This window comes from Amphiura filiformis, chromosome 17, assembly GCF_039555335.1.
Source record: "Amphiura filiformis chromosome 17, Afil_fr2py, whole genome shotgun sequence".
Lineage (NCBI taxonomy): Eukaryota > Metazoa > Echinodermata > Ophiuroidea > Amphilepidida > Amphiuridae > Amphiura > Amphiura filiformis.
This window is the reverse complement of record NC_092644.1, coordinates 49,755,719-49,827,807: the sequence shown is the minus strand read 5'-3', so window position 1 is coordinate 49,827,807 and position 72,089 is coordinate 49,755,719. Positions and strand designations below refer to the sequence as shown.

General features: G+C 37.2%; 2 protein-coding genes and 1 long non-coding RNA gene across 3 annotated transcripts; all 3 read right to left on the bottom strand.

Annotated features, from left to right (window-relative positions):
• Positions 1–46,682: 46,682 nt before the first annotated feature.
• Positions 46,683–53,208, bottom strand: LOC140137264 (uncharacterized). The gene is made up of 8 exons (XM_072158910.1): positions 53,126–53,208; positions 52,870–52,971; positions 50,995–51,066; positions 50,303–50,374; positions 48,661–48,732; positions 48,058–48,141; positions 47,696–47,869; positions 46,683–46,761 (listed from the first exon to the last, which is right to left on the bottom strand). Exons 1-8 carry the CDS (start codon positions 53,206–53,208, stop codon positions 46,683–46,685), a joined length of 738 nt encoding a protein of 245 aa, XP_072015011.1.
• Positions 53,209–54,581: 1,373 nt separating this feature from the next.
• Positions 54,582–55,448, bottom strand: LOC140138491 (uncharacterized). Its single transcript, XR_011857017.1, has 3 exons — positions 55,322–55,448; positions 54,986–55,102; positions 54,582–54,672 (listed from the first exon to the last, which is right to left on the bottom strand). It is a non-coding gene; the product is annotated as an uncharacterized lncRNA (long non-coding RNA).
• Positions 55,449–55,890: 442 nt separating this feature from the next.
• Positions 55,891–64,203, bottom strand: LOC140138457 (uncharacterized). Its single transcript, XM_072160348.1, has 6 exons — positions 64,068–64,203; positions 62,574–62,618; positions 61,295–61,419; positions 57,401–57,535; positions 56,377–56,493; positions 55,891–55,994 (listed from the first exon to the last, which is right to left on the bottom strand). The coding sequence occupies exons 1-4, from the start codon at positions 64,141–64,143 to the stop codon at positions 57,476–57,478; spliced, it is 306 nt and encodes a 101-aa protein (XP_072016449.1). The 5' UTR covers positions 64,144–64,203; the 3' UTR covers positions 55,891–55,994; positions 56,377–56,493; positions 57,401–57,475.
• Positions 64,204–72,089: the final 7,886 nt, after the last annotated feature.

The window sequence follows — 72,089 nt, the reverse complement described above, 5'->3', positions numbered from 1 at the left end:
AAAATATAAACTATACTTACTGCCATAAGAACCAAGTAAAAGAACCAAATATAACCACAATATTTCCATGTTGGTTTTGTTAGATTTGCAAGCTCATCATGGTCATGTTCGTATGCAATTTCATAACTTTACGTTATTTAGTATTTTTCAGAAATACGTTGATGACGCACAAGTATCAACCGCAGCTCTAAAATGATCACTGCCTGAACAACGTTGAAACATACAAAATAAGTACTTAAACATGTATCCAAAGCACCAAATTAAAAAAGAATCAATGTCGCGGTTATTATAGCTGCTTAAAAACTTGGATGACGTGAGTATTATGCACACCTTAATTTCCTATTCCAATAATAAGATCAAATAGTCAATTAGTGTTTTATTTACCTATGCATTAGCCATTAATGCTTTATTAAAAACGTGTGTGGAAGTTAAAGGTGAAAGTTGTTTTATTCAGGGCCACATAAAAATTTTTTTTTAGGTTTTCTCTCTTTTTTCCCAAAGCAATTTCCAAAATTTTCTTCAAAGAATTTTTGCCAAAATTTGACCTCACATATGGATTTGTTTTTGGCATGCTAAATTTGTATTTTGTTTTACAAAATGCTAGAGTGAACATGAGGAGTGACACAGGTCAAGAACTTATATAGGCATCAAGGCACTATAAAAGACAACCACATGGGTCAATCAGTGGTTCACAGCATCTTAGGAACAAGAAGAGTGAAGGACTAAAACAAAACATCAGACGAGTGAAATAAGATGCTTATGCACTCTGCTGTTGAAGGATGGTGCGCTGTTGTCAGATATGTCTCCGACTACTCCATCTGGAAGGCTATTCCAAACGTGAACTGCAGTGTGGATGAAGGTCCTACCAGTAGATATGGTTCTAGAAACTGGCACTGTGAGAACATGACAAGGCATGGACAAGCTGGAGCGAGTAGCTCTTCTGACTACAAATGGCTTTGGCAGCAGTGCCTTCAGATCTGGTGGGCACAAGTTGGTGTGCATTTTGTAGGGGACCGTTGCTGCAGCCACTGAACGTCTTTGATGGTGAGATGTGATATTCAGCTCTGAACTTGCTTCCTCTTTGTTCAAACCTATGATTCAAAGCCTATGATTCGAGATGCTTTGCCCTGGATAGAGTCCAGTAATCACAGAGCTGTGACGCTGGCACTCATCCAAAGCAGTGAGGCGTATTCCATCACACTGCGAACTTGAGCCAGTTGCTCTGCCTCTAACATCAAATTTATTTGCAACTCTCCTCAGAGCGCCCAGCGTCTGTCCTGCTCTGGATGAGACGTTAGACATATGCTTTGTCCAGGTCAGCTTGCTGTCGACTGTAATTCCCAGGATCTCCAGCTTCTCCCTCTGAACCAGTCTGGTGATACCAAACAGGAGATATAGCTTGGTTGGATTCATCTTTCTTGGCATTGTCATTGCCTTACATTTCAATACCTCGAAGGTCACTAGATGTGAAAACGAGGTGGAATCATTTGTTTAGAGGTAGAGATGGGTTTCAAACTCATCACCCAGATCATCAATGAATGAGAATAAAAGTGGGCCAAACATTGAACCATGGGGAACGGACGCATTGATGAAGTACTTGATGACAGGCCAGATAAGATAACTTTGATGTAATGATCTGTCAGGTAGCTTCTAATCCAGGTGAACAGCTTGCCGCCGGATACTACTTTTGTCATGATTTTTGAGCAAAGGCCACTACACCAGACCTTATCAAATGCTCCTTTGATGTCCAGGGGAATCAGACGCACTTCGTTGCCTCTGTCCAGAGCGTTGGACCACTCTTGTGTCAGAATGGTGAGGATGTTAGCTCTGCTGTGGTGTGGCCTAAATCCAAACTGTCTATCTGAAATCAGTTGGTTTCCAAGGAGGTACTTCTGAAGTAGGTTCTGTACAACAACAGCCTCCATGACCTTGCTGATGATGCAGAGCAGAGAGATGGGGCGGTACATAGATGGATTAGACTTCGAATCACTCTTGTGAATAGGGATGACAGACACAGGTTGAGTGGTCATGAACGTTCTGCGCTACACTCCTTCAGGGATTTCATCAGTATCTCTCATTATATGATAAGACAATATAAGGTTATAAATTTTGGTTCAAAAAAAATCTTCCATGTGTAAAGGGGGGGATATTTTGCACGTTAAAGGGGGGGGCAAATGATTTTAGCACTTCAAGGGGGGGCAAAGACTTTTGGCACAACCATTAAGGAGGGGGAGACGAAGGACCAAGGTGGCAAGTATTGTCACATTATCCAAGAAGGCATATTATATAGTTTCTGTTTTGTTCAAGCTACAATGGCTGCCTAAAGTAGGATTGCGCATTGCTCTGCTGACATACAAGATTCGGTCTAGAATTGCTTATGCTTTATTTTCAGACTATCCTCCACTGTTTAATTCAATCAGCGTCACAGAACCTGCTTTATGACCTGCTCAGAGACTCGGTGACCATTTCACAATTCAAATCGCGGCTTAAAACTGACTTGTTCAAGTTTTCATTTTCATATGTGTGTTTCAATTCGCTTTTTTCATTTTATTTTCCATTTTTTAAATTTCTATGCATTTTTTTCTATTGTTCTATCTTGGTTTATTAAAAGCGACGTGGCCTCCTGTATTATACGCTATATATGTTTAAGCACTTACCCTAGCTCTAATCCAATTGTTAACCCTTACTCTAACTTTATCCCTAACCCTAATCCTAACCCCGGGATCCTAACCTAAAATGTCACAAACCCTAACTTTAACCTTTCGGACTAAAGATAGATAAATTTGCATTATTGTGTAGCGCATTAAAGTGGAATAGAAAATAGAAAAGAAGATTGATCGAAATTGATGATGCCGAAAGGAAATAAAAACATAATGTAGTAATACTAGAACACGTCATTACCATTTTTATTGGTTATCAACCCGGGAGGAATGAAAATTTGCTTGGATGCAGAACCCGGAAGCTAATTACATTTTGTTTTTGTTTCCATGGAAAACTGCTGGAAGATTAGGCATAATATATATACTAGTTGTTTGCTTGTCAATGGAGGACAATGGAATTTGTAAAGCTGCACAGATAATTGGTGGATGTTACAATGCAAGTGCGGATAGGTTTGTGTCGGGTTCGGCTGCACAGTGCTTAGTTATTATTGTGGGTTGGGCTACTTAGCCCACAGACCCACCAACAGATCGTCGATGTGTTTCAGTGTATGTAAAAAAGCAAACAAACGAAGTACTTTTGGACAGTGACACTTTCAGGATATGTAAAGTGTGTGCTAGTGATGACACCTATTAAATGTTAATCGTAGTAGACATGTAGAAAAACAGAAACGGACGCAGCCAAAATAGCTCAAAATTGTACTAATTCAGTTTAACATCCGCCAAGTCGCCCAATATATATGCATTGGCAACTCTGTATCCCGTGCGATCGAACCGAAGTTGGGCTACATGAGCCGGTTATGCTTAGACAACGCCCACCGTTTACCTGTAGTATACTTCTATCTCAGACTGGCTGATGGCCAATCAGGGTTTGATCAAGTTCGAAGTTGCATAGTGTATCTCCGTTTGACTGGGTCGCTCTAGAGTCGTCACGGAGTGTATAGTCCTCTACTTGTCATTGCGTGCAATCGTGCGATTATATAAGTATAATAGTATGTTAACACCTACGCACGTTTAGATTGTGTGTGGCTTTAAACGTAAGCATGATAAGGATGGAGGCTAATCGTGATCAAGTCGTGATCAAAGGTCAAAAGTGGCTGTACCAGCATGACTCATCTTCTTGGGCGAATTGATATTATTTATATCATGACGTAATAATTTTTCTGCATTGCCGTGCACGGGATGTTCTAATATTCGGCAGATAAAAGAGAAATCGATCTTGCTCAAACCTATATAATTAACAGCTATTATCACGGAAATTGGTACTTAAGCTTATGAATGGGACATCGTAGTGGGCGAATTTAAAGTTGGGAAAGGGTTTAAAACCTTACAGATTTCGTTATTATTTTTGATTATTTATTAAATGTGTTTAGGCCTATACTTCAACATACCATTAGCAAAAATATTTTGTTACGTCTAATTAGCACCAAAAGCTAGCGTTTTCTAAGCCAAACCAAGTCCTTAACACTGTCATTTTATAACGAAAAGACCCTTAAACAGCTTGTTTTTGCTACGGTACTTAATATTACTCTCGTGGTCGTACGAAACATCCACCCTACATACATTTGGTATCGTTCGAAATTAAGGTTTGCCAAATAAGGGAATAAACAAGTCCTAGTCTTTACCCACGGTATCTTTTTTGATGTGTGACATGCCCGGGGTGACATGCTTCAAACTGAAGGCATTGCATAAGACTTTGTCCAGACTATCACTGTTATTATTTATCAAGTGTGTTACCAGGCTCAAAACAGATCAAAAAGTTCGATATATGTATTAAAAGTAAGGCTATTCAGAGATTTTTACTATTTGGCTGCGAAATACAGACCTGCCAACTGACCCAGTCCTGCATTCCATAGTTTTAACTAAAAAAACCCGAAAATACGGGACGTGTCACTTGCCACATTTCCTTCCATTAAAGAAAAATATTAATGTGCATGCACGATCCGATTTTTTGCACAAATAAAGCTAAATAGTTAACTAAATACCTTCAGAAGACATAGCATAGGCCTATAGTAGCAGTTGCATGTTATGAAAAATATTAATGTGCATGCGCAATCCGAAAGCCAGGAAAAAATATGTTGGAAACCATCTTGTAGGCCTTTTAAATAATTTGTTTTATTTGTAATTTTATGTGTATTTTTTATTAACCATGTAACTGCCACATCCCGTGCTAAATGCTATGTCTTTTATTTAGTCAACAATTTTAAAGTGAATAGGCTTACAAGATGGTTTCCGACACCGCTTTCCTTTCGAATTTCGGTTGATGCATGTCCCGGGAAGCATGCACATTAAAAAATAGGCCTATAGTATTTTACGCTTAATGAGATGGTTTCCATCATTCTTCGAATGGTGCATGCACATTATTATTTTTCATTAACCATCTAACTGCTATATGACAGACTATGTCTTCTGAAGGTATTTAGTTAACTCCGTTGCTCTTATATATGGTGAAAAGAAATGTAAGCCTACAAGATGATTTCAGACATCGTTTTTGCTCACGACTAGGGGGCCTACATTAATATTTTTCTTTAACCATAGTAACCATGCATATAGGCAACTGTCCCGGGGCAACTGCTATACATAGTCTTGTAGGTTCTAGTTGACATTGCACTACAATGTTTTAATTTCAGTTTTGGAAATCATGAACAAAACCATGTGATCCTCCGGGGGGTACAGTTAACATTTAGAGCCAAATTGGTATGCCTCCACCGCGAGGCATGTCCGTCCTTCCGTCCTTCCGTGCTTCCGTCCGGAGGCTATATCTCGGGCATGGATGATGGATGGGCGGATTGACTTCAGATTTTCAGGATAGGTGGGTCATGGTTAGAAACTCTGGCTACTTTTTTTTTGGGTGAGGTTCAAGGTCATATATTGAGGTAAAAGGTCATTTGAGGTCAGGGGCCCATTTTCCTTATTTACCACTTTTCTCGGAGACTAGGGGTCGCACGTTCCTCAAACTTGGTGGGTGGGTGCAACTTGAAGTGTGTATTGGTTAGTGGGTCAAGGTCACCAGAGGTCATGCAGGGGTCATTTGAGGTCAAATTAGCAAAAACTGTCATATGCCAATGAAACTTGGTAGGTACAGTCAACATTTAGAGCAAAATTTTTGGAAGGTCATTTTGGGGTCATCTGGGGTCACCCAGGGGTCATCTGAGATTAAATTAGTAAAGACTGTCGCATGGGCATGAAACTTGGTGGGTACAGTCAACATTTAGAGCCTAATTTTTGGAAGGTCATTTTGGGGTCATCCAGGGTCACCCAGGGGTCATCTGAGGTCAAATTAGCAAAACAACTTGAAGTGTGTATTGGTTAGTGGGTCAAGGTCACCAGAGGTCATGCAGGGGTCATTTGAGGTCAAATTAGCAAAAACTGTCATATGCCAATGAAACTTGGTAGGTACAGTCAACATTTAGAGCAAAATTTTTGGAAGGTCATTTTGGGGTCATCTGGGGTCACCCAGGGGTCATCTGAGATTAAATTAGTAAAGACTGTCGCATGGGCATGAAATTTGTGGTGGGTACAGTCAACATTAAGAGCCAAATTTTTGGAGGGTCATTTCGGGGTCATCCAGGGGTCATCTGAGGTCAAATTAGTAAAAACTATCATATGGGCATGAAACTGTGAGTACAGTCAACATTTAGAGCCACATTTTTGGGAGGTCATTTTTGGGTCATCTGAGGTCAAATTAGTCGTACGTACGTGCATGAAACTTGGTGGGTACAGTCAACATTTAGAGCCAAATATTTGGAAGGTCATCTAGGGTCATCTGAGGTCAAATTGATAAAAACTGTCGTATGGGCATGCAATTTGGTGGGTACAGTCAACATTTAGAGGCAAATTTTTGGAAGGTCATTTCGGGGTCATCCGAGGTCATCCAGTGGTCATCTGAGGTCAAATTAGTTAAAACTGTTGGATGGGCATGAAACTTGGTGGACACAGTCAACATTTAGAGCCAAATTTTTGGAAAGTCATTTTGGGGTCACCAGGGGTCATCTGAGTTCAAATTAGTAAAAACATGTGAGTGCCACATCACTCGCTTTGGTGGAGGCATCATGTTCGACGCTGTGCGTCGAAAACCGCGACATCCAAGAACCGCGGTCCATCTAGTAAAAAGGATATTTTGGAGTCATTCAGGATCACCCCAGGGATCATCTGAGGTCAAATACTAAAAACTTGGTACATTCAACAATTAGAGCCAAATGTTTGGAAGGTCATTTTGGGGTCATCCGAGGTCAACCAGGGGTCATCTAAAAACTGTTGTATGGGCATGAAACTTGGTGGGTACAGTCAACATTTAGAAGCAAAATTTTGGAAGGTCATTTGGGGAGTCATCCGGGGTCACCCAGGGGTCGAATTACTAGAAACTGGTATATGGGCATGAAACGTGGTAGGTACAGTCAACATGTAGAGCCAACTTTTGGGAAGGTCATCCGGGGTCACTCAGGGGTCATCTGAGGTCAAATCACTAAAAACTGTTGTATGGGCATAAAACTTGGTGGGTACAGTCGACATTTAGAGCCAAATATTTGAAAGGTCATTTTGGGGTCATCCAGGGTAATCTGAGGTCAAATTAGTAAAAACTGTTGTAACTTGGTGGGTACAGTCAACATTTAGAGCCAAAATTTTGGAAGGTCATTGTGGGGGTCATCTGGGGTCACACAGGGGTCATCTGAGGTCAAATTAACGTCACGTCATCCGAGGTCAAATTACCAAAAACTCGTATGGGCATGAAACTTGGAAGGTACAGTCAACATTTAGAGACACATATTGGAAGGTCATTTTGGGGTCATCCGGGGTCATCTGAAGTCAAATTAGCAAAAACTGTCGTATGGGCATGACACTTGGTGAGTACAGTCAACATTTAGAGCCAATTTTTGGAAGGTCATTTAAAGGTCATCCGGGGTTATTTGAGGTCAAATTAGTAAAAACTGTTGTAACTTGGTGGGTACAGTCAACATTTGGAGCCAAAATTTTGGAAGGTCATTGTGGGGGTCATCTGGGGTCACACAGGGGTCATCTGAGGTCAAATTCACGTCACGTCATCCGAGGTCAAATTACCAAAAACTCGTATGGGCATGAAACTTGGAAGGTACAGTCAACATTTAGAGACACATATTGGAAGGTCATTTTGGGGTCATCCGGGGTCACCCAGGGGTCATCTGAAGTCAAATTAGCAAAAACTGTCGTATGGGCATGGCACTTGGTGAGTACAGTCAACATTTAGAGCCAATTTTGGAAGGTCATTTAAGGGTCATCCGGGGTTATTTGAGGTCAAATTAGTAAAAACTGTTGTAACTTGGTGGGTAGTCAACATTTAGAGCCAAATTTTTGGAGGGTCATTATGGGGGTCATCTGGGGTCACACAGGGGTCATCTGAGGTTAAATTACTAAAATCTGTCGTATGGGCATGGAACTTGGTGGGTACAGTCAACATTTAGAGCCTAATTTTTGGAAGGATATTTTGGAGTCATTCAGGATCACCCCAGAGGTCATTCAACAATTAGAGCCAACTGTTTGGAAGGTCATTTTGGGGTCATCCGAGGTCACCCATGGGTCATCTGAGGTCAAATTACTAAAAACTGTTAAAAAAACCCATTTAGAGCCAAATTTTGGGAAGGTCATTTTCGGGTCATCCAGGGGTCATCTGAGGTCAAATTAGCAAAAACTGTCGTATGTGCATGGCACTTGGTGAGTACAGTCAACATTTAGAGCCAATTTTTGGAAGGTCATTTAAGGGTCATCCAGGGTTATTTGAGGTCAAATTAGTAAAAACTGTTGTAACTTGGTGGGTAGTCAACATTTAGAGCCAAATTTTTGGAGGGTCATTATGGGGGTCATCTGGGGTCACACAGGGGTCATCTGAGGTTAAATTACTAAAATCTGTCGTATGGGCATGGAACTTGGTGGGTACAGTCAACATTTAGAGCCTAATATTTGGAAGGATATTTTGGAGTCATTCAGGATCACCCCAGAGGTCATTCATCAATTAGAGCCAACTGTTTGGAAGGTCATTTTGGGGTCATCCGATGTCACCCATGGGTCATCTGAGGTCAAATTACTAAAAACTGTTAAAAAAACCCATTTAGAGCCAAATTTTGGGAAGGTCATTTTCGGGTCATCCAGGGGTCATCTGATGACCAATCAAAATTCTCGTATGGGCACCAAACTTGGTAGGTACAGTCACCATTTAGAACCAAATTTGGGATTGTCATTTTGGGGTCACCAGGGGTCATCTGAGGTCAAATTAGTAAAAAATGTCGTATGGGTATAAAACTTGGTTGGTACAGTCACCAATAGCCAGGTAATTGCGACAGCCGTGAACCGCCAAATACGGGTAATCGCCTAGTAATAATAATTATAGTTTCTTGTACTTCTTTACTACCTCAGTTTGCAAATCGTTAGAACTCTGGCCTTTTATAAGTTGTAGGGATTATATGCTGCAAATGGAGCAATATATTTTGGGAGAAATGAAGAGGGACAAACCTAATCATTATTATCAACAGATATACAAACAAAACAAGTTCACACAAGACTTGAAAGTTTTTCAGATTTTATTCAAATGCGGTGGCCAGTGTGCGTTTATATTTTTGCAAACACTTTCATAGCAATTTGTTTCTCCATATTCAAAACCATACAGTCTACTTTCACAATATAACCAAATACCCCCACCCATTGACTCGTCCAACCCACAAGGTTCTGAACAGAAACAATATACAACCAGCTACAACCACACAGGAAGTCCATCTCACGCCAATATCAGCAAAGAATTGCACAACATGAGAACCGCGAAAGCCGAGAAACGCGAAAGGCGAGAAATGCGAAAGCCGAGAACCGCTCTAGTTATTATTATTATTATTATTATTATTATTATTATTATTATTATTATTATTATTATTATTATTATTAAAGCACATTTCTATAGATCGATCTGATTGTGATGATTCATCATGGCAGCGAAATTACAGCGCCTTGAATCCTCCGAGATCTGGTAAAAAGGTGCCATATAAAAGCCAACATTTTGGAATAAATCTGGGGGATGATGATGTTGATCACGAATTTCCACGAAATGGGCCCTAAATGAAAAATCTGAAGTGGTCAACAACGTGATCTCAATTATGTTTGAAGTGGTAACATTAGAATAATCAATTCATGTCAGGTAAGTAACTTTAATGACAAGCACGAATGCCTGCCATTTTAAATTAGAAACATGTAGGCCAATAATAGTTTTTAAAAAGACATAGGAGCCAGGGAAGCATGAATGATGTTGGCATTAATACAAGATTTTTAATACTGAGCAAAGGTTGCGGAGAGCAGAACAACTTATTGCATAAAAGTTGTTAAACCCCATTTGCTCTAAGAGTGAAATTTTTGACTGAATGTGTTTACTAGGTTAATGGTTTACCTCATTGATTTCACTAACTACAAATTCCTAATGGGTACTCTGGAAGTGATAGTAATAGTAAGAGACACATAGTAGACTGTTATATAACTTTTTAAATTGTATTAGTCTACTACTCGGAAAAAAGTCTATAATATTATGCTGTTATATTTATTCATTTACACTTGATCACTGGCACAGAATTACAAAAATGTTAATTGTTATTTTTTGCTTGACAAAACCAGTAAGTTTTGTTACGAGTCGTACTTGACTCAAGGCCAAAATCACCTTTTTCCCGAACTCACACGAATGCACAACACAAATACACTGTTTGTTTAAGCTAACAAAATCTAAGTCTTTAATTGAAAACGGAGTATGATTGGTACATATAATAACAATATCGCATATACAATAAAATCACACAATGACAGTTTTACTATATCAGTACTTAACCAGCTGTCTTGTTGTTGGTGATCCTAGAGTTCTTGCAATGTTCTGGACGACTGATGTATTATATCCTTATTCACTTGTCCTGCGAAGTCCAGTGTATTCTTGCGTTTATAATTCCTTGCGTATGAAATCCTCACACGAAAACGATGCTGCTTTCTTCTATTGCTTATCTTCTTGCGCTGCTCTCTCCGCAATATATCTCTTTGCGCTGCTTTCTCCAAAAATGGTGTTTCTTTCACCAATCACTCTTTTTCCAGGGAACAGGTTTCGTTAACACAGCTCCGCTGTTCTTTGACAGATGCGTGGCCTTCACAAACCCAGCAAACTCCAGCAATTTGACAGAAGAACTTTTAATCCTTTGATGAGGAAGAGCACTTTTGTGTGCTCGCTGTCTTCTTCGTTGCTGTATTAAAATTAGCTCAATTATTGGCTATATAAACTGGTTAAAATGTACTTCTTTTTTGAAGCACGAAGACCATCACACACATGTGGAGTTTTCAATCTCCCATGGCATTCTGTAAAGTCCCAACAAAAGCCTCAAGCTTTTTATACCAGTACTCATGCAAAAAACCCATCATCTATTAATAAACCATTACTTCAATCACATTTTCACAACATTGCTGCAATCTTGGGATTTCCCAAGATTAATTATACACATTCACCTTTCACATTACATCACTTCCTGGGGGGTTTTCCTGATGGTGCAATAATGAACTGGGGCTTTCCAAGTTCCAAACATAGCTCTGACTTTGTTTACAATAATTTGGGGAATTCCAAAATACAAGGGGTTTCCCATCTCATGAAATACTTTCAGCTTGTAAACAAAGTTAAATAATTAAATTAAATCAAATTACTCAGGGCACATCACACCTCCCCTTAAAAGAAGAAAGTTCGAATGTAATGAAAACTTTCTTAAATGTTTTCTTCTTTTACATCAACTTCAAAATACTATTAACTTTGAGTATTTAACTCATCATACACAGTGACTACTTGTCACACACAACTTCCCTTTTAAAGGAAATTTTTGTTTGTCAGGTTTTATGCAATTCTGGACAGGGCATCGGCCATTACATTGTCTTTTCCCTTAATATGTTTGATGTCCAGATTGTACTCTTGCAAGGTCAAACTCCACCTCACCAGTCTTTGGTTTTTGTTCTTCATCCTGTTGATGAAGGTGAGGGGATTGTGATCTGTGAAAACAAGCACAGGGTATACTGTGGTACCCAAATACACATCAAAATGTAGCAATGCCAATAGCAATGCTAGACACTCCTTCTCAATTGTGGAGTAATTTCTCTGGTGCTTGTTGAATTTCCTTGAAAAGTAACATATAGGGTGATCTATTTGATCTTCACCCTCTTGCATCACAACACCTCCACAGCCTATGTCACTGGCATCAACAGTCAACTTGAACTGCTTCTGAAAATCAGGTGCAGTTAGCACTGGTGAACTCATGAGTATTGATTTGACTTTGTGAAAAGCATTTTCACATTGTTCTGACCAAATGAATTTTGCATCTTTCTTCAACAAATCAGTCAAAGGACTTGCTATCTCTGAAAAGTTTGGACAGAACTTTCTATAATAGCCAACCATTCCTAGAAATCTCATGAGTGCCTTCTTGTTTACAGGTGTGGGGTATTGCTCAATTGCTTCAACTTTGGCTTTGATAGGTTTCACCTGACCTTGACCTACAACATATCCCAAGTATGTGACTGTGGCATGGCAAAACTCACTTTTTACCAGATTGACTGTCAACTGTACTTCAGACAGCTTCTTAAACAATTGATGGAGTTGTTCCATGTGTTGTTCCCAAGTTTGACTGTAAACAATCAAATCATCTACATATGCTTCACATCCCTCTATGTCTGCCACAATTTGGTTCACCATTCTCTGAAATGTTGCTGGGGCGTTTTTCAACCCGAATGGCATAACTTTGTATTGGTAAAGACCAAATGGTGTACAAAAAGCAGAAATCTCTTTGGCACGGTCTGTGAGTGGAACCTGCCAGTACCCTTTCAAAAGATCAAATTTGCTAACAAATTTTGCATTCCCAATTTTGTCTATGCAATCATCAATTCTTGGAATTGGGTACGAGTCTGTCTTTGAATGAACATTTGCAGCTCTCATGTCTGCGACCAATCGGTATGAACCATCAGGCTTGGGAACAAGAATACATGGTGAACTCCACTCACTACTACTTGGTTCTATGATATCATTTTTGAGATGTTCCATTTTCAATGGATTGACTCTGTAAGGATGCTGCTTGATTGGTTTTGTATCACCAACATCTACATCATGAAATGCAGCATTTGTTCTACTTGGCGTATCAGGAAATATATTGTCAAATTTGTGAATCAAATTTGCAATTTGACTTTGTTGATCTTGAGAAAGATGACCTAACTTTGAGTCCAAATTAGTGAGCACATCAGAATTGTTCAATTTTACATTATACTCTTTGTGCTCTAGCTCTTTATCCTGGTCAAATGTGACATCAGAATTGTCATCTTTACTCTTGTCTACATTGGCGATTCTGTCTACATCGGCATGTTTGTCTACATTATCAGCATGTTTTACTGTACACACAGGTTTTGAAATGCCACTGTCACTTCTTTCAACATACTCTTTTAGCATATTTATGTGGCATAACTGCCTGCTCTTGCGTCTACCAGGAGTCTTGATAATATAATCTACTTCACCCACTTTTGACTCTACTTCACATGGGCCATGATATCTGGCTTGTAATGGGTGTCCTGGAATTGGAAACAGTACTAGAACTTTGTCACCTGGTTTGAACACTCTCTCTTTGGCATGTTTATCATACCATTGTTTCATTTTGGCCTGACCCTGTTTCAAGTTTTCTTTGGCAATATCAGTTACTCTGTTAAGCCTATGCTTAAAATTGGAGACATAATCCAACAAATTGATATCTGATTTCTCATTGAGCCACTTTTCTTTCAACAACTTTAAGGGCCCGCACTGTGTGTCCAAACACTAACTCAAAAGGACTAAATCCTAAAGTTTCCTGAACAGCTTCCCTAGCAGCAAACAACAACAAGTGTACTCCCTCATCCCAGTCCCTCTGAAATTCCAAACAGTATGTCCTGATCATGTTTTTCAATGTTTGGTGGAACCTTTCTAGTGCACCTTGTGATTCTGGATGGTAAGCACTTGAGGTATACTGTTCTATACCTAATTGATACATGACCTGCTGAAATACTCCAGAAGTAAAGTTTGATCCTTGGTCTGACTGTATGGACTTGGGGAGCCCCACAAATGTGAAGAACTTGGTTAAAGCTTTCACTATGGTCACTGCTTTAATATTTCTCAATGGTATGGCTTCAGGAAAGCGTGTTGACGCGCACATAATTGTCAGAAGGTATTGATTACCTGACTTAGTCTTTGGTAGGGGGGGCCTACACAATCAATAATAACCCTACTAAATGGTTCATCAAAGGCTGGAATTGGCTTCAATGGAGCAGGAGGTATTTTCTGATTTGGCTTCCTACTACTTGGCATATGTGACATGTTTTGCAATATTCAGAAACATCTTTTCTGAGAGGGCCACCAGAAATGTCTCAGAATTCTATCATGAGTTTTCTTAACACCCAAATGCCCTGCCATGGGACTATCATGTGCTATGTTAATTACTTCAGTGTGGTATACTTTTGGTACCACAATTTGGTGCACTACCTTCCACTCTTCATCGGCAGGTACATCAGGGGGGCGCCACTTTCTCATTAGCACATCATCTTGTTTGTAAAAACAGACAGAATTTTGTTCTGCTTCCTCTAGGTTCAATGCCCTTTGATTGATCTCTTTGAGTTCTGGGTCATTTTGTTGCTCCAGAATCAGCTTGTCATGACTTAATGGGTCTTTCATGGTTTCCCCAATTTGTTCATGCTCAGAGGCTGTGTCACTTTTAGGGGTATTTTTATCCCCAGGAGAAGGAAGTTTATCTTCTTTCTCATTCAACTTTGACACAATGTGTCTTCCAAATTGTAGCCTAAGTCATCAATTTGGTTGTCCTCAATTGTTTCTAATGAGGCCTTCTTACTCATTGCCCGTGTCACTGCACATGCAGGAAATATCTCCTCTTCCTCACTATTATCAGCCTGTATACAGGGCTTATCTCAGACTATTGGGTCAGGAAAAACCTTCCCCCTGCCAGATCATTTCCTAGCAACATGGACACTCCCTTGACTGGCAATTCATGTCTAACTCCTATGGTTACAGGACCAGAAACCAAGTCAGATGTCAAGTTAATTTTGTGGAGAGGTACACTAATTATTTCCATCCCAATACCCTGGATCAAAGCATTACCTGCTGAACTATCCTCATTAAAGGGCAAAGTTCCTTCCAGAATCATAGACCGTGCACAACACGTATCTCGCACAATCTTAATGGGCTTTGGACTACCATTCTCACCAAGTGATACCACTCCCTCTAACACAAATGGTTCAAATTCTTCACACACCTTGTCGGTCTCACCTCCCTTTTGTGGGAATTCTTGTTTCTTGATTTGACTGACTTTTTCCTTTGACTCAAGCGACACTGCACATCCCACAGTATTACTAGCAGTTTGCTGCTGTTTTTGTGCGTCTTGTCTGCCTTTTAAGAAATAACACTGGGTCATCGTATGCCCTGGTCTCTTACAATGAGTACAAGTTACTTTGGCTTTAAATTCAGTCCCAAATTTTGCTCTGTTACCTGAACTCCTGGGGTCCCTCTACCACCAGCACTATGCTGTGAATTAGACTGAGATCTCCTTCTTGTGTACCACCCTGATTTGCTCTAGGTTGGTTATGGCTGAACCTGTTTGAATAACTTCTGTTATGACTAAATTTACTCCCATTCAATTTGTGAGTTAAGCCATAGTCGTCCGCCATTGTCGCCGCTTCGTTTAGCGTCTTAATTTTGCTAGCGCTTTCATCCAAATGGGTTTTAATGTCAACGTGGACACATTTCTTGAACTCTTCTATAAGAACTAATTGCTTAAGTTGGCCGAAATCATCTTTGACTTCTTTTGACCCAAGCCACCTGTCAAACATTTGTTCTTTTACTCTAGCAAATTCTACATGAGTTTGATCTGCTTGCTTTCTTGAATCTCTGAACTTTTGTCTGTATGCTTCAGGCACCAATTCATAGGCCTTGAGAACTGCCTGTTTGACTTCTTCATAATCATTACACTTCTCTATTGGTAGCGCTGAGTAAGTTTCCTTGGCCTTCCCCACAAAACTACTTTGTAACAGTAGGGTCCAATGCTCTGGAGGCCATTTCAAATTAGTAGCTACCTTTTCAAAATGTTGAAAGTACTCGTCAACTTCTTTCTCTTTGAATTTAGGCACAAGCTTTACATACTTTGTAACATCAAACCCTGACTTTGACTTTGAGGAGAAACTTGATGAGTATTTGTCACCTAGTTTTGCTAACTTCTCTTGTTCAAACTCAATTTCTTTTTCTTTCAAATGTGCTTCCATTTGAATCTTAGCTAGTTTTTCCTTTTCTTCCATATCCAATTTTTGTTTTTCAAGTTCTAATTTTGCTACTTTTTCCTTTTCTTCTGTTTCTAATTTGTGGTGCTCAAGCGCCATCTTTTCTTGGCGTGCTTTTTCTTCCATTTCTAGTTTCTGTTGTTTTTCTTTATTTTCATTCTCTAACTTGATCATTTCCAGTTTTTCTTTTTGGTCCATTTCTATTTTCTTTTGGTCCATTTCCATTTTCTTCATTTCTAATTGAATTTCCAGCTCTTTCAATTTAAATGCCGAATCCTCTCCAATTTCAGTTTCTACTGCACGTTTCTCTTCCAAATAGGAATCATCAAAATATCTTCCCCGACCAAAACATCAATCAAGGCATTTTGATTATTTGCTTTCTTGTAGCTTGCTTTACTTTCAAGTCATAATGTTTAGCAAATGCTAATAAATCAGGCTTCTTCAACTCATCAAACTTCTCCCAATTTATAGTTTCAAGAAACTCTTCTGCTTTGAACTCAGCCATACTGTACTTTCACTTTTAAGACTCAGTAAATTAATGTCAACTTTTTTACAGTGTAGTTCCCGGACGAGCCCCCAATTTTTGTTACGAGTCGTACTTGACTCAAGGCCAAAATCACCTTTTTCCCGAACTCACACGAATGCACAACACAAATACACTGTTTGTTTAAGCTAACAAAATCTAAGTCTTTAATTGAAAACGGAGTATGATTGGTACATATAATAACAATATCGCATATACAATAAAATCACACAATGACAGTTTTACTATATCAGTACTTAACCAGCTGTCTTGTTGTTGGTGATCCTAGAGTTCTTGCAATGTTCTGGACGACTGATGTATTATATCCTTATTCACTTGTCCTGCGAAGTCCAGTGTATTCTTGCGTTTATAATTCCTTGCGTATGAAATCCTCACACGAAAACGATGCTGCTTTCTTCTATTGCTTATCTTCTTGCGCTGCTCTCTCCGCAATATATCTCTTTGCGCTGCTTTCTCCAAAATGGTGTTTCTTTCACCAATCACTCTTTTGCCAGGGAACAGGTTTCGTTAACACAGCTCCGCTGTTCTTTGACAGATGCGTGGCCTTCACAAACCCAGCAAACTCCAGCAATTTGACAGAAGAACTTTTAATCCTTTGATGAGGAAGAGCACTTTTGTGTGCTCGCTGTCTTCTTCGTTGCTGTATTAAAATTAGCTCAATTATTGGCTATATAAACTGGTTAAAATGTACTTCTTTTTGAAGCACGAAGACCATCACACACATGTGGAGTTTTCAATCTCCCATGGCATTCTGTAAAGTCCCAACAAAAGCCTCAAGCTTTTTATACCAGTACTCATGCAAAAAAACCCATCATCTATTAATAAACCATTACTTCAATCACATTTTCACAACATTGCTGCAATCTTGGGATTTCCCAAGATTAATTATACACATTCACCTTTCACATTACATCACTTCCTGGGGGGTTTTCCTGATGGTGCAATAATGAACTGGGGCTTTCCAAGTTCCAAACATAGCTCTGACTTTGTTTACAATAATTTGGGGAATTCCAAAATACAAGGGGTTTCCCATCTCATGAAATACTTTCAGCTTGTAAACAAAGTTAAATAATTAAATTAAATCAAATTACTCAGGGCACATCACAGTTTCAACTTACTAATATTTTGTCCATCTCGTCGGAGGACTTCATCAGATGTGACCATCTGATCCATTTTCTCGGGGAAACTGACTTCCGGTCGTGTGTGGTCTTATCTCCAGTCTTCAAAAGTGGTCATAAACGTGACTTTGGAAATAAGTGCCTTTCTCTCTATTCATGGTCTTTGTCCCCCTCTTTCTGATCTCCATCGCTTCCCGTACTTTTCTGGATGTTCTGACATGCTCTTTGCCAAGTATCGTAGAGTCCTCCTAATTGACGACTGTCACATACACGGGGTGCAAAGTGACTAAAAGTGTTCATAAGAACACAATATAATGAAACAGTAGAATACTAGACACAAAATGATATACACTCTACTATGATGACATACATTCAAAACAATAATTTAATATTTACATTCAATATTCATTGAATTTCATATCTCACAATTGGTAGTAACATGCAATTAAATAGGATTACATGTTTAAACTCAATATATCATTCAATTGCTCTACTGCTGTACAAATTGCCAATAATACATCACTTGTTTAATAACCTCTAATGTTCAAAAACATGTACAAATTGTATCAAGTTTTAAACTATTAATTTTAACTAGTAACACAAGCTATCGACACTAGTTCTTAAATGAACAAAAGTTTCAAATAAAAGAATCAGTCATTAAATACACTAAATAAATGATTGTAGGCTTCAACCTTGCACGTAATGTTATCAAATCATACACTCAAATAAAAATATTTGAATCAAAAATTAACCTTTTTGGTGTACAGGGGAAAGAAGAATTACGCATCGCACACCAGCACATTTAAACATGAATTTACAAATGGAAACATAACATGCATAGGCAGATATACCAGAGAAAAAACTCCGGACATACCTGCCTGTGCGGGGACTTGAACCCCAGACCTCTCGCTTGTCGGGCGAGCGCTCTAACCACTGAGCTACACAGACTGTCCCTGATAAACAGGACTCAAGTCTGGTACTTATGGATATGAGCAGTCAAGGGTGAACAGTACAAACAACACATTACACACCAGTGTACGAGATCAATTAATGATGCTTACCCGTCAGCCTAATATAATCATACAAACAGAGGAAGAGGCTTACGCATCATACACTGGAACATGGAAACATTCAAACATTACAACTAGCGCACGAGATCAAATTAATGATGCTTAATCGTTATTCTTAATATATCAATATACAGGGGAAAGAAGAATTACGCATCGCACACCAGCACATTTAAACATGAATTTACAAATGGAAACATAACATGCATAGGCAGATATACCAGAGAAAAAACTCCGGACATACCTGCCTGTGCGGGGACTTGAACCCCAGACCTCTCGCTTGTCGGGCGAGCGCTCTAACCACTGAGCTACACAGACTGTCCCTGATAAACAGGACTCAAGTCTGGTACTTATGGATATGAGCAGTCAAGGGTGAACAGTACAAACAACACATTACACACCAGTGTACGAGATCAATTAATGATGCTTACCCGTCAGCTTAATATAATCATACAAACAGAGGAAGAGGCTTACGCATCATACACTGGAACATGGAAACATTCAAACATTACAACTAGCGCACGAGATCAAATTAATGATGCTTAATCGTTATTCTTAATATATCAATATACAGGGGAAAGAAGAATTACGCATCGCACACCAGCACATTTAAACATGAATTTACAAATGGAAACATAACATGCATAGGCAGATATACCAGAGAAAAAACTCCGGACATACCTGCCTGTGCGGGGACTTGAACCCCAGACCTCTCGCTTGTCGGGCGAGCGCTCTAACCACTGAGCTACACAGACTGTCCCTGATAAACAGTACTCAAGTCTGGTACTTATGGATATGAGCAGTCAAGGGTGAACAGTACAAACAACACATTACACACCAGTGTACGAGATCAATTAATGATGCTTACCCGTCAGCCTAATATAATCATAAATTTTGGTGTGTTTGGAATTCTAGCATAAATTATTACAATACACAAAGTTAATTGCAGGATTATCCAAATACCAAAAATAGGTTTTCAAAACTATATCAAAAACAAAATTGTTTTGTTACCACAACCTTATTGTGATACTCACAATTAAATGTAAGATAAAAGAATTATAACATTATATCATTGGAACAAGTTCAAATAACAAATTGATTTGTTATCAGATTCACTGACAATATTTTACAAATATGCAAATCATGACGTTTCCTTGAATGAAATTGTTTCAATAATGTTCCACAAGTAAGTTATCTCATAAGTGGATATTACTCACATTTATATTATAAAATTGGGTACAAACATACAGGTCTCTTGTACTGATTATGTAATGTGAATAAGCACAAACAACTTTTAATATTGTTTCTATGATAAATTTCTTATTTCTCAAGTGAAATTAAACAACTGAAAATAAAAACTTTACTTCAACTGGTTTCCAATAGAAAATATGAAAATATTTTAGGTGCACAACTATGCATAAATATCTCAAGATGAAGTTAAATATTCACATGCATTTTCATAAACACTTCAATAAATATAGATAAAAATATAGATAAATTTACTCACTTCATATTATGTCTCAGTTGACTTGCAGCAAATGCAGATGACGTCATTACACAAACTCCAGGCTACACTAGCTCTTCTGTATATCATCTCACAGATGGTGTGTTGTTGAACAAAAATTTGGCCAATTTGATTCACAAGCAAAACTAGATAGAAGTCTCATTACTTTCTATCATTTGAACTACAAACAAATTTGACGCATCGCAAAAATTGAATTTCATTTTGGAGATGGACTCAATTCCATCTTCACTCCAAGATCTCATAAATGCAAGTGAAATAAAATGCATCTTGGGTGCTTAGTAGCACCAAGGGTCCTAAATAATTATGCATGTTCTATTGTTATTACACAAAGTTGAAAAACTGCAATACAATGAAAATGGAACAGTCCATATACTTGAACTAAATGGACTGACTTAGGCTCCCTGGGGGAATCCTATTGTAACTAAAATCAAGAAAGTTCTGTGGATATAGAAGGTGTGAAATACAGACTTGAACTGGCAACCCATGATCAGGGAAAATCCCTAAATTAAAAATCACTGGAAAATTCTGAACTCTGCTGTGACAACGACATGATTTGCCCTTGCGACATGATCAGATATGGCTGACTTGGTTTGTTCTTGCTCCGATGCCCTGCGTTCTGACCGAGTGAACTTTTTCTCATTTATAGCTTTCTTAACCTCCGCTTGATGTTCCGCAAGCCTAATCCAGAACAACCGGGAGGTCTCACCAACAAAACTAAGATCGCAATTTTGGCAGCCGATCTCATAAATACAATTGCCTTTCTTTAGCTTGTCTCTCTTGGCTTTTGGGAGGACCAGTATTTTTTGAGGGTTTGATGGGGCTTCATTGGAGTGTCGACTTTGTGTTTTTTGAAAATTCTTTGGACTCGTTCAGAAATTCCATTGATATAAATATAAGGGAGCACTGCCATCCCCTTGCTTTTGACCTCATTCTTTTGATCTTTCTTCGCGCTAGGTTTCTCAGCCGCTTTAGATTTTTGTTGCATTTTTTGCTTTCACGTCCATTGCCCATTTAGGATAGCCGTAGTTTTTAAGGGCACTACGCACATGTTTTTCTTCATTCGTTCTATTCGCCTCTTCGGTGACCACACTGTACATACGGTCAAATAGAGCTCAGACTACACCCGTTTTCTGATGGAGGAGGTGTTCTGAATTAAAACTGAGATATTGATCAGTGTAGGTTGGTTTCCAAACCGTCAGGTTTCCGAACAATAAGCGTGTCGAGAAATGGTATTTTCCCTCCCTCGTACGTGAATTTTACACTGTCTGTTATGTCAACTTGGTTGAGATGATCGGTGAAGTTTTGGACTTCCCCTGTTTTTATTATTTCTAGCACATCGTCCACATAGCGACGCCAATACCGTGGCTTACCATCAATCGGGGCATTCGTGATCGCTTGCTGTTCCAGAAATTCAATAAATAAATTAGATATGATGGGGTTGACTGGGCTGCCCATCGCTGCGCCAAACCGTTGCCTATATATGGCACCTCTGAATTCAAAATATGTGGTGGTAAGAATATATTCGAGGGGTTCGATGATGTCTTCAACTTCAAGTTTGGTGCGCAATTTAAGAAGATCTTTATCATCTACCAGTCGTTGTTTAACCAGGTCTAAGGCCTCTTTTATTGGCGTGTTTGAAAACAAGGATACCAAGTTGTGCGAGTTATTCAAATATTTCATTTACCTCAATACACACTCCACTTAGGTCCTCCGCTAATTCTTTCGAATTTTTAACGTGGTGTTCGGTGGATTGAGCAAATCGGCGAGGGCTTTTGATTTTGATATCTCATAGCTGAGGGAATCTGTGTAATCGACGATTGGTCGTATAGGGTTGCCTTGTTTGTGGATTTTCGTAGTGCAAACAAGCCTTGCTGTACTTGCTGTAGTAGGGTACTACAGAAGCTTATATTGTTTCACATCAATTTTGTTCTCTTTCTTAAGTCTAGCGAGGATGGAAGTTCTTTCGTCTTTCAGCATTTCACGAACCTTCTCTTCGTTATTTCCTTTGTCTAAGACTACAGTTGACCTATCCTTGCCTGTGCCCATTATCAGGATCGAAACATTTTTCTTGAGGGAATTGATGGCTAACCTCTCCTCTTTTGCGATATTAGACTGAGGGGGCTTCGCATTTGTAAGGACACCTACTATTTCAGCTCTAAGTGCCGGTCTTTCATCGGCAGGGATGAAACTGCATGCTTTTTCCCTGGCAACAATGAATTCTTTATTGGGAATATGATCACAACTTACCGCGAAATTTAACCCTTTTGCAGTATTTTCTCCTCCGGTTCCAACAGTGTGTGCTTGCATAACTTCCTGATAGATCTACATTGTCCTGGCGTTTTGGGGGCGATAATTTTACCTCAATTTTCTTTTTCAAACGCTCGAGCTTCCGAGTGTCGGGTTTTGCAAATTTTCACTCTCCGCGACACGTGAGCTGGGTTTTTACTTCCGGGTTAACTAACGTTTCTATGTCAACTAATTTGTAAGGTGAAAAAAACAAATCACAGCAATAATAAAAACACGAAATAAATGAGGGGCTTAAATTCCTATCCAAGTCAAAGTCATACTGTTTAAAGAAACTTTAGTGCCTTAAGATTATGCCGAAGTTGTCTGAAAATGAGAGAAGGCGGTTAAAAGGCATGTTAGATGCTGGAATGTCAGTCAGAAGGTGTATTCAAAGAGTCAGTGTGTCATCATCTGTGCATCGATTTGGACAAATGAGGTATCAAACTGTGCAAAATAAATTGATCTGTAACATACTTTTGGTAGATCTTGATTTTAGACCCTATCTTTGACTTATGGACCAAAATCAAACTGGATACTTTCTTTTTGGGATGGATTTATTTACTGCCTGAGATCGAGTGACACCAATTAATTGCATTATCTTTAAAACCATACAATTTAAGTCAAAGTCATACTGTTTAAAGAAACTTTGGCTCCTTAAAGGAAGGTGACCTGATATATTTGGAGAATCGATTTCTTTAAAACTTACCTATATAACATAAAATGTCGTCCCTTTCAAACATTCATGCAAAAAGAACACGTAAATATTCCTTGTAAATGTGACTAATTCCTTATAGAATTATTGACATTTTATACAGCGTGATTTTGGTAGTCTACAGTGTTTATATTAATGATAATCATCATGATCATGTAATAAATTGATATCAAATGAGAGATCCTATTTTTCTTATTAACATATGGAAGAAGATATGATCAAAAACTGTTGAATTAGTCTAAAATATGGTATACCACATTTGAGACTAATACGACAGTTTTTTGATGATTTCTCCGGAAATATACCAATTTGGAACGCCTAATTTCAGCATGTTAATGAGAAAAATATGAGCTTTTACCTGATACTAAAATCAGCATTTTGATGGGGGTAAAGTGAGGGGATGAGGTTGTCCTTAAGATTATGCCGAAGTTGTCTGAAAATGAGAGAAGGCGATTAAAAGGCACGTTAGATGCTGGAATGTCAGTCAATGAGGTATCAAACTGTGCGGTAGGTCTTGATTTAAGACCCTATCTTTGACTTATGGACCAAAATGAAACTGAATACTTTCTTTTGGGTATGGGTTTATTTACTGCCTGAGATCTACCGCTGGGAAAGAGTGAAACCAATTAATTGCATTACCTTTAAGTTTAGAATTAAGAAGGTCATGGTTCACCTTATGAAATGCCTTCTTTAAATCTATGCATAATACACCAGTTGCCTTTAAATCATCCGGGAACAAAGAACATACGGGGTCAACCAATATAAAATAAACAATAAAAACATTTAAATTAAAGATTAAATACAAAATGTTCACTGGCAAGAACACGTGCAGTCATCCATACGGGCATATAGTGCTAGTCTGTATATACAGGTAGAGCCAGAAAATGCCTCATATCCCACCTTAAGTCTAAATCTAGGAAACAGAGCCTATCTTGCACTTCCCATAATGCATTTCCCATTTTCTGTATTGAATTGCTATCTAGTGCAACATGGGTCGATTGTGACGAAATGTACCTCAATAAACACAGGGATATGGATATCTTACTTCCCCAAACAGTTAGCAGCCTGCACAACCGATTCTTTAGAAATGCTTAGTCGCGCTGAAAGTCGATCGATACATGTTAAAATCAGCACAATTCAGAGATACACCTTTTTGCTATGAAATTAATTTTCTCGGTCAAATATAAAGCAATATTTTTTTTTCTTCAGTAATGTCAGTTAAAAACTTGGTGCTTGGATATACATTTTTTTACAAATCCTGGTGTTAAAATTAAGCATCAAATTGTGTCTTTTAGTGTGATATTTTTGATTTTATAGGCCTTCAGTTCGCACGCGAGCTTTTTACGGAATTCATTTTTAGCGTCTCAAACTAATATAGTTTGCTAAAGAAAGATATTTCCCACCTCTGTAAAGCACATCGTGTGGGTCTATATATTATAGTTTTGTTAGAATTTCCGTTTTATTTTACCCTTTTTCCTTCAAACTCCGAAAATGTCTAACTCAGTACTTTTATCTCGAGAGCAACCAACAGAAATAGTCGATATTTCCTTTGTTGTTTATCCAGGTCAATTTTCCATTGAAAGCAAATTGCCCGACCAGCGATTTGGAAGCCCAAATCCCCAATTGAGTGTTCTGGTTAAACCCCGGTCCCCGCACTCCGTGCATCCGCGGGTATTCATGCTTGTCGGTGAACTTTAAAAACACCCCTTTTGCATCTCATTTCGCGAAGTTTTTAGGGTAAAAACAGCCCTTTTTTTAGCGATTTCGCGAATTATTTGCCCTTCGACAATACCCCTATTTTCGCTAAAACGCGAACGATATTTCTAACATACCCTTTTCTGACAGAAACACGTAGACTGCTCCATGAAAATACCCTTTTTTTCAATTTTGCGAACACGTGGTTTGAAAAAACACCCCTTTTTTGTGTGTTTCGCGAATCGCATTTCTTCATCTGAAAACACCCCCTATTTCGCGAAATTTCCGACGAGCATGAATACCCATGGATGCATGGAGTGCGGGGACCGGGGGTTAAACATGATCAGTAGGAGCGCTATAGGCCTGGGAATTTCTTTGCTATATTGAAGTTCTAGCAACACTGTAGCCATGCCGGTATTCCTATTAAACCCAGGGATATCGATCCACAATGCTAGTATTAGCCTTAGATTTCACTCGTTGATTTTGAAAAATGGTCAGCCGGCAGTTAAAATAGTGAAATGAAAACGCAAATTCTGACAAAACTATGATATATCGCTCACGGTGATGTGCGTTAGAAAGTTGGGAAAAATCCTTCATTAGCGAACTATCTTACTTTGAAAAGCTAAAAGGTTGATCCAAAAAAGGCTCGCGGACAGAGTTTAAGCCTATCAAAATCGAAAATCTTACACTAAATGACTAAATTTCACGCCTAAGTTTAACACTAGAATTTGAAAAAAAAAAATACAGTATCAAGCACTACAATTTTTCCTGACATTTACTGAAAAAATGAAAATGATTGCTTTTCATTTGGCCGAGAAAATTAATTTTACATCGAAAAGGTGTAACTAAAAATTTAGCTCATTTCAACACCAAATTCGATCGTTTGTATTGCCTCATTAAATGACTGAGTGAGCCTTGCCAAACAAAAGAATTGGTTGTGCAGGCTGCTAACTGCAAACCCTTTTGTCAGAGCTGGGTTTCCGACTCATAAAATTAATCCCCAACTAGAGCAACTGTGCCCTTTGCAAGGGCACGAGGTAAGTTAGGCGGATGATTGTGACGATCTGATCAAGCAATACTGTGCTGGGTGCTGGATAGTATTAATTTTAATAAGACTGTTTCATAAATTGCCGTTTTAATATACCTTGATCGTGGAAAGCTGGCATTTTGAAAACTTGACCTTTGACCTCATTATTGCCCCTTAATGACCTCAAATGAATTTTAAAATATTTTAAACATGTTTAGAATGTCATAAGGATCATTGCATTTAAATTTCAGCTCAATTGGAGCAATTTGAAAAAACTTGACCTTTGACCCCTTTATGACCCCTTAATGACCTTAAATAAATTTTAAAATATTTTAAACATGTTTAGAATGTCCTAAGGATCATTGCATTTAAATTTCAGCTCAATCGGAGCATTTTCGGTTAAAATGACCTTTTTTGACCCCTGCGACCCCTTGGATGACCTCTGACGTTAAACAACTCATAGCTTTTGTAGCCAGCCACCCAATACTGCTTGTGACTGAGTCTGGTCGAAATCCGATCAAGGATGTGGAAGTAGTAGCAAATTGTGAGAAGAAAGAAGAAAGAGGAAGAAAGAAATGGCAAGAAAGAAATAAGTTAGGCTGCCCGCCTAACTTAATTAATCCTGTGTTGACAGTTGGATACCTACTCCACGATGCTCAGTGAGACTGAAATGTGAGCCGTTGTTATGGTAACAGCTAAGGTCACTGTGCACACAGAACAGGGCATTTGACCTTTGTATACAAACTTCCATTGCTCATTTGGTTACTCCGGCCAGCAGGACATGCAGTAAAGCAAAGCTAGATTTTATGTTTTGTTTATATACTCTCAGCTATTTATTTCATGGAAATAAAATTTAGCTAATTCACTAGCCGATCTATTTTTTTTTTTCAACTTCTCAAAAGTTACATAAAAAATGCACCTAGTATTATTTTCCTACTTTTATCACTTGTTTATCTCATTTTAAAGCAAAGTTGTGCTGAAAGTACCGGGGTGAAAGTATAAATTGAAAAAGTATTTAAGTTAGGCGGGCAGCCTAACTTATTTCTTTCTTGCCATTTCTTTCTTCTTTCTTTCTTCTTCTCACAATTTGCTACTACTTCCACATCCTTGATCGGATTTCGACCAAACTAAGTCGCAAGCAGTATTGGGTAGCTGGCTACAAAAGTTATGGGTTGTTTAACGTCAGAGGTCATCCAAGGGGTCACAGGGGTCAAAAAAGGTCATCTTAACCGAAAATACTCCAATTGAGCTGAAATTTATATGCAATGATCCTTATGACATTCTAAACATGTTTAAAATATTTTAAAATTTATTTAAGGTCATTAAGGGGGTCATAAAGGGGTCAAAGGTCAAGTTTTTCAAAATGCTTCAATTGAGCTGAAATTGAAATGCAATGATCCTTATGACATCCTAAACATTTTAAAAATATTTTAAAATTCATTTCAGGTCATCACGGGGTCATAAATGAGTCAAAGGTCAAGTTTTTTAAAATGCTCCAATTGAGCTGAAATTTAAATGCAATGATCCTTATGACATTCTCAACATGTTTTAAATATTTTAAAATTCATTTAGGATCATTAAGGGGGTCATGCAGAGGTCAAAGGTAAATTTTTCAAAATGCCAGCTTTCCACGATCAAGGTAGGCTATATTAAAACGGCAATTAATGAAAATTAAAAAAAATTATTATTATTAAAATTAATCTTATCCAGCGCAGTATTGCTGCTTGATCAGATCATCACAGTCATCCGCCTAACTTCCCTCGTGCCCTTGCAAAGGGCACAGTTGCTCTAGTATAATATTTTGTTCACTCGGCTGATGTTTACAAACAGCACTGAGTTCACGCATGGGTTATTGATTGGGTTTATATGCCTGCTGGGATGTGTATTCCATCATGCAAATGATGCAACGTCATTCCAATAATTGTTTTAATGGGGTGGTCGGGGGAAGGGTTAGAAGTCAGAAATCTAAGGCAAGGTCGAGACTTTCAAAGTAAGGAGCATTCATTGATAAAAAAAATTACGGGGGGGGGGGGGGCTTTGAGTGAGTTAATGCACCTTTGGACCTAAATTAGGGGGTCATTCAAATAGCCTACAGAAGCCTGGAGTATTGGATGCAATGGAACTTTCTGAATCTGAAGTGGTTTTAAATCCATCACAATTAGGGACTGTTCACAAACACTTGTTAGGGGGGGCCTTGTGCAAAAAATTTCATCACAAAATTTTTTCAGGCCGCCCCTTTTTGTGATCAGTTTTTTCAGGGCCCCCTTAGGAGGGTCAAAATTTTAAGGACCCCCCCCCCCTTTTTTTGCATCAGGCCCCCCTAACAAGTGTTTGTGAACGGTCCCATGAATTTGGACCCTCGGTTTATTGACCTCACGACGAATATGGTGTTCTGAAGTGTCATTGCTCGGAAAAGTGTTTTTCTTTTTTGAAGGGTTTTTCCTAAAATATCATTCAGAGGGTTAACATTGAACTTTTAATATTTTCTACCAAACCAATCAAAATTTAAACCTTTTGAAGTATATAAATGATTGTGATCCTCATCTTACCCTTTTCATCATATACCCTTAAATTGTTTTCGGAGCAACAAACCTTTTGAGAAATAATCATCTTTCGGAGCAATAATATAATTTTCAGACAAACAACAAATGGACTAAAAACTTTTCGGCCAAATGACCCTTCAGAGCAAAAACCTGTCGGATTTATCCGTCCATAAAAAACGCGTTTGGGAAATAAATTTAAAAAAAAACAGAAACCTTCGGGACGGGCGATTTGTACCAGCTCTTCTGACACTTCCAAATGTTGAACAACAATATTTGTGGCTATTGTTTTTTTGAAATTAGCTACAGAAGGAATACAACAGTTTCACATTTATTAATTTATTAAGCAATTTTTATTATTTTAAATAATTATATTATTTTATTAATATCATAATACGTACTGCATGGTTAGTCATATTCAGGAGTTCAGTGCAGTGGCGGAGGAAGCATTGAAATTAGGAAATTTCACTTGTTTTTAAATTTACCATTCTATCATTAAGCTTCCTTACAAACAGAATGTTGGTTAAAATGTTGTTTTTTGCGTATCATCACTGGATCATGTGGTAGCTGCTATATGAGCCTAAAAATCACAAAATTAGAGCATGGAAATTGCAACTTTGGTGTGTCCAAGTTTTAAAGCTCCATTAAGGCAAAATACTAGGCTTCAATTTACCAAAGTTAAAAATCAGTATTTAAGAATTAAAGTCTGATGTCTCTGTAAAGTCATTTTCCACTGTCTATTTAGTGTCCATGTATCTGCATGCCGTCTCATTGGATATTGGACTGTTTCCTCATATCCCTGGTTTCCTCTAGAAGATACTCTCCCCATCCATGTGCAAAATTTGTCTTGAAACAAGTATATTGTAGTGTCGTAATTTTTTGTGCAAATAGTAAACTTCACTGGTTTTCGTACGAGCCTCCAACATGGTTTACACCACTCAGGGCACTATGGGTCCTTCTTTTCCAGTTGGATGTATCGAAGCCAGAAGTATTTTAGAAGATTCCGCAATTACCGAAACTGAAAGGAAAAAAATATAAAGAAAATACAATAAATGGAAAAGAACTTCCAGTCGTTTATACATTTTGGGCTGTGCAACAATGAATGATAACCCTACCCCGGCCCAGGAATGTTGCTTTCTCAAAATGTTTGCCAACCTGTTTGCACCCCCCCATGGTTTGATCTGCAAAAAATGCTTACACCACCCAAATAATTTTAACTTGGGGGGTGGCTGAAGCCAAGCATGTTCGGAGAAAGATGTACATTTTGGTCAATTTTGTTACGGTATCTCTGATCGTATATACGACTCTCTAATAAGGGGCTGTGCAAAGAGGCCCCCCCGGAGGTAAAATTTCCAGACGGCTCGCCAAAAATCACTTGCCCCCCCCTTTCGGACGCCAAAAATTGATTGCCCCCTCTTGGCCTGTCAAAAAATCTTTTTCCCCCCTTGAACATTCCAAATTTTTAGGCTGCGTTCACATAAAGGTATACTATTCGGGTATACGGTGCACGTTTTGCAGGTGCACGCGTATAGCTGAATCGAGCAAGGCAATTCCATAGTACCGGGTCACATAAGGCTACGATCACATAGAAGTATACTATTCGGGTATACGGTGCACGTTTTGCAGGTGCACGCGTATAGCTTAAATCGGGCAAGGTAATTTCATAGTACCGGGTCACATAAGGCACTATTCGAAAGGCCGTATACCTGCGTATAGTATAGTATAGTGGGACATCCTGCCTTACAATTGTCGGTACAAGTTGTGAAACAGCAAACCAGAATGAAAAATATTCTGGATTTATTTCTCACAACGAATCCAACCCTTGTTGAGAGATCTACCACCGTCCCTGGAATCAGTGACCATGACAGCATCCCTCTAATAATCATAAGTGCTAAACCCAAGATTGTGAAACACAAACCTTTCAAAAGATATTTGTTCCATAAAGCGGATGAGCAGGCTTTAAAAAATGATCTTAAGCTATGGTCAAATGAATTTGTGCAAACCAACAAGGACTCACACCAGAGAACAGTGACTGAGCTATATGATGAGTTTAAAACAGCTGTAGAAACAGCCATGGACTGCCACATACCCACAAAAATAATTTCCAAACGTACTCAATCCCCATGGATCACAAAGAAGATCCGTCGCTTGCATAAACGCAAGCAGAAGGCTTTTAATGCCCTGAAAAAGGAGAACACCCAACCAAATTTTGAAAGATTTACAAATGAGCGTAAAAACACGCACAAGGTCACAAGAAATGCATACAGGAGCTACATATCATCTGTTTGTTCTGATTCAACAAAAAGTTTTGGTCATTTATCAAGAGTCTGAAAGTTGACTCAACAGGTATTCCAACCCTGAAAAGGGATGGCAAACTTGAATCGGAAAACAGATTCAAGGCCGAGATCTTAAATGATCAGTTTAAATCAGTTTTCACTGATGAAAACCCAAATCTTCCCCAGGAATCAAGTTCGCATGTTCCCAGCATGCCAGAGATCTTCATCTCTACTGAGGGAGTTGCCAAGTTGCTTAACGATTTGGATCCAAGTAAAGCAACAGGTCCTGACGGGATATCCTCCCGGCTGCTCAAGCTGGCTGCTGACGAACTAGCACCGGCACTCAGTGTCATTTTTCAGAGATCCCTTGACACCAGTGAGCTCCCTGAGTCTTGGTTACAAGCAAATATTTCCCCAATTTTTAAGAAAGGGGACAGGACCCTGGCATCTAATTATCGCCCTGTGTCGTTAACCAGCATATGCTGCAAAGTCCTTGAGCATATAATTCACTCAAATATCATGCATCACTTTGATTTCCATTCAATTCTCACAGACAAACAGCATGGTTTTAGAAGTAAACATTGGTTATTCCTTCATGTAATTTTAGAATCCCAACTCATTCTCACCATTCAAGACCTGGCCCTTTCACTTAACAACAAAACACAAATTGATATGGTAATAATGGATTTCTCAAAGTGCCTCAGGGCACGGTGCTTGGGCCGCTACTGTTCCTGGCATACATCAATGATTTACCCAACAACATTAATTCCAGTGTTCGTCTTTTCGCAGACGACTGCGTTGTATACAGAGAAATCCAAAATGAGTTTGATTCCAAATGCCTCCAGGAGGACTTAAACACACTTGTCTCTTGGGAAAAAGATTGGCAGATGCACTTTAATCCCCAAAAATGCTTTGTGATGAGACTCACACATGCAAGATCTGTTAAGCATTTTCAATATAATCTAGGGGAGTCAATCTTGCAGCAGACTGACAGTCACCCATACCTTGGAGTTTTGATAACCAGCAACCTCACTTGGAATAAGCATATTGTCAATGTAACTGCAACAGCAAATAAGACCTTTGGCTTCATTTCAAGAAATCTGTACCAATGCCCTCAACATATTAAAGAGACAGCATTTAAAACCTTGGTTCGACCACTCACCGAATATTCGTCAAGTGTGTGGGATCCATACACCCAAGTTCTCACAAACAAGTTGGAGGGCGTACAAAGGAGAGGTGCTCGGTTCTGCCTAAAGGACTACAAAAGCAGGTCAAAAGGCTGTGTTACAGCAATGTTGGAGAAATTGAAATGGGAATCATTAGCGTCAAGAAGACAATCAAGGCGTCTCACCATTCTCCACAAGGCAATCAATGGTCACCTATCCTTACCAGTTGGAACCCTCCTTCAGCCTACCCAACGACCCGCACGGCACTTCAACTCCAGATCATATACACCACTGTCAGCATCAAAGTACTGTTACAAGCATTCCTTCTTTCCCAGAACTATAAAAGACTGGAACTCATTACCTGAAGCACTTGTCGCAATAACAGACCCCAACCAATTTAAAAACGCAGTTGAACAATACCAAAGCAAAGCAACCAACCAGAACAACTAAATCACCATCTGCATGCGCAACACCCTGACCGCTTGATTCCGCAAAGGGATGTTGGCCAGTATCTAACAAGAAGAAGAAGAATCGTGCGTGCTCGATTTTAGTGCAGCGTATACCGTCCTAATTTTAAAACTAAACCATATGTGGGTAAATTCATTTTTTTGTAATAGATGCACTATCTAATTCTGCACATTATGACACCTCATTCAATGCAATGTGACCTCAAGAAGTAAAGCTACAAGCATTTGATTAGACGAAGAAAATTGGTAAACTGACCTACAAATGTATACTCGCTATTAGCTATACGAAATACGCTCATTTGACCAGGCTGAGTTCACATAGTATACTCCTATATGAACTCAGCCTGATCGAATGAGCGTATTTCGTATAGCGAATACCGTATACCGTATACTTCTATGTGAACTCAGCCTAAGCCAGGTGTTTGCATTATGTTCCCACTCAGCTCTTGTTCAGTTATCTTATCCTGTGATTACTATCGTATTGGGTCTCGTCAAATGTAGTCTCTTGCAATATCTCTGTATATGATAAATTATGTCGTTAATATAGATTATGCATTTCAGAATGGTTCTTAATTATGTCTTCTCATCTAATCATGCCTACATTGTTGTAATATCAAAATGTCTTCTGTATTGCTGCCCTCCCCATGTTTGCTGTGTATGTAGAACAATAAATGCATATATCATCTAGCACAGGATGTTGATGGTTTATATGGAAATTCTGACCCCCCCCCTTCCTCCTTAAGGCTGATCTTCACGTGTTGATATTATCTTATCTAAAATACATTGCCAGCTAATAAATGCTCTCAATCCTATGTTATTCTCAACAATAGTATTTTTGCTAGCATAAAGTCACGCTGTTTTATCACCATGTATACTAAATTATATTGTATCAATCAATACTTCTGATATTATCTCACATGTATGCTTACGATCATGGCAACTTAATGTATTTTCTGGCAATTAACGCCTATTGATTTTTTTCCTCTGTCCAAATTGATCTCATTCCTCGCAATAATTATGGTAATGTTTTTGTGTCAGTTCCTGCAGAACTGACACCTTTAGTACAGGTTTGACGATCACGTGACAAATCGAATCTGTGACGTCAATATTAATATCGATATCAATTTAAGGCTGTTCTAGTTAAATTACATACCCATTGGCATTTTGGCTGTTCCATTTAATTTACATACTCAACATTTCCCTGTGCACTTAGTCCATGAATTGATCCTGATTTGCATTGTCGTATAGAGTTATATTTTTGTACACAACAGGGATGTTACCATTGTTTTAACTAAATGAAGCATACTTTTGCTTTTATCTTTCTTTGTCCTTTATTAATTATAAATTAGGTGATTTAATTAATATAATTCTTTGTTTCAGCGACCCAGGGGTAAACAGACAAACAAAAACATAGGTCAAAATCCTTAAATTTCTGTGAAAATTGAACAAAAAGTACCCAAATCCCTACATTTTATATCTCCCTGTGTTATAGACAAATTGTATACGTCACATTTAAAATCATTTAAAATGACTTATAAATTGCCTTATGCTATAATGGGGTCTTATACAGTTGTATTGTGTGAACTTTGTTTTTAAATGCCTTTGGCTTCCAGGTTAGTTTCTCATGGCTGGTGAGGTGTATCTGGGTGTAACTTGGTAGGGTGGTGGTAAGTGGCTGCCCTAAGACTTGATGCATTTTTGGGCGCAAAATATTCAAATTAAGTAGCTAATTTGCATATTTAACTTAAAATTGTTTTTTGGTATTTTTTTTTGCCATTTCGAAGAACTGGTGAGGCGTATAGGGATATAACTTGATGAGGTTGTGGTAAGCGGCAGTTTCACGGAGCTGGTGAGGTGTATTGGGCTATAACTTGGTAGGGTGGTGGTAAGTGGCTGCCCTAAGACTTGATGCAATTTTTGGCGCAAATTAGGTAGCTAATTTGCATATTTAACTTAAAAATTGTTTTTGGGTGTTGTTTTTTTGCCATTTCGAAGAACTGGTGAGGCGTACATAGGGATGTAACTTGATGAGGTTGTGGTAAGCGGCAGTCGTAAGATCCGATGCAATTTTTGTCGCAAGATATGCAAATTAGTCACCACATTTGCCTATTTTTTTATTTGTCGAATTGCTTTTGGCCATTTTTCGGAACCATCTTTAACATTACATTCAAATAATAATTACATTGTAAATTGGAACTGACACCAATTTTTTTCAGGAATATCTTGTTTATAATGGCATATTCATCGACCAGACAAACACGTCCTATAGCATGTTTTCTTTTCATGCCCACGTGGACTCATTGTTTACATGCATTGCTCTCTATAATGATCACTACGTGATCGGCTACTGTCATTATACAGGGCATTATTAGATTACTGCCTCTTTTGTGCTTCATCACTATCTTCAAGGATATATTTACTCATGCTCTCCCACTATATTGATGTCTCAAACCCTCATTATTGACTTCTACTATGATATGTATTGATCTTTGTATACCAGAATTATTGCCTCATCATTGTATCCATTGGTATAACTGCCCATGTTCCTTCATATATTGATGTTTCAAACCTTCATATTGATTTCAGTATTGATATGTAAACATTTCTGTATACTAAAAATGTTGCCTCATCACCATACCCTATGGGTATGCCCACACCACTCCACGCCATACATAAATTCTGCCAGTCACATTTCCCCAATATGAAATTTTTTAAAAGTAAAATTTCAATTTCAATTTTACTTCATTAAAGTTTGGCGGAGGCGGGGTTCGAACTCACGGCGGCGGACTGCTTTGGACACACTGTGAACCCATCAGCGCCTTAGACCACTCGGCTACTTGTCTTGTTGGGATTCATTTGAAACTTATTCAAAGATATAATCGCAACTTCAACATAGGCCTACCACGTGACAAGCAAAGGCAGAAAACGTACCATATTTTGGAATTTTATTTCAAATAAAAACAATGATAAGCATGATAACTGGGCGTTAGTATATGGACAATACATTATATCGATTTTGACACGTGCTTGTGTCTCAGTACATTTCCATGGTCAGTAAAATACTACAGAGAAAAACCTACCATTTTCTTGTATACACGTTCGATGTTTTGATCAAGTATGTGAATATTCGACATTAGACCCAATTTTTTTTTTTCAGGAAATAAAAGATTAGATTACCATAAAAACGAAACAGTAATCTTTTGCCGGGTCTAATGTTATTTATACATAGAATTTTCAACGTTTTTTCTATCCTTATTCTTGCTCAATTAAAAAAATATTTTGGCGTATATAAAATTGAAATAAAATTCTCTGCTTCATAAACGACATCAAATGTGCCACAATTGGGTATCACGAATCGTTATATATGATGTGCAGTTAATATTCATATTTTCTTTTATACAGAGGATGCTTCAGTTTTGACAGGAAAAATATTTTCTTGAAAACCCTCTCACTCGGTTATTTTAAAAAGGTAACCACGCTTCCCTAGAATGTGCAATAAATTAGCATTAAAATTTTCTTATTCTAACAGCAAGCGTTTCTAGAATGTATTATGGCGAAATGTGGTGTAGGGTATGCCCTCTCATTTTATTGATGTCCTATATTTTGTTTTTTTGTTTTTGTTTTTGGTTGATTTGTATGGCGCTTTCAACTACTGAGGTTATTTGCGCCAGTACTCACTCCTTTGTCAAGTTGCACCTGTATAACTCCATTCAGTCACAATACATAATTATCTGCTTCACTGCACCTTAGTTATTTCTATCTTCTTCATACCTAGCTCGTTGTATATCTCTTGCTGTATGCTCGTACGATGAGCCAACACAGGCTGAGTCAGCCGAGGAAGGGCTAAAACGTGGTCAAATTACTTTGCATGATCCTACGCTAGCTTGACTTCCCCGCATCCAAGCCTGTTCCCCAGAGCCCAAGTTAGCGTTATCCATCCGACACCACGTGGAGGTTTGGGTTGAGTTGCCCGCGAGCAATTACTTTGCCAGCTCTACGGACCTTGCCGGACTGATGTCCTATATTGATTTCGGGTTTGTTATATTAAGTTTCCTATCAACTAGATTTGTTACCCTATTATTTTTCAACAAGTGTATTCTTACCCATGGTAACCCATAATGTTTTCCAGATACTCCATACTGCAGTTACTGTCCGTTTTCCTATACACAATACACAGTGCTCTTTCCCATTGACGCGTGACCCTACAAATAGCCCTACGTTAACAGTATGGGGATATGACTAGTTAACGTCGCTGTGTGAAAAATAACCGGCCAATATTAAAAGTACTCTTCTAAAGTTCTAGAAAATATAGTTTTTTAACATGTCCTAAATTTTTAGCTAATTTAGATGTTTGGAAATATTCGTACTTTGGTGTTTTAGTTAATGTTATAGGTAATAGTACATTGCCTAGTTAACGTCGCTGTGTGAAAAATAACCGGCCAATATTAAAAGTACTCTTCTAAAATTCTAGACAATATAGTTTTGTAACATGTCCTAAATTTTTAGCTAATTTAGGTGTTTGGAGAGGGTCGTACTTTTGTGTTTTAGGAAGGATATGTAAACGACAGATAACACCAAAAATATGAAGAAATTATTTCCAAACCGTGTTAAGTCAATAATCATTATGTTGCTCATTTTCAAGAATGCTGGTTTACAAAAAGCACGCCATTGTCTCATTTCGTGAACAATGGTACACATACCATTGTTTCCTTTCGTTTCCTTTATAATCGGTTACCCAACTGAAGCTTTAATACAAACTTTATTGCGATATCGCACATGAAAACAGTCACATGTGCACAGCCAGAGAAGATCCGATTTAATCAGTTGAGCTGTTTCAATGAGTGTTATCTTGGTTTAATAGCTTTTAATGGGGTTAAGTCCTGCAAAGGTCGAGATGAATTCTACTGTAGACATGACTGCATCATGCACACTGATCTCCGTATTGATATGCGAATGATGTTCGTAAGCTGCACAATATGATGACACTCACTCACTACCATCCAGTCAAACACGTCCCATCCTTTTTAGTTTACGGTCTAGTGCTCACACTCACTTAATTCATCATTGACCGATTCTGAAGACTGGGTTTGTTATCATATACAGCATCTCGCAACTTGATTCGCATTATCTTTCGGCCTTTCCTAATTAATGTCTATATTATAATGGATTCTGCTGCGTGCGGAATCAATGCTCTATGATTCGCACAATACACCTTCTATTGCAAATCTTATTTGCAATAGATTTTGATGTTTATGTTTTTACTCGTTATTTATGGCGTGTCTGTACTGTAGTAAATGTCTAAAGGGGAACTCTCGTCTTACTTGTGCTATCTGTTATCAGTCAATCCACAATCAATGCTCTGCTTACAATACTGATGAGCCTTCTAATCAACAATTAAACATATGGTATTGTAAAAACTGTATTGGTAGAATTCTACCATTTAATCACTTCATTGATGATGAAGAATTTAATCACGAAATAAATCAATTTTATCAAAATCAGCCAATTACATTAAATAAACTTCAATCACTAAACATAAATCCATTTAAAGCCTTAATGTACGATCTTTTTAAATTTTTAGATTTTTCTTTTTTTTCTTCTAAAATGATAATACAGGGTGTCCCAGAAAAAATTACCGGGCAAATGAATTTGGACGTAAGTCGAGAAATAGACATCAGATTCCAAAAATCTAAATATCAGCGTATAGCCCATCTTATTCTGCATCTTATACGCCAAATTTACAGGAATCGGTTGACTGATTGCGAAGAAATGAGCGATTACATAACGCATGCATCAATTCACTTCATTCCAAGTTTGAAAGAAAGATCATTCAATACAACTAGTGGTTAACTGTCAATGGGGTTCATATTTTGTTCTGTGAAATCATGTTCGTTCTTTTTAAACAATCTGTTTCTTGCAAAACATTTAATTAGGTTTTATTCAAATTTGAAAACTTGCATGATATTGAAAATGAAAGCTTGCATGTATAAAATGGTGCTCGGTACTTGTATTATATCTTTTTTCATTAATGTTCATGTAAATGATGCATAAAGAATTATTGCATAAAGAATTTCACCTGACTTAGAAAAATTCTCACACACATAAATGTTTTTGGAATATTTCCAGGAAATTGTAATGCAAAGTTTAAATCTCTTAAAAACGTCAACATTAATGTTGCATGGTATCAAAAATCACACGTAAAGTACTTGATCATTGTCATTCTTGCTCAATTGTTCTTTGGAAAGTTAAAACATATTTTCACGACCTAAAGAATTGAAGTTGGAAAGCTTCCAATTTCAGAAATCAAAGTTTTCTCGGACAAACTGTTATTCATCTTCAGTGAAAGCATGAATGACATAACAACACCGTCGGATTATAAAATAGATAATGTGAACTAAACTTAATAAGATACACAAACTTTAGGAAGCGGTGAGCGAGTATGGAAAAAGCGCCTGTTGATCAAACTTGGAATGAACTGCATTGATGCGCACATTATGTAATCGTTCATTTCTTCGCAACCAGACAACCGAATCCAATAAAATTTTCGTATGTGATGCACAATAAAATAGGCTATACGCTACATTTTAAATTATTTGATTCTGATGTCTATTTCGCGACTTACGTTCAATTTTATTCTCTCGGTAATTTTTTCTGGGACACCCTGTATGCAATTATTATGAAAGTTCCCAATACATTTGGACGCGAAAAACATTGGGAATTTGCAAAGAAACAACATCATAAACTTCACCTCTATCACTCGAAACATCTCGCACGATTTGGATTAGGACAGCGAGTGCGGCCTCAGAGTTAGTCTCCTACGCGGCCAGGTTGGTTGCGCTCCCTCCACATGTGGAGGGAGCGTAACCAAGCCTTTTTTTTAGGAGACTATGGTTTGCGATCGTGGCCGACATAAAGTCATAATCTAAAAAATTATGACTTTATGTCGGACCAACAGAAAATCGTCCCGTTTTACTACAAATAGGACGAATTTGACAGTTTGCTCATAGATTTAAATTAGAACATGTGTAAGTATTACAAATATGCCAAAAAATCGGTTTTGAAAAAAATAAAGGTACATTCTGAAAAAAGATCGTACAATATGACTTTAATTTAAACGAAACAGAAGAAAATGCTCCTAATTGTGCATATGATATACCTAAATCTAATGATAAATGTATTTACCACTGCAGTGATTCATTTAATGATCTTATTAAAAATAAAAAATCCGACCTAAGCATCATCCACTTTAACTCGCGCAGCCTAACTGAAATGCTGGAGGGATGCTCGTGAACAAGGCAGTGACGTCGAAGGATGTAATCGTCTCGTCCGCGTCCAACACAATACCCAGGATTGAGCCATGAGGAACCCCAAACTTAACTGGGGCTTTATTAGAATGGTGATCATTGACTTTTGTAACTTGATATCACTCAGGTACGATAAAAACCAATCAAGCTCCCGGCCCTGCACTCCAATGCTAATAAGCTTCTTAATGAGCACTTCGTGATTGACGGTACGCCCCCCGTATCGAAGGGTTTTTTTAAGTCAGTCTTGAGAAAAACTTTTCGAAAAGATTAGGGTGTTAACCCCTGACTGTTCCCAACCCGTCCCGGTGTTCAAATGGACCCCAATGGAATAAGCTTCAATATCAATAGAGGCTTTCTTGGGTTATCCAGGGTTGTCAAAACCCGAACAAATCAAATCAAATAAAAAATCAGATAACAGCAAAAACAGCTCCCATATCTGTCCATAATTTTGGTCAGTGCAGTGAGCCAGTGGATTTCAAGTGGATGATTATTGATTGGCAAGTGCCATATGTGGGCATAAGTGCAGTCCACCATTTAATGTGGAGGATAGACTAGATTTTATCATGGAAGAAAGAGATGAGAAGGAACCACAACGACTTCGATCGGCCAAGTTTTAATCCGCTTATCTATTGACGCATGAAAAGAAAAGCTATCAATGGTACTTACTTTCATGTATGATCCATTTACCGCGATCGATGCTTGGCAAAATCATTACTGGAAAAAATTTATAACAAACCCATCCACGAACAAACAAACGCTACCCAGAAGTAAGATTATGGAATTTCACTGATGCTCTGAACATGTATAGTAGCTTTGTTTTGGGATCTACAGTCAAACTGTTTTCTTGATCGTGTTGTGTAGAAAATGTCCTATAAAACATCGAAAAGGTAATCAAAATCGGCCGTTTTTTTTCTTTTTTTTATCTTTAGCAAATAAGGTAAGATTTTGGTGACTTTTTCGATGAAAAATAGATGTAAAATGTTCTTAAATAATGCACAATGTTCCGGTTGAGTCCGGTACATAAAACCTGTTTAATTTAATAGTTTATATGTGTATAATCGTAACTAGCTAACTCGTTTCAGTGCCAAAGACTGCCAACTCTGAGAAAAAAGTCATCAAAGTTCGGAAAAATTAGGCAAAATGGAAGAAAAAGATGTAGGCCATCAATGACCGATGATCACGTCACTAAAGAAAATCCTATAGGGTGCTTGCACGGAAGGTCATTAGTTCAAATCATCCTTCACACACGCTCCAGAAGACATGCAAATACATGGAATACAATACCAATCACCTATTTAACGCGGGGTATTGATCAAAGTAAATCCTCATGAATAACAATGTCAACTAAATGTCGGTAAAGGGAGTGGACAAAGTGAATGCGTTCGTTGTGGTTCCTTCTTATCTCTTTCTTCCATGATTTTATCGATTGATCATTGGCTGGAGTAATTTCATGTTAACCAAGTTTAAGTACTGCAAAGGTCGATGCATGTTTGCTGTACAGCATAAGTGCACTATAGTCCTAAAGCAAAAATACAAGATAGCCTGAAATTTTTTAAGCAACTTATATTATTTTTTTCACTTTTGCTGAGATCACTGAATGCACCTTTATCAATATCATAGTCTGACTGGCTGGATAGGTGAGATCTCATCATTAAAATCCCACGTGATTACATAACAATTAACATTGAAGCCATTCGTGTACAAGTTAGCCCCCCTCCTAAAAAAATGAAAGTCATGTTTCATCATATTATATACATTCTGTATCAGCCCGGGAAATGAAGCGTACTGGAGCTGAACCGAACTGGCTGCTGAGGAGAGGGAACATCATCAATTATTGGTCACGCTCCCGAAATTGGGAGGTGATGGGATCCCGGGGAATGGTGGGTCGGTGTACCGGAGCCGGTTCAGATCTGCACGAGTACGTGTGGAGAAAGGCTTATAGGGCCTACTAGTGGATCATTGCGAAACGAACTGAAATGAAACGAAACGAAACGAAACGAAACATATTTTAAGGTATCACTAAATCAGTTTATTTTGTTAATATTCATGTGTTTTTCATGACCTAGATTAAATTGATATTTTAAAATGCTTTAAGGGATCTGGAATGAGCGTTTTGAGCGTTTCGACAGTATTTGTGACCCCTCAGCACAACTGAGCCCTGAAGTCGCCAATCATCATTTTTTGAGATATTCAACCAAAATATTCTGCTTGAAATTAGCTTTAAAATGATGTATATCATGTCTATAGTACTTGACATTTAAGTAGTGAAAAATCAATAAAACAGTCAATAAATCCTTTGTTTCCTATTGTTTATTGTTAAGTTCGATGGAGCATATCTCAATAGTGGCACTGGCGACATCCGGGCTCAGTTGTGGAGGATGGTCACATTTTTTGCGGGACATGAGAGCACCTCAGACGTATCGAATTGCATTCTGAATACGAAGCATGTCTTTCTGATATCAAATAATTTTCATTTTTGAAATTCACGATATAATACAAATTTTATGACAAATTATTAAAATTTGATATTTGTCAAATTTTTGATATATAACAGTCCTCGAAGTAAATTTTATAAATCTAATGATATATTCTTAAAGACTATGTAGCTGGGAGGAAAAGCCGATGATCAATTGAAAATTTTGACCTTTCATATTGAAGATATGGATTTTTCCCCAAAAGACCTAATTTTGTTGGGTGTTTTGGGAAAAAAAATCCATATCTTCAATACGAAAGGTCAAAATTTTCAATTGATCGTCGGCTTTGCATCCCACCTACATACATTTTAAGTACAAATCATCAGATTTATAAAGTTTACTTCGAGTACTGTTAAATATCAAAATGTAAATTTTTATTACGTTGCGAATTTCAAAAAAAAATCCAAATTATTTGATATCAGAAGGACATTCTTCGTATTCAGAATGCAATCGATGTCTGATGTGCTCTAATGTCCCACAATAAATACTGTCCAAACGTTCATACCCCTTCGCTTAAGGGATCTAGAATGAGCGTTTATGGCGTTTCGACAGTATTTTTTGTGGGACATGAGAGCACCTCAGACATATTGAATTGCATTCTGAATACGAAGCATGTCTTTCTGATATCAAATAATTTTCATTTTTGAAATTCACGATACTGGCTACTTTGCTCTTTGGCCCAACACATGGTGTTTTTCGGCTAAAATGGAAGATGCACATTGCACGGGGCAATTTTTGGGGCCCATCTGGCCCTATGGTAAATCCGGCCCTGTTTATAGACACTCCTCGCCGTAAACAAATAATACCGTCAGTAGATAGCGAAAAACAAACAAACGTCAAAATGTACTTTCCTAACCTGCGTATGAATTATTTTTTGTATTATTTTATCAGAATCCAAATGCTATCTTCAGTGGATATTAACAAAAATTCTTTAACTTTCTCAAAGTTTTGGTATTTCATAGACACTCGGGACTCCTCGTCGTAAATATAAATAAATACTATCGGAAAACAAACTTGTTTTTAAGCCATATGCAAATATACAACAAAAGGTGGATTGAATTTTAATTAATACATGTTTAAATGTGTAATACCGTAGGGTTTTTAAGGTCTTAAGGTTATTAACTATTTTAAACTGTTGCGATTTGGTAGTTCACAGCATCTTGCGAATGGTAGTGAGCTTCAATTTGGCAAAACCTACATTGCTCATTTCATAGCGAGCGTGTAGAAGAATTCAAATATCACAGATATACTTTTGTAGGTCATGTGGTTCTTGAAATATGTTGTAAAGAGGACTGAAACAACAACAACACTTTTTTAAAACGTACATAACTCAATAACAACAATAAATTAAGCAAGATTTTTTGGTTGCTTCGACCAACAATACCTCGTCTACCCTTAAGATAACAATTAACATAAACTCGCAGAATGGTTCCGAATTGTTAGTTTTATTACATAACTAGGCAATCGCCAAATGATCACCTGGAATCAAGTCGAATATACCCCATTTTGATGTAGTCATAGCAACGGATTTCATAAATGATTTTCAAATATATTTTAATTAAACTTGTTCTTTTTGATTACACACAATCTTGAACGTGAAGATGAATGAACACTGATAGAACATACCCTCTATTCACTGAGCCTTCATTTCTACACGATAGGAATTTAATGGCTTACTTCCAACAACTTTGGCGCTATACTGTTGTAGTTGAACATAATACAAGAAATTGTCACTGTCAGTAGGATCCATTGAAATGGGTGGTACCATGATTCAGAACAATATAATTATATTCATATAATTGATATCTTTTATAAGGTTCATTCATAGCTTACGCAAAGAAAAATCGACCAGGTAGCAGAGTTTACTAAAGCTCATATTCAAAAAGTGCTTGCCAAATTTCAATATTCACTTGATAGTATATTTTCTAGCGTTAAATATTTACCATCTTATTCTTTACCGTACCGTTCAACGTATTTCGAAATTATTTTATACACCAACATATTTACAATATTTAGCCTAGCAATAACTTGTATATTAACCACTTAATATTATTTCAACATTGTTTTATTTAATCTGATAATGACATCTTGCAGCATTTGCTCGTCCTGTGACAAAGAACTGTTACCACTTGTCTCTGTACTTTCATTCTCTGCGTCTTCATTATCAAGTACCATCGCGTCATTGACAAATCCGAGTTGGTCACTCTCCGGTGCTGCTTCAGAAGCCACTCGCTTATCAAAGGCGGTCATCATGAGGAACGCACCCCGTATTTTGTCATGAATCTGAAAAGTGCAAATATACCTGATGAAAGGGGCAAGCAAGTATATACACTTTATACATGTTATACTTCTCAAGGCCTAGCATAATGAGTAGGGTACATTGCGTTTAACAGGCAATATGAAATCAATCAGTCCTATGAAAATCATTATAAAGTTTTTTTTAAACTTATAATTTTCATATCGAACATACCTACTAAATTTGACATGGAATATTTGAAGACCTGAGCGCAAGAAGACCGTAAGTCCACCTGGCCCCTCAACATGTATACACTAAAGTTGCGTATAGTTTCGTATAGTTTGGTAATGTTTTATACATGTTCAGGGGCCAAAACAAATCTTTCACAACCTTTCATGATGTTTTCACCCTGGAACATGTATTAAACATTATAAAACCATAAGAAACTATAAAGAAACTATACGTAACTTTAGTTTATTAGTTTATACATGTTGAGGGGCCAAGTGGATTTATGGTCTTCTTGCGCTCAGGTCTTCATTTGTGAATTAAGTTACTATCAATCCTGACTTGATAAAAAAAAAGAAAAAAAAAAAAAAAAGCTTGTTTTTAGCCAATGTTTTGTTTTTCTTAAGGGGTACTACACCTGCAAAATTTTGTGCCTATTTTGCATTTTTCTCAAAAGTTATAGCGCATTGGTGACAAGTAAGATATGTATATTATAGGGGCAAGGATTACAACTACTGCACTGGAAATTTTATTTCAGCACAGACAACAGTTGCGGAGTTACAGTCAAAAATGAGGGAAAACCAATATTTGATCAATAAATCAATAACTACTTGCCTTGAGTTGCTGAATTTTCAGTGCAGTAGTTGTAGTCCTTGCCCCTATAATATATATATCTTGCTTGTCACCAAAATTTTTGAGAAAAATACACAAATAGGCACAAAATTGGCCAGGGGTGTAGTACCCCCTTAAAATTAAATTAACATGAGTTTTCTAACCTCTTCAACAAAAACATATTCCTCCGAAATCGCTCCGTGAGTAATACCATGATGCCGCAAAAAGCTAAGCGCTTTCTCAATATCCCTGGTAATAGCGAGCACCTCTGCCTCGCTAAAGTAGATTTCTTTGTCTTTCGTATATTGTACAAGACGATATTGTTCCAATTTGCTGACATCCATGAATGGTAACAGGCGACATGTTGAAGCCATAAGAAAAGACCCTTCTATATTGGAATATAAAAGATTAAATAAAGTATATTATGATGTATGTTCAAGAAACACGATTTCATTTTGTTGTTTCATTTATACAACATAGATGTTTGAGTAAGATTTAATCTTTCCCTAGAGATGTCCCTTTCAGAGGGGCTGGGCTTTCGGAACTCTAACGAGTGCCATTTTCAGAGCAACACAGATGTTTATTTTTTTCGGGTCAACATTCTGAGCGAATACAATTATAAGAGAGTTTGCGAAATGCGGTTCAAAAGCACAACTTCAACGTCTAGAGGATTATCTATTCTAAGCCACTCTGCCATTAAAGCTTCCAGAGGTCTAAGTGAACGCCTAAGTCGAAAGAGAAGTAAATTATGAACGAGAATTCGTCAATGTAAGAACAATAGTTTCATGCACTATACAAAATATGAAGTTATGTATTATCTAGTTAAAAGACCAACTACTGGAAATAACTTTTGGTCTGGGTAGAAAAAACACGCCACGTGTTGTTGAAAATTAGTGATTAAATTAGGTTAAAATAATGTTCAAGCTTGGTATATACTTTTGTGTGTGATCATGATGTAAAAACAACCAGCTTGCAAATTGGCATCGACAAGGGGATAATGTTCACGTAAAATGGCTTGTTTTTACTGGAGCTAGCAGTTTAGTAGCATACTTCTGGGGGAGTTCTGGGAAGTGTATGGCATGTGTTAAGTGCATGTGTTTTTAAATAGAACATGATTGTCATAGGTTGTGTTTCGTAAGAAAGGGTAGGAAGGTGTGGTGTGACCAATAACCCACTTGTAAGATCAAAAGGGACACATTATCGCCTATTGATACTCATAATGTTCCGAGTTTAAGGTTCAAGACCATTAACTTGTTAAAGTTGCTGTTGGTACAGTAACAATTACACGTTCGCATTGAAGTAAATCAGAGCAATAAAAACAATCGATATACGTGAAGTACACAATCGAAGTATATTTGCTAACTTCATTTCGCAAACTCTCTAATATATCGCGTCATTACTTCAACGGGAACAACTTTCAATCTAAATTTATTAGAACCAAACTCTAGTTTCATTAACATTCTTCTTGGTTGCAACAACATGCATTGTGTCCAAAGATTTGCTAGGGTTGCTGAAAAGGCAGAGAATTCAATGTTAATATCAAATAATAACAAAACACAGCTACTTGCCTTCTCTTCCGCTAACTAACGCAAAGTTATCAGTATCTGAAGACTTCGGCTGTTTAGACTTTGTTCGACCCTTCCTTCGGGCTATCTCCCGTGTCAAAATTGTGTACAGATACGGATTTAATGAGGAATTGATAGGGAGAACAAATACAGCGACCCAAACATAAACTTGTCCGGGAATTGTAACCACACCAGCTGTAGACAACAAACCCATGATAATGATAGGCATCCAACAAATAAGATCAGTCAGCACTAAGAATGCCATACGGGTTGCCATTTCAATTTGCTCAATCCGTACATTTCCACTCCTGTGTTTTATCTTCTGAGCAGAGGTTTTCGCTGTTATGTAAATACTTACATAACAGCAAGCCATTATGCCAAAACCCACCATATTTACTCCAAGAAACAAAGCTACTGAATACTCCCAGCCTATCTGGTAATCCTGCGAGAGAGGCAAGGCCAGGCAAACACTTGAATGACCGTAAAATTCATCTTCAAAATAAGTACTCACAAGCAATGGCATGGCACTTAGGATCAAGCACAATGCCCACACAATTACAACAACTACGCTACAAGATTTTTCGTTCAGCCTTTTAAATGTAAACGGGAACGTAATAGAAATCCAACGGTCCAAACTGATCACTGTTAGGAACAACACAGATGCCTCACTGGATAAGACGGATAAAAATCCTGCCATTTTGCAAACAAAACTTGTTTTCCAATATTCTGCGTGCAGAATGTAAACATTACGGAAGTACATATCTGCTGATGCGATTATCAACATATATATGCCCATAAGTTCATCAGCAATTGCAAGGTTTAGGACTAACATGGATTGAACTGTATTTTTGACTGAGTACCAGTTTTGCCAGGACGTACTCGCCAAAAATAACAAACGCGTTGCCGAGAAGGGCACTGAGTCCGAGAATCCAAATAAACAATCGCAAAGCAGTATTACGCATTAGATCTGCACAAGACGAAAACTGATCTGATTCTGGTAGGCATTTTGTAGGAGGATCAACCAGGCAGCAGTAAAGATGATTGCTGGAATATCTAGTAAACAGAAAACAGAAACAATGCATTAAATACTTTAATTGCAAAACTCCAGAAGCAATTTATTCAAAGGCCCAAACACGTATACGCATCCCAACACACGCCACACCCCTACGGAAAAGCACCAACAAACACTCATACATCCTCTTCCACACATCAGACCTCTCAATATTAATTTTAATACTTACAAAAAATCAAGTGATTTAAGATTTGCCCGAAAGAGATCCATATCATCTATTTGCACAATATATGTTTCCTGTTGCTCAATATTCCTGAAAGGAACAGGAACATATTCTAAGCGTAAAATTCGTGATTGGCGTAATCAGCCGTTATGCATTGTAATTTGTTTTATACTACCGGTGAAGATAAATTACATTTATTCACCCCTTCCCCAGTTCAGTTCAGTTCAGTTCAGTTCAGTTCAGTTTTATTTCATCAAATTCCATCCATGCAAATAATTACAATATATAAAAAAAGCTTTTACAAACATAGTATAATATGGTGAAAATGATGAGGATGCCACTGAAACGCAGCGCGTGTTTCCAGCCCATCATTATGGGCTGGAAAAAGTACATAAATGTTATAATTAGAACACTCAATTTATCAAGTGAACATGAACACAGTTTCTTGTACTATAAAGAAAGACAAATCGATATTAGCATGGTATTAGGCTAAATATTATTATATCTAAATATTGTTTAATTGTTTAACATATTTTGCATAAATGCTTCCGCAATAGAACCACACGAGCGTATGTTTCTCAATTTTAATGCTGATTTATTCATACTCACAAGTACTTCAGATTCCTCAGACTGATAAAGGCCCCGGCGTAAATTTCTTTTAACGGATTTCCTCGTAGAATGCTGAAATTATAAATTTATAATGGTAAATAATATCATCGAATACAAAAGTGGACTACGTCGGCATCACAAATACAACTCACTCTTGACCAGCAGCTACCACCAAAAAAAATAATAACTAGAGATGCTGTGGCGCACGACCACAAGGCGGTGGCTTTTGACCTCAAAGGTTATAAGCAATTTATTATTCTCAATTAAATGTTATTTCTGACCAAGTATGGCCACGTTTAAGACCAAATTGGCGAATTATAAGATTTACCGATAACTGACCTTAGGATTATATTCGCCAAGTTTAAGCCCAATTGGGCAAACTTCTAGACTTGACCTCGGTATGACCTCAGATTGATTTTTTCATGATTCCCTCATATCGTGGATGATTTGCACCAAATTTAATTCTAATTGGCCAAATTTCGACATTTGACCCATTTGATCTTTGTCCTCGGATGGATATATGTATCATCATGAATGCAGTTAATCAGACAAAGACATGTTGGTAGTCTTAGTGTTGTTTTTGACCTTTGACCCCAAGCTGTATACAATTTATAAGCTAGGGTTATTGGTTCTTCTAACCAAGTTTGGTGGTCATAGCTTGTAAGTTATAGGAGTAGCAGTTTAATGTTTTTCACAAAATGACCAATAATAACCCCATCATGACATTCGACCCCTATCTGTGTAGTATACCTTATAGTAAAAAGGAAGGTGTGCACCAAAAACACTTTTTCCTTATTAAACTTGATAGACACGTCATATATGGTGTCAAGGACACTTGGGATGAATGAAAGCGAAAAATGAAAATAATACAAAATTTGCATTATTATATTCGCGGCCATCTTGGATTTTTGGCGTGTCATATTGCAAATGAGTCCAGGTACACAACGAAACATGTTATAAACCTAATTCTTTTTTAAATGAAAGACAACAAGCAAACTTAAAAAATGTAGGAATTAGATTTTTAATAAAATATTCCATTTTCTAATGAGAGTAAAAACAAATCTAAAGTAAAGTAAAACATGGACATTTTGCTCTCAATAGCGCCCTCTATAATTTGATTTTATCTTTTCCTGAGAAAATGGAATGTTTAAAAAAAATCTAACTCCTACATGTTTTAGATTTGTTTATTATCTTTCATTAAAAAAAGAATAAGGTTTATAACATGTTTCGTTGTGTACCTGGACTCTTTTGAAATCCGACACCAAAAAATCCAAGATGGCCGCCAATAAAATATCCAAATTAGGGTTTTTTTTTTCATTTTTCGCTTTTATTCACCCCAAGTGTCATTGACGCCATATATGAAGTGTCTAGCAGGTTTAATAAGAAAAAAGTGTTTTTGGTGCACACCTTCCCTTAAGCTTGGGCCAGTGCTTCTATTGCCCAAGTTTGGTCGAAATCGATGTAAGCGTCTGGCTGCACCACCTAACATGACTAATATATAATTTGCTTAGTCTCAAATATATATAGTATTGTTGCACTGTGTCTTTGGGCAAAATGTTGGCGACTTTAAAAAGATCTAACTTCAGATAAGTAGTAATCTAGTAGCTAATCACCCACAAACAATATTGATAATAGAACTTACAGTTGTTGGAGTGTCGAAAGCCCATCAAATACTCTTTGGAAAAGTTGTGTAATGTTATTTTTTGCCAGACTCCTGTATTTAAAGAAAAGATAATAGGTGAATGAGCATACCTTTGTTTTATTACGTCATGTTTAAAAAAAAGCTAGTCTTTTTTAATATATTCTGCCATAGTTGTAGCATGAATGCTGATTTTATCATTTCAAAAAGTGTCGTCATTGAAAATTAGATCTAAAGCTTACTTCTCTGATTAAAGACCCATTCAGTTAATTAAAATTGTTTATAAATTGCTTAAAAGTGAAGGATAAGTCATTCAAATTGTCATTTGGTATTTTTGCAATGACAAATTTGACAAAACACAAAGAAAACAGCAGTACTGACGAAGTTTCTGCCCCATTAAAATACATGTCGCTAATTTACATACTGTCAGTATCTAATTTACAGATCCGTGTGAAATGACTTATTTTGTCTCACTGAATCACTAGCAGGCTATGTTTACTATGACAATGTCAAAGGTACCAAAATCTGAAGTTTTATGATTTTTACAATCGTCCGGATGAGCAAAACACTGAATGGACCTTTAAGTATTGAGCCACTTGTCATAGTGTTTACTTAATTTCTATTCAGGTAATTTCATTTATGCTGTTTTACTACAGTTTTAACTTATAAGTTATAAATATTAAACGTAAACATACAAATATTTCAGATTGATATTTTCCAGAAAAACTCCTTGTCCTATGAAGGAAATTCCATCGGAAGAAAGATCACTGAAAAGAAAAAAGATGAATATTATAAAATAATACCAGTATAAGCACACTGATTATAAATATATGGAAATAAATCTAATACTGGAACTTACCTTTTGCTAAGTTGAATCTGGAAGCGTATAAACTATATTGCATAATATAATGTTAAGAATATGAGAAAGGTTAAGAACTTTCAGAATTGTCACCTTTGCATAAATATTTTAGGTTAGCCATCAACATGGAGTTTTTTCAAAACATAATATTTATCATCTACAGGGATTTTCCATATTATTATCCAATACAATGAATATTCTTGAAACATATAAGGTTCCCCTAACAAGAACTGTGTATTTTAATTATAAAGAAATAGAGCTCAGGCAAACTGGCACTAAGGAAAAACAAAATCAGAACCATTCGGATTCGAACCAGCGCGCACTCACGACCACACGCCACAACACCTCATATAGCGGATCTGCCTGCGAAGTAATGATTTTATTTTCTCGAAAATGTCTCACGGCCGTGAAGAAAAAGTTTACGTCATACATCAGTACACTATTACAAATATATAGATCAATGCGCTAAGTGAAAAACTGCAAAAAAAAGAGAATGAACTAAAGCAAAATGTCAAAAATGATAATAATGAGCACTAAGAAATTTTCTGAATGCTACCACCGAGGTTGCCTCCCTGGTGGAATGTGGGAGGCAGTTCCACAATGCTGGACCAGCATAATGAAAAGACTTGTCCCCACTGCGATTTTTACCGATGTGTGTGTGTGTGTGTGTGTTCAGAAGACTGGTATCTATAGAGGATCTTGTGATGGGTCCAGATAAGCGTATTCTGTATAATATTAATTCAGTGAGGTATGAAGGGGGCAGATTCATGCCAGCATTTGAAGTCATTCAGAGTTTGAAATTGATCCGATCTCTTACTGTAATCTACTATAAAGGTTATGCATCAATGGTGTGGGGCGATCAAGTCTGGTGCCATAGAATATGAGCTTAACTGCTTTTTGTTGGAGAGAATGCAACGATCAACGCCATAAATAGGAATGGAGCAATAACATCACAACCGCAGAACTCCTGCGTACGTAGACACTGAAAGGATCGGAGATGTTACCATTCTATCTTTACTACACTTTTGAGTTGTTGTATAGAGTATCGAAGTGTGACGTCATGAAATTTTCTTTTTTGCATTTCAGCATTTTCATGACCATATTTCAGTAGAACATGATGAAAAACATCCACAGTCCAAATTTGGTGGGAATCGGATCATGAGGGCCCGAAATATGGCCGCATGAATAACTAATTAGCCCCATTCAAATCAGTGTAAATTGGCCTGGTTCATAACTATTTGGAACCAGGCCAATCAACACTGATTTCAATGGGGCTAATTAAATATTCATGCGACAATATATAGGACACTCATGATCCGATTCCCACCAAATTTGGACTGCGGATGTTTTTCATCATGTTCTACTGAAATATGGTCATAAAAATGCTGAAATGTAAAAAAAGTTTTTTGTGACGTCATCACTTCGGTACTCTATAACGCGCACTAATGGCGTTGACTACTGCTTCTGCTAATGGGATAAAAGACCTTCTAGAAGTCTATGAATGTGACTGTAAAAGGAGGCTGGTAATCTTGGAAACCATCCATGATCCTTATCAGAAAGTGGATAATGCGGACGCAACTTCTACCTTAATTGATGAAGTTCAGCCCGGTTGTTCCATAAGATGACGTCTACTGGATCATGTATTCTATTTGGGTGTAAACTTTAGTATCATTTAGTTGCAATTGACAGGAGTAATGTAAATATTACTTACAGGAATATAAGCAGTTTGTAATGACTGGGGTTCAAGTGCAATTTTTCTAAAATGGAGGCATTGCCCGGATTGGTATATGGACTTCTTACTCCCGTCACGTTTCTATAAAAGAAAGGCATTTGAAACAAGTTGTTATACTCAATTTCGCTTCAAAATTGACTAATAAGTGATTGGCTTTAACCCTGCTATAAAGAAGGAACGAAAAGGAGAGAAGAAAAAAGAAGTCACTTGGTACCCGTAACCCCGAAATACGAACCTTAGACCCCGATCGCGTGCCAAGCACAAGATCACCGACCGGTAGCCTAATTGAATACGGGGCGTATATGCAGGTGTAGGCATCTCTATAATGGTTCAATACCACTATTGCCTATTACCAAGTTATCAATGGAAAAATGGCTAATTTCAGGCGTAATTTTCTCATATTCAGAATCTCAATGTTAAACGCCAATAATATCAGATGAAACTAGATGATTTTGATGCCAAATGATCAAAAAGTCAACATAGGTTGACCTGAGACTTTATCGTTTTAACGCACTGAACCGTAAATGGCTTAAAATGGCAGTGCGCCCTCGAAGCTGAAAGTCACAATTAGGTACGGAGAATATTTACTAAAATCGATGCCGTGCGGATTAATTTTGGTAATATTTTAACAAACATGTCACATAATGAGAGAAAATATACCATTTTGAAGCATATGGAACCCAAATTGTACATTTTTTGCTAATAACCTGGTCAATTTTACTTATTTTAAATCAGCTTTTTCAGATGACCCACACACAAATAGTTCCTCGTCACATTTTCATGCATCGCTCAGGCCTATCAGTGATATAGATATAACCCTAGATACCGTTATATTGTGAAAAACCATATAGCTGTGGAGATATGTCCAATATATAGGAAAATATTCAAACCGTGACACCATGTTGACACTGGCTAAGTAAGCTGTATTTTCACTCGTAAGGGTGACAGTCACTGACAATTCTTGTTGCAATTTCGTCATTTTATTTTTCACAGACGACTTGACCTTTTGAGGTCATTTAGTAGACTTGTTTACCAGTCGTTTTGTTTTCTTAACAACAGTTCGCCCTTTGAAAAGTGAACTTCGACGTACATGGTGCGAAACTTTCTTGTCACCACTCGCTTCCCGATTTTTCTTGATTGCTTCCCAATTGTGGTTGGGCAGTGCATGAGCGGTAATGAGACAGGGCACCAGGGTTCTAGCTTAACTGCCTTGACATGTGCAAGTTAGTCCTTTTTACGACCGGGGATACTCACAAGCTTTTGATATTTTTTGGAACAAGTTGAGCTTTTTCTCCATTCCAGGTTGTAGTGTGACACTCATATGACAACCCGTTACATACACAGCCAAGTGGACATTCAATATCTGAGGTCGAGAATATTATAAGGTTAAAAAGAAAATTTACAAAAAATGCAAACTTACGAAGAATGCTTACACAGTAGCTCATTAATTTATCAGCATGTGCCTGAACTTTGTTTGCATTTTTTAAAATACAAGTCTCTTATACTCTTGTGGCGCTCGCTTTACCAACTGTAGAATTATTGTGTCATTCTGCAAGGAGGACAGTTTATTTGTTTTTCCTATGGGTGCAGATCTATACTTTTAAATGAACTGCAAAAATACAGGAAAGTTAAAATTTGTGCAAACGTATAATCAGTTAAACATACCGCAAAACATTTCGTCATCACCATTTGGGCAGTCTCTGATGCCGTTGCAAACTTCTGAGTGGATTATGCAATTTAAGGAGTAATGACAACGGTACATTCCTTTACATACATACGATGCTACAAAGAGATAAGTAAGTAAATTATTATCCCTTCTCTCAATTACTGTATTGAATTGTGGGCGGGGAACGACAAACAGTGTAACACCTTGGTGTCTGTACTGGGCATCATCGGAGAACAGTGCTAAACATTGTATGATTCACCCAGGTTATGTAAGAAAAGAGGCTTTGTGGCTATACAAATGTTATTGGAATAGGAGAATGTGTCTTTATTAATAAAAACCGTTTCATTTTTACAAGACCGTGTACATTATCAGCATATTCGTATTCGGAAGACCAAATAACCATCTTTTTTTTATTATCTTGAAACCTACCGCAATTCTTCTCATCCTCTCCATTTGGACAGTCCCATGCGGCATCACAACGATTCTTGAGAGGAATACAATATGACTGCGGACATTTGAATGTCGTCGAATCACATGTAAAGTTACCTATAAAATAGTGCGATTAAATCAAAATTAAAAAGTTGTTGCTCGCATCCAACACATTACGCACGGCGTTTTAAGCCCGTGCGTTTTCTGTGGAAAAACTCAATGAAAGACGAAGAGTGTGCGTAGCAATGTATTGCCTCGTTCGCTATTCATAAACCATTGACATTTGCCCATTTGCCTGGCACATATATTTATTCATCTGTTTAAGAATTCACTTACTACAGTTTTCCAAATGAGTAGCATCTGGGCATCCAAGGGGATAACCATATTTGTTTACGCCATACATACATCGGTAGTTATTGTCCACTATGGCACCGTTTTTGCACTGAATCACATCATTGTAATCCCATCGATTTTCCAATTCGTCTGCAATGCATAATTCTGGTATTATTATTATTACATAAATGAGTCAATTTCATATCTAATTTTAGCAGAGGGGATATATCTGAAAATTAACACTGCTTGTTTTCTCAATTGTTGTTAACTGCGTGTATTATATTCTCTGGAAGTATTCTCTGGAAGTATTCTGTGACCAACATTCGTTATCAAGATAATAATAATAATAATAATAGCGACAAGGCACATATTCACTCAATTAAGAGCGCTCATGGCACTATCTTAAATCGATTTTTAGCGGGCACTTTTCAAATCCAATATAATGACCATCATAGGTGGGACAGTGTATCCTGAACGGCTCTTTTCGAAGCCACTCTTCCTCTTTGTCGATTGAAATCAATAACGTTACTAGAGTAATTCAATATACCAGAAGAAAGGTAAGAACAATCAGTCTCGTCCTCGTGATCTTGTCCACCACAGTCTATTTGGTGATTACATTTCGCTTCTGATGGAATCCAAATACCGCTGAAACACTGGAACCCGTTTGAGTTGGTATCTGAAAAAAATAACATTTCAGCTGCCGAATTAGTTGTGTACAGAACGCTTTACTCCCAGTAGAGAGAATCCGCCAGACTTCATTTTTCTTATGTTTTGATGACGGTATACAAGTGAACATCCCTTTTAAATAAGCAAACAAGTTTTAAGATTAATAGCGCCATCAGTGATCATATTTAGTTGAAAATGACTCTATAATTGAAGACCGAATTAACACACTAGTTTGCGTCTGACGTCATGGCAAAGGCGCGGCGTGATTGGTTGCTGACCTGCGCAGTACAACATTTTTGGTCAAAGTTGACAGGACGTCATAGGCAAACTAGTCTTTTGAATTTGGTCTTCAATTATTGCTCTACATGCATCAAACAACCGTGTCAACCTACCACATCGATATTCGTCACTTTGATCAATACAATCGCTAACCAAATCACACTGCTTGGTAATGTTAATACACTGTCCATTGTTGCACTGGAATTGGTCACTCGAACAATTGGGATAGCCTTATATGGAAAGAGTACGTAAATGTGTAAAATATGTAAAATACAGAGGTCTACCAGTGGGCTACTTGTACAACGTGCTTGTTGGTCTCCTTTGGATCAACAATAATTTTCAACCCATCTACGCCTTTCCACAAAACACAACACACATCCCAAATGATAGCTTTTTTCTCTTTCTAAATGTAATATCGTTGTGAAAATGAATTGATATTTTGATTTAAATTTAAATGGGGCTACGAAGGAGACTACCTGTAGGCGTTGAGTCCCAAGTCTATTTATGCGAGTACGCCTGACCCTAAAGCTTACTGCCTAGCGTTCGTTTTAAAATTATGTCCAAGCGCCAGTTGGATGTTAATTGACATGGTTATGAAATGTAAATTCAACTCTAACTTATTCCAAAGCTATATACAATAGAGAGCACCCAGCAACTGCGAGCGCACGTATCCCACGTGATGCGATTGCGTCATCATGCGAAAGCACATTATGGGCACAGAAAGCTTGGCCAGCCAAGGTAACTCCCCACGTGGCGCGCTATCGCCGTTTGTGTATCTAGCACCCGAGGTGGATATATAGGCTTAAATCATGATTGTTATAACACATGATATTTTTAATTAAGTAAAAATTTAAATCAGATCTAATGTTACTTTTATCCAATTAGAAGCATAGCAAAGTTAACATTGAACTCATTCTTGGCCCTTGTCAACATTACCAGCACCCACCACTCATGTACTCGTATGTACATTTAGTGGGTAACCAAAATCCGATGTGGGAGAGGGGGCTGTCGGCGCGCAAACTCCGAGAGTAAAGAGTCTATAGTAGTATAGAGAAACATTTGCAATGAAATGTCAAGTTCCATAAAATATCCGCGTTTGACGGCAAACACATACGCACACACGATTATTATTCTCACCACAATGTTCGTCACTTCCATATTCGCAATGTGGAATAAAGTCACAAAACAGAGAAATTGGCAAACAGCTGTCGGTCACGTTGCATAACCATTTTCCAACCGGGCATGTAAGCAGAGGACCTTCAATATTTGTCTCTGTAAGAGGAAATGACAAGTGTACGCCATGTTTAAGTAATTGTTGTAACTAATTGAGATTAGTTTCAAAAGGGGAAAGCTTACCAACAGATCTTATAGGCTCGGATCCATGTTATTTGGAAAATAACCAGCCAGAGCAGGCACGCCAGCTTCCTATCTTGATTTGATTTGAGTTTGATTTGATTTGAGTTTATTAAGCATATCATCGTAAGAGTCAAATAACATATTGCACAGAACATATATACAAAAACATAATTATTATAAAATACAAATTAAAACATAAAAATTGACACGATAATATGCCAAGGATATCCCTTAAAGTCAGCGACTTATTTCCAAAGGGGTCCTTATAACTAACAATGAATATATAATATATATTACAACTATTTAAAACATGAAACACCTAAATTACAATATTTAAAACTATATAACCATGTGGTCTAAGAGGATAATTTTAGCATCTTTTTTAAACCTTGATTTTATATTGCACAATTTGACATTTTCGGGAAGTTTGTTCCAATCATGGATTGCATTGTAAAAAAGGAAGCAGAATCTGCTGTTTTGATTTTTGGAACTTGGAAGTTAAAATTGCTACCCCTAGTGTTATAACGATGAAGATGAGATAATTTGACAAAGTTTTCTTTCATATAGCTTGGGCAAACATCATGAAAAATATTAAAAACATGGTTCAAACGGAGCTGCTCAGCCCTTGTCCTGATATTTGAAATGCCTAAATCCTGAAAGTCAGCTTTGTTAATATGATACATGTGATCTTTGCCCAGAATAAATCTGATAACTTTGTTCTGAGCTCGCTGCAATCTGATCGAATGCTATTTAGAAATGGCACAATACCAGGAGGAAATAGAATAATCAAACAGGCACAAAAAATGAGCTGAGCAGACCATTTTCTTCACTTTTTGATTTAAAAAATTTGCTTGTCTGTAGAGGAATTTCAAACGAGAATTAACTTGTTTCACAATTTTGGTTGCAATTTCCTCACCATCAAGAAACTGATTAAGTTCTAGACCAAGATAAACAACAGTATGCTTAGACTTAATTATTTGACCATTGTTAAGAATGATAGAAAAATCAGAAACATTATTGACCTTACGCTTCGATCCAAAGAGAATCAGTTCAGTTTTGCCTGTGTGCAGAGAGAGATTATTTTCTATAAGCCATTTATTGCAGCTCTCCAAGTTATCACGAAGAACATGACTGATTCTCTCTGGATCTTTGTCGAATATATCAAAGCACTATCATCAGCATACTGCAACATAATACAATTAATAGAAGTGGACATGTCATTAACATAGCATAGGAATAAAAGAGGACCTAAATACTGCCTTGGGGAACTCCGCATGTTATGACAAGAGGATCAGACTCAACCCCATCAATTTGAACAATTTGTTTACGATCACAAAGATATGATTCAAACCAGGCTGTGGACTTAACACCCATGGCAGACAGTTTGTTACACAAGATGTTATGGTCAACACTGTCAAATGCCTTCTGGATATCTAATAAAAGCATCCCAGTATAGAAGCCAGCAGCAGTTTTCTTTCTGATATGATCTTGAAGGTGAATGAGGCAAGTGTCAGTTGAGTATGATCCTCTGAAGCCAGATTGGAATTCATAAAGAAGTTTATTTTCAACCAGGAATTTGTTAAATTGGAAAAAGACAGCCTCTTCTAAAATTTTGGAGACAACTGGGAGAATGCTAACAGGTCTATAATTACCTGCATCCAGCCTACTCTTCTTTTTGTAGAGAGGGATGACTTTTGCCAATTTCATTTGAGTTGGAACAATGCCGGACCGAAGAGAAAGGTTGATAATGAAAGTGATTTGCCCTTTAATAGCCTCTGCCGCATCTTTGATAAAACGGGCTGGAAGGTTGTCAAGTCCAGTGCTCTTGCTTGTATTAAGACTGTTTAATTCCTCAAAAATAAACTCCTCGCAAACCTCTTGAAGTTCAAAGGAGTCAGCCGGAACATTCTTATAAAAATATTTAAATGTGTCTGTATCAACACTATAATCAAAAGTAGATTGCTTGGGAAGTTTACCAACCAGATTTGAAGCAATTTCAGTAAAAAAAATGATTGAAATGATCCGCAACATCCCTTTTGTCAAAAAGCTTTTCACCCTAAACATCTAGAACAATACCGTTAGATTCCTTAGTACTTTTCTTATACCCAAGGGTTTTAAGTTGTTTCCACAATTGCTTTGGATTATCCTTGCTTTCCTCAAGTTTATCAACAATATAATTTCGTTTTGCATTTTTGATATCATTGTGTAATTTATCCATGCCTCATCTTTTACTTGTTCTCATTCCTTCAATTTTACAGAAACGTTTTATTTTCGAGTTATATAAAGAATATAAAACGTTTTAATAACGTTCCAAAACATTTTTGAAAACGGTATGCAAAACATTCCAACATAATGTTATTTTAGGGTCTCACATTAGTACATACAGCCTGTCTCAAAAAAAAATTGTGCAAGTGAAAAGCGCCCTCTTTGGCAATTAGAAAATACCGTTGTGGAATAATGCTTACATCAACGTCACGGGCGAAATCTTAGCTCTAAAATGCCGTTTGTTCTGTTCAATTTGCTTGTTCCAATTTCGAGATATGTTTATTTAACCACGAAAGGGTAAAATCACAATTGTGCCACTTTTACTAGGGAAGAGAGCTGTACATGTAAATCAATGATAGCTGATGTTGATGCGTCTAATGCACCCCCCCTTTCGGGGCGCATGCATTAGACTCATCAACATCAGCACGCGTGCATTATTTTGTCTAATATCTCTCTCAACAAGTAATACGCATTCATTAACCTATAACATGTATAAGTGCGCAATATTTGTTTGTCTTTTAACATGTCTTAAGGGGGTACTACACCCCTGCCCAATTTTGTGCCTATTTTTGCATTTTTCTCAACAAGTATAGCGCATTGGGGACAAGTAAGATATGTATATTATAGGGGCAAGGACTACAACTACTGTACTGGAAATTTTATTTCAGCACAGACAACAGTTGTGGAGTAACAGTCAAAAATGAGGGAAAACCAATATTTGATCAATAAATCAGTAACTACTTGCTTTGAGTTGCTGAATTTCCAGTGCAATAGTTGTAGTCCTTGCCCCTATAATATACATATCTTACTTGTCACCAATGCGCTATAATTTTGAGAAAAATGCAAAAATAGGCACAAAATTGGGCAGGTGTAGTAATTTTTAAGTGACTAAGAGAACAGTATTTACCGTGATAAAATCATTGACATGCACATGTATTCAATTTTTACAGCAGAATGTGAAATATTTATTTATCTTTTAATCTCTTTTAAGTGGAAAAAGAGAATCATCATTCCTGCATCATGATAAAACAGTCAAAACAGTCAAAAACAGTTTGTATTGTGTAATTCATGCATTCTTTTGATTTCACGAAGGAACTCATGATAAACTTGATGCTATCACTGTTACATGTAAAGCCCTCTTCCCTAGTAAAAGTGGCACAATTGTGATTTTACCCTTTCGTCCTTAACTAAACATACCTCAAGATTAAAATAAGCAAATTGAACAGAACAAACGGCATTTGAGAGCTAAGACTAAGCCATTAACGTTGATGTAAGCATTATGTCACAACGGTATTTTCTAATTGCCAGAGAGGACGCTTTTCACTTGCACAATTTTTTTTGAGACATGCTGTAATTCACCAGGCAAACTGCCATTCGTTACTTTACACTTCAATGTTAAGCTAATCTTACCATTTTCACAGATTTCATCACTTCCATCGACACAATCCTTGTTTTCATCGCATACATAGACCTGATGAATGCATTCCCCACTTTGACAGGTGAAAACGATTTGGGGCAAGTCATGTTTGATAAATCTATTAAAGTATATAAAAGATAGGTAATGTTATGTCTTTGGCAATGGAGCCAATTATCAATTGTGATAACGTTTAATATTAATGTAATGCATTGACCAAACATTTCTCCATTAATTTCCTATTAAGTCAATATTAAAGCCATATTGTAACATTTGCTGAGGAGGACGCCCTCAATATTTTTCAAAATTCGGTTTTTACACGTCGATTGTAATGTACTTAAAGCGATATTATAACATTTCTTTAAAAATAGATTAGTATTAATTTTCAATAAAATGTTAGCATTTACTGTCAGATATGTCCCCTTTTAATTTTGAGCCGAACAAGTGAGGTAAAGCAAAGAAAATCTGAATTTACAACTAGTCACGCCGGTTGTAATATGTTACGACCCTCTGGCGTGTGTGTGTGTGTCCCGCACGCCGTGTACGTAGTACTGTGTTGACATCGCATACGCGTTCGACTAATATTTCAATCGTAATAATAAAACGCTGATTCAGGCGGTTTATTCAAAATCTCGGATTTTGACAAAACTACAGCACCTAAAGTCTTGATTTTTGCAGAGAATCTTTGTTTACTAAAGTACATTACAATCGTGTAAAAACCTGAATTAAAAATTTTTTTGAGGGCGTTCTCCTCAGCGAATGTTATAATATGGCTTTAAGTAAACTTTAGGTGCTGTAGTTTGGTAAAAAAATCGGAGATTTTGAATAAACGGCCTGAACAAGACGGTTTATTATTACAATGGAAATGTTATTTTAGTACTACCTTGTTTTAATGTGTAGTAATATATTTAAGTCTATAGACTTAAATGAAAATGTGTTCGAGGATTACTCCACTCTCCCTACGATTCGCTGAACCTTTTTTTACGACACCTTTATGTGGTGGCCTCAATCACATGGGCCGAGTAACAGTTGATGTGAATTATTCATAACCGATCGATACCTTGCCTCACTGTGTCATGTTGAGAACAAGCCAACAAAATTCGCCATAGGTTTGCGTGGCTAATACAAAAACCGTGAATTTAGTGCCACCCCCTGAACAAGAGACAACATTTTCAGGTAGCTCATTCCACAACTTGGGTCATATAGGTAAGTAAATGAATGAATTTTGGTAGATTGATAGATATGGATGTAGGTAGCATGTCAATATAGTATTACCTGACTGAAGCGATAGTATTTCAGAATCATGACTGGATACGTTGTCTGAAAAAACAACAACAATGGTTATTTTAATTGAATAAGTATAAATATATTATGTTTGCATTATTTTTTACTGGGTGTCATAAAAACAAAAAAACAAAAATGTATTTTGGTATGTAAGGAAACTGTCAACCGTTAGCTTTAATAGACCAAAACAATTCTTTCAATCGGATCACAACTTGCCCTTTTTAAGAAATGTACCCGTTTTCACTCTGTCCACGGATGAGGTTTGGCTAAATCAAAGATTAAAATGAAACAAACGGTTAATGACATGGAAAGATAATAAAATAAGGCTTCGGAACGCATTATGCATTCACAAGTATCCGGCGCACAAGTATGGTACGCAACGCAATTGAAGCAATGAAGACCAGGGCTGAAACATGTATTCGTCAAGGAGGTAACCAGGTAGAGGGCAGAGCAGCACAGTAAACTCACTTCAGAAGAACCAAAGACAAACCAAACAGCCCTTTTCTCTTTTATCCCAAAAAGAGAAATGACTTTTTGTAAATAAAAAGAAAGCAAGAAATACCAAAGTAAAAAAGGCATAAATCAGCAAGAAAAAAATAAGTAATTGCGAGTATAGCAAAAGATGTCCCATCTCACATCCGCTTTGCCCAAAAATTATTGACACTTAACCAAATCCATAGCCAATAAGCACACCGGTAAAGCCCATTCCCTAAATAAAGTTCTTATTTTATAAAGTTAGCATTGAGGAATGGTTGATATTCATGCATGGTACGTAAAAAACTGGTAATTTGTTAAAAAGTGCATATCTTCAAAAGTTGTGATCCGATTGAAATATTTTTCGGTTTATTAAAGGTTGCTTGACATACCAAAATATACAGTTAGCCAAAGAATTAAGGTACCAGTTATGTGCACCCCTGTATATCCTCAACAAAGACAGATATGTCATAATTGGAATCAGCAGCCAATAGCAGCATCTTTTAGCTCGAATCGTTGAAATTGTGCAAAAAATAAAGACACTACGATCCAAGCCAAAAGTTGCAGTTTCCTCCATTGCATGCCCTACACAAAACGTTCGCGAACAAGAGAACTACAGCCGTGCTTCCATTGATTAGCACGTTAATACCAGCGTCGTGCTTTCATAAATTAGAACACAAAAGTGCAACTTCTGATTTCGTTTCTTCATTAGGTTTTAGATCCCGTTTCTTTAATGCTCAAGCAATTTCATCAAATAAGGTCTTAAATCAGAGCTAAAGAGTACAGGTATTGGCTGCTTGTGTTAATTATGACACATTTGTCTTTGTTTAGGATAGGGGTGAACACAACTGGTACCTTAATTCTTTGGCTTACTGTATGTGATCCACCTTTCTGAAATAGGCACAATAAGGGTTCTGTTTTTGGAAACCCTGTATGTCTTCTTTTAACTCAAATTATTGTGATTTACTATATACGGTTCAAAACGTTTGTAAATTAGCTTTAAAATCCTACTTTTTCTTAATTCTACGGGTTTCATACATATGAACTGGTTGAATGTATTAAGCGCACAAGGTATATCATGCCACATTTGTGTTGAATAGATGGATTCAAAACGTACAGCTGAACAACTGCTTGTATGACTATCATCGGGTTGAGGCGGCCTAAAAATATAAACAAAGACAAAACACTATTACATATATACGCTCGTATACGTATATGTGATGCGATCAAGCAAAATCAGTCGGAACTCGGAAATATTAAAGTTTCAGTTTGTTTCTTATAGGATAGTAAATAGCATTTACAAAACTGCATGTTGCAGAAAACCCCATCGAAATTAAACAACCAGTTCCAAAGATATGACCAATTAAAGAGTTTCCAAAACAAAAGGGAAACAAAACGAAATGTTTACTTTGTTTGGCTATATCTCAAAATCAATATTTCCGAGTTCCGACTGATTTTGCTTCATCGCATCACATATATGTTTGACATCCTATCCTGGATGCTTCCTCCAGCCGTCTGATTTTTCGGCGGCGATTGGTCAGTGACCCGTGCGCCACAACTCGGAGGGGACCTAACAGTTCTGCTATCCAAAGGATCCCGCGACGTCTCAGTTCTTTGACCCCGTTACGGGTCACTGACCAATCGCCGTCGAAAAAACAGACGGCTTGAGGAAGCATCCAGGATAGGATGTGAAACGTCTAAATAGAAAGTCCAGTTGATCGTTGCACTTGAAAACTTGAATTTTGACACCTCCCCAGCAAACACAAAACGTTTTCGACATCATTCGCAAAAGGTTATAAAAGGTTGTCAGAAAACGTTTAAATGTCGGGTTATATAAAGGGTATATTAAGAGTATAAAACGTTTTCATAACCTTAAAAAACATTTTTGATAATCTACTGCTCAGCAAACAAAAAATGTTTTACAGAAAACGTTTAAATGTCGGGTTATATAAAGGGTATAAAAACGTTTTAATAACATTCCAAAAACATTCTTGAAAACTTGATACAAAACATTCTAAACAGAATGTTATTTTGGGAGTTGAAAAATATTTTGCGAAAAACGTTTGCCCAAAATATTTTCAATAACGTTTTAAAAACGTTTTCATGACCTTAATATAACCCGACATTTAAATGTTATGAAAATGTTTTGAAAAAAACATTTTAAGAACATTTCTGTGTTTGCTGGGTTCAAACATTTTAACATAATGTTATTTAAGTATTGACACAATATTTGGCAAAAATGTTTGTAAAAAGTAGTTTACAATAACATTTTTTGAAAACATTTAAAAATATTGTTGTAGTGTGTTTTCATAGAAAACGTTTTAAAACGTTATCATGACCTTTATATAACCCGACATTTTAATGTTATTAAAACGTTTTTACCTAAACCAAAAGCCAAAATATAACTTATTTAAAACGTTTTTAAAACGTTTTGCTGGGTCATTTGTTGCTCTGCGATCTTGTTGAAGAAGGTTACAAGCCTTTCAATGGTAAAGGGTCGGATTTCAAAAGTTGTAGAATTCCCCAGACATATGTGACAAAATTGTTCTGCTTGACATTGCTAATAACATACCTGATTGACCAATCCGTAAAGCTCAATGGTCTACCATCCGACCAACGTCGAACCCTCGTTGACCCATTAAAATACAGACCTATGTAAAGTAAGGGAAAAAGAGGGAAAAAAGATAACAAGATAATATTATTGTACAATATGCCAGTGCATTATGTAGGAATCTGTTGAAAAAAGGTTTTTGTCCACATTCATTTAACAATTAAGTAATTTAGAATAATTGCGTGGCAAACCCGATGGAGTTTTAGCCATAATGTATGATATCTATCCAATTTTAATTATGTTCCTTTCTACCTAAAATGCTGAGCCGAAATAACGAGGTAAAGTGAAAGAAACCCCACTGGCTATTTTGCCGTTTAACGTTGAGCTCTATGTAGCAGTCAAGTTAGCTCAATCGATAAGGCGTTCGACTATGGTGCGAGAGGTTGCGGGTTCGAACCCTGGCGGTGCCTAGTACGCTCTCGTGGAAAAATTGAGTTAGAATTCCCCTGGACAAGCAACTTACTGCTAATTTGTCTCGTTGTAACCCGTACGAAACTCGGGGGCTGATCCTGGTTGCGATGGTTATTTGTGGAATGTCTAGGGTGTGCGCTCTTGAAGCAGCAAAGTCCCTGAATTGTTGTTTAATGGTTTGTGGAATGATTTGGGGCCGTAGGGGTCAGCGACAACCTGTAAAGTGTGCTGAGGCTTGTGGATCAACGTCTAGGCGTTGTGTCTGTGCGTAGCGCACTATAATTCACTGCGCTTTTTATATGACTTAATGTCGACATTGCTCTATATGACTTATAAACACAACTGATTCCATTTTGGTGCAAGTTGGATCATGTGGAAAAATTATAGCAAAAATCAGGCTTGAAAAATATATACATAGCCTATATTATAACGTTGTACATTACGGCTTTACCTTACCTGCTGTGGTATAAAATCATTGAGTAAACACATTATTCCTCTGAGGAAAACTGAAGTTTGACACTGTTCAAAAACAGGTTCTAATTTTAACCAACACAAACGTACCAACATGGCCGTAATTTGGGAAGTATTGGGTTCACGGTGGGAAATTTAGTAAACATTTTGTAATCAATGAGTTGGGCAAAGTTTTAAATTTTATACATCACTTACCAATATATGAGAATGACCATTCCTCAGCGCGCTCCTTGATAAGTAGTTGGTGGATAAAATCACTATCTTCTTGATCGCGTATGCTGACTAGATTTGCATCACTTAGAGTGCATAATCTTTGTGCTTCAGTCCAAGTTAGGGGCGATCCCTTCACAAATTGGTAGCAGAATGATCGAAATAGTATCCAATCAACTTCACATTGACCTTTATAAATTAGTAATATGAAGAAAAATGTATATAGTTGGTGATAATGTTGATGATGATGATGATAAATGATGACTCTCCATTCCACGGTTTAGGGAGTCTAGGGACAACGATAGGTAATGCGAGTAATCAGTAACCGACACTGTGTGTGTGTTCTCTCTCTTGTGCATGAAGTCAGTCACACAATGTCATATCTTTTGACTTGCTTGATGTACGAGAGATAGCTACTCGAGTTATCTACCTCTGTCCAAAAACCGTGGAATGGAGCTGAATGGCCCTGACGATAATGATGATGATGATATGATTATGATTATGATGATGATGGTGATGATGGTGAAGATAATGATGATGACAATAACGATGAAGCCGACAATGATGGCGACGATGATGATAATGATGATGATGATGTTAATGATGTTGTTGATGATGATGATGATGATGATTCTATCATTTTTATATCTTCAAATACTCTTAGAGAGAAAAGGTACGATGCTATTATGAAAATATTCATACTATTCAAATTTTCTTCTCTTCCTACTTCGGTATAAAATTTGGCTGCTGTATATTGAGCACTGAACCCTCGGAACTGATTTTGACCACCGACTTGAAACTCAATGCCCATCCTATTAAAATTACTGCTGATGCCTTTCTCATGCTGCTGTATATTTTCATTGCATACAAGGACATCGTCCTCATTAGAAAAGCCGTATACATGTAATTTCAAATAATTATCATGGCACTGCCCACCATCTCGACCAGGAATATCAAAAGTAATAAATGTCAGCATTATATGCTCATCAGAAGCTACAGTAATGTCCCATTTCCAGGTTGTGTATTTGGGAACTTCAAGTGGAAAATTAGGAGATTGTATTATAGCCTCCGGAATTGTACACGTCCGTGCATACGTATTAGCTGGATTATATATCCCACATGTCGGAGAATCTGGTGAAATAAAAAAAAAAGGCGCACTTTTTAAATCCTTTATGATTAAGACCATGCAAGCTACTTTATAAGTTCATTATTGCCCGACGAGGGTCTCATAATGGCCAGTAAGAATTTGCTCACGACCCTTACACCAAGATAAGAAATCAGCAATAAAGTTGAAATCTTGTTTGCTATTGTTTTGGAGCAACATTGTTTCTCAATAAGTCTGAGGCGTAACCTATAATATTGTCTTTGAGCAATAATATTATATTGTCTTTCAGCTAACAAAGAAAATGTTACATTAAGGTTACTGTTGATCAATGTTATATTAAGGTTACTCTTGCTTTCTTGCCCTGCGGGGCCTATCTATCTGAGACTGGATACATGTGTAATACAAGTACAATAGAAGTTTATTGTGTTTAGCATTTTGCTAATTATAAGGTGCATAATTAATTAGGGTTGATTTCTTGACAAAATAAAATTAACTCTAATAGCCTCTAATTAATTATGTAGATTAAAATTAGCAAAATGCTTAACGTAATATACTTCTACTAGGCGGTTACCCGTATTTCGCGGTTCTCGGCTGTCATAGTTATTGGCTTTTGCAGATATCAAACCTGGGCTTCCTTGGCCAAAGTTACACCCACCGACCAAGTTTGAGCTCCATGAGCAATTTGAAATCTTTGTTTTTTGACCTATGACCTCTTAACCGTAGGTCTGACGAAAAGGTCACTGTGGAAACTTTTGTTTGATAGTCCAAGGTCAACACAATGGCATGGCTAGATTTGCCATTTAAAGTATTTGAAATTAGACTTCAATTGAACTTGACCCTGTCCTTGACCTTTGACCTTAAAATATAAACTCGTTCTTCTTCATACCAAGCTGCACCCACCCACCAAGTTTGAGCCCCGTATGACCTACGGTGGCCTCACATTAGCAGTCACAGACAGACAGACAGAGAATACTAGCGTATTATTATATAGATTTTACTTATACTACATACGACAGGGAGGTAAATAACATGTTAACTGGGTGGGCAAATGCCCACCCAGTAAATTATTTTGCCCACCCAGTAAATTCAACTTGCCCATTGCCAAAAAGTGCCCACCCAGTAAATTATTTTGCCCACAACAAATTGGGCACCATAATAATTATCATAAAACTAGTACCAACGTGTATATCTTGAAATCAACTTGCATTTTGAAAGTGTTGTTGAATAATGAAAGTGATGTATCTTTTCTTAACATTTGCCAATTTATTTATTTACCATGTTTACAACTTCGGAGTACATGTAGGAATAATTATCACACAGTACAACATGGTATATATAAGAAGCCAAAAATAATTTTGAGCAATTTCCACACAAAACCTGAAAAGATTCAGGCTTATGAGCCCATAAATTTGAATATTCTTGAATAAGGTGTGTTGGAACATTATAATTATTTGAAACTTAGATCCAGATATACCGTACATTCATTTCAAGTCTTTGAGCATGCACAAATAGGTAATAGCATTATGAAAATTTACTGAAATCAATCTAAATTTTAAATGTTATTTTACATTATCATCTTTTTACACTTTTTGACTGTGATTCTACATCCATCTTTATTATTATTAATTTTGTGCAACATTGGGGCCTATGTTATAAGAATTAAGAATTATAAAAATTGAACCCTGTCCATATATTGCCAAATTCCACGGTAGATTCATTGTGATGATGTGCCCTGAGTAATTTGATTTGATGATTTGTCTTTGTTTACAAAGTTACATGAGTGATGACATTTTGGGGGAATTCCCCTCTCAAATTGAGCAAAACAAGTTGAATCATATCTAATATGGAATATTTGGAAACCCCCTGAGGTTGTAAAGTGAAGATGACATCATAGATGGATTCCCCTCAGGAAGTGATGTAATGGGATTTCCCCTCAGGAAGTGATGTAATGTTATAATTAAGGCTTGGGAATTCCCACAATCACATTTGGCTATTAATATTGGGGATTTCCAACTGCTTGGTATATAAGAAAAGGTAAACGTATTTCTTCACAGTTTATAGTGTTGATCTGGGCTAGCTAGCTAATATGCTCACAGTCCAATTCCTTCAAAGAAAGGAAATTGCACACCAGAAATATTTTATGTAGGCAAAGTACTACTATTTGCCAGTGTTGTCGGACTCGGAGAAGATCTAACGTACTTCTTCCAAGAAAGGAAAATATATTCTTCTGTCGACTTGCTGAAGTCTGGTGTTTTGATTCAACGCAACTGTCAAAATAAGTGGGGACAACTGCATCGCAGTCCTGCTTCCTGAAGATATTGTGTGAAAGGTGGAAATGGCACCAAGTTTGGAGAACTGCACAAGGAGTTTAGTATTGGAGAACGGCGCAAGGAGTTTTGTATAGGAGAACTGTGCAAGGAGTTATAAACGTGTTTGGACCATTTTCGTATGAGGATTTTATACGCAAGGATTTATAAATGCAAGTGTATAATGGACTTCGCTGATTTTCGCAGGACAAGTGAATAAGGATATATTACATCAGTCGTCCAGAACATTGCAAGAACTTTATGATCACCAAGAAGAAGAATGCTGGCTAAGTACTAAATAGATAAAGAGTGATTTTATTTGATTATTGTGTATGTGCATTTGTTGTCATATATTATACCAATCATAACGTGCTTTCAATTAAAGACTTAGATTTTGTTAGCTTAACCAAACAGTGTATTTGTGTTGTGCATTCGTGTGAGTTCGGGTAAAAGGTGATTTTGGCCTTGAGTCAAGTACGACTCGTAACATCATTTACCGCAGTGGGTGGAAAATACCGGGTAATACCAATATATCATTCATTCATTCATTCATCCGCAAAGATGCAACTTTGGGCACTCCAAAAACCCTAGACTTTGTGAAAATTTGGATAAAAAGTCACAAAAATAGGCTGTAGATAATTAAAAGTGTGGACATTTTGAATTAATAAAAGAAGAAATTCAGGCATGAGAAAGAAATGTGGCATCTCTGATACCAGAAATTACTGGGAAATACTTAAAAACATTGAACATGTTGAAATTACTAGTAAATACCTGGCCATCTACTGGTTTGGTAATAACTTTTTTTATAAATTTTAGAAATATAGTTTTGTTCAAGTTTTAACAAATTTTTATATAATTTCTTATCAATTAATTTCAATACATTTTAGAAAATGCTACTCGTCCAAACAGAAATTTATATTTCTTTAATCTGTGAGTGACGTGTGTCTGTGACAAGAAGTTAAAGTCAAAAGTCAAAAGAGTAAAAGTCAAAATATTACTTCACTGTAATACCAAATAAAAACATTACCCTTCCCATTTTCCTGCCTAGGTGTAATGGTGAGTGAAAATTTTTAAATGTCCAAAGTGAAATATAATATGATATACAATTTTTCTTGAATGTTGCAACATATGCTAATAAGATGCATTAGGCCAAAAAAAAAAAAAAGAAGATGTTTGCTTGCCCTCAACCGACCGACCCTAATTTTGGAAATCAGAAAAAAGCTTTTTTTTTCTATTTACTGTACAAAAGAATACCAACCCTATTTTTGGAAATTCCTGAAAAAGTTTTTTTTTCTTTTCAAATGTTTGCATTCTGAAGATGTAAAAAAATGTATTTTAGAGCTTGTGTTCAACATTTTAGTTGTTTTGTAATGTTAGTTGATTCATTTTGACATAAAAATTGTCTGATTTTTCAAATTTTGAGCCTTGATTAATACAAACAGTAGAGTTTGCTAGTAATAAAAAAAAAAAAGAAGATATCCCGACCGACCGACCGACCGACCCAATTGTTAAAATTTATTTGAGGGCAAGGAAACATTTTTTTTCTTGGCCTTATGGGGAGGGTAAAGTCCACTTTTTACATCAAAGCCAACTTCCACGCAAAACCAGGTCTACATTTCCGAAAATCCAAAGGCCTTTATGAAATTAATTATCGCTGCCCACCCAGTAAATTATTTTCCCTAATTTGAGGGCAAAAATAAATTAAATTGCCCACCCAGTAAATTATCCTTATTTACCTCCCTGACATACGAGGGGCGGTCAAAAAGTTCGTAGAACAAGGTATGCTACTTGTCACACGGGAATGAATTTGATCTCATTTGTAAGCTTGTTCCTTCAAACATAACTGCAACACTGTATGGACAGGACACTCTGCAGAGGAAGGCTACCTCCTCAGAATTCACAGGTACTACCAAAATTGA

Coding starts and splice junctions, on each gene's coding strand:
- LOC140137264 (XM_072158910.1), bottom strand. CDS start 53,208: ATGCCTACACCTGCATATACGCCCCGTATTCAATTAGGCTACCGGTCG. Junction 52,972..53,125: donor GCACGCGATCGGGGTCTAAG/GTTCGTATTTCG, acceptor TTTCTTTTATAG/AAACGTGACGGGAGTAAGAA. Junction 51,067..52,869: donor TACAAACTGCTTATATTCCT/GTAAGTAATATT, acceptor TTTTCTTTTCAG/TGATCTTTCTTCCGATGGAA.
- LOC140138457 (XM_072160348.1), bottom strand. CDS start 64,143: ATGTGGCATGATATACCTTGTGCGCTTAATACATTCAACCAGTTCATA. Junction 62,619..64,067: donor ACCCGTAGAATTAAGAAAAA/GTAGGATTTTAA, acceptor TTGTTTTTTCAG/ACAACGTATCCAGTCATGAT. Junction 61,420..62,573: donor AATACTATCGCTTCAGTCAG/GTAATACTATAT, acceptor ATACTTTAATAG/ATTTATCAAACATGACTTGC.